The 61428-nt window shown below is 36.4% G+C and overlaps 1 protein-coding gene across 3 annotated transcripts; it reads right to left on the reverse strand.

Moving 5' to 3' along the window:
* Positions 1 to 7314: 7314 nt before the first annotated feature.
* On the reverse strand, positions 7315 to 56689 carry GABRG1 (gamma-aminobutyric acid type A receptor subunit gamma1). Of its 3 annotated transcripts, XM_052681937.1 has the most exons (9): positions 56264 to 56448; positions 40813 to 40961; positions 31894 to 31961; positions 18717 to 18937; positions 16622 to 16704; positions 15277 to 15414; positions 15028 to 15180; positions 12706 to 12917; positions 7315 to 10263 (listed from the first exon to the last, which is right to left on the reverse strand). In XM_052681937.1, exons 1-9 carry the CDS (start codon positions 56353 to 56355, stop codon positions 9985 to 9987), a joined length of 1395 nt encoding a protein of 464 aa, XP_052537897.1. In that variant the 5' UTR covers positions 56356 to 56448; the 3' UTR covers positions 7315 to 9984. The 3 variants fall into 3 exon arrangements, with proteins under 3 accessions (XP_052537897.1, XP_052537899.1, XP_052537898.1); XM_052681939.1 differs by lacking the exon at positions 7315 to 10263 and having other exon boundaries at positions 12776 to 12917; positions 15028 to 15140; positions 56264 to 56689; XM_052681938.1 differs by lacking the exon at positions 7315 to 10263 and having other exon boundaries at positions 12776 to 12917; positions 15028 to 15143; positions 56264 to 56689.
* Between the last annotated feature and the right edge of the window lie 4739 nt (positions 56690 to 61428).

A 61428-nucleotide genomic window follows, 5' to 3' on the forward strand; every position in this document is an offset into this window, starting at 1 on the left:
CTGTAGCTTTCAGAGTTCTACATTAAAAAGACTGCAAGCCATGACTCAGAGACACCTGTATGAACCATATGCCAGAGTGCAAGCACATTTCCTTTCAACACACAAGGACAAGTGCAACATTTATATGAAGATTTAGTAGACATTAACAATCACTGTGCAGTCATGAGCTACAAAACCTATTGTTCAAATTAACATTAGTCTTTTCTTGGCAAGAGGCTTCTGAGATTTTTTTTCCTAGAAGTTCTTTTAAACCATTTTTTTCCCCATAACCTTACTACAGAACTTCTGTTTCCAAAGCCTAGAGCATCTGAGAACCTTCTGATAATGAAGACCACAAGTACGTCCTTTCTGAGCTTGTTAGTATTACTCCCGCCATCAGTGTCAAAGGAGTCAAATCAGCTTTTAGCAACAGATGTGTTATTTTGTATGAGGTATACCACTGTCAAAAAACCATGATGAAATGCCTCCATTTGCTTTCATCTCTCCACAGACCTCATAAAATGAAATGAAATGAAATGAAATGAAATGAAATGAAATGAAATAAAATAAAATAAAATAAAATAAAATAAAATAATACAACATTCAAGATAGAACAAAATACAAGAGCTATACTTGAACATTTTGTAACATACTAAGGAAATCTAAATATAGTATTTATTTAAAACACTCGATGATACCTGGTTCATATGAGTCCCTTGCTTTTGGAGTACTTTAAACAAAATAAAATAGAAAGGGATAAATACTCTCCAAAAGTCAGATCTTAAACTGCATATTGGAAAATAAGGCATCCAAAAACAAAGAGCATACTAAAAAGTTAAAAAACTTTATTCAATCTTTTGTTTTGGTAGCAATAGAATTCTGACAGAGAAGAATCCATCTACCCTGTGAATGCAATCACAGCAGCTTCCTCAGTATTGAAGAAATTCTTTCCTCAAATTTACACCACAGAGGGAATTTTCATGTTTACCTTCAGTGATGCTTACCTATAATTATGTTCTCCACTGTTTTTAGTAAAAATGAAACAAATCCACCAAATCTATCAAATAAATCAAATAAAGCCATAATTACTTAAAAAAAGGACTCTTTTTATTGCATGAATAAAAAAACTTCATAAAATTACAGTTGAGGCTTTTTTTTTTTTTTTTTTTTTTTAGATCTTGCTCTTTAGTCTGCATATGGAAATGTCTTTGCCACTGCCAAAATCATTTCTACTATGCTCCCAAAGTCTCTGTCACATGTGATTTATACGAGAGCACCATTAGTTTGTTATCTCTGAAGATTTCTGGTTGACTTATGCTCATTAATAATGCTGTCAAATATTAAAATGATGACACCAGTGTTTTGTACTAACCTGGCAGACAGACTTTGTCAAAGTGGAGAAACAAATAACGTACCATTTAATACCTGGAATTACTTTAGTTTTGGCATTGCACACAAAACACGATGGTACTTTAGGAGGGACTGAAGAAGTCGTGGCTTAATCACATTAAAAGCCTGTGAGGATACCTTGATGATTCTGGGTAATTTAATATAATAATGAATGATTGCATACCAAGGTTTTTGGAGAGGTACCAAATAACTGAGTAGAATTGTAAATATCAGCACGCTTAAAATATTAGCCCAACTGAGGAGGCTTCTGAAAGGAAAATTGAGAATAAATCTTAATCAATGCGATGTGTTTCATGTATACTCCACAGAAGAACTACTGAAAGTTACACAATTTATCTCAACATTTATTTTTGTTCAGTAAGATACAAGGGCTTTCCTATGTAATTTTACAAGGAACGTTGATTCACAATATTGCAACATTGTCCACTAGTTCTAAGATGCTGTCAAATCAAACACATGGTTTATATGTTCAATTAAGCTATTAAAAATTCTAGATTTTTTAAAAACAATTTAAGGAAGCATTAGTAAGGGACAAGCAGTGAATTAGAGAAACATAATGTGGACTATAGATGTTGGGATAGGAAACTGCAATAAGAGTGTATGTGCATTTAAGTCAGAAAGAATAAAGAAACTTCAGTATAATAGACTCACAATACAGTAACTTAATGTGCTATTTTGGAATGGTATTTCTGTAAACTTAGTCTTTAGACCAAACACTGTAACATAAACTGTAAAAAAAAAGGAAAATTTATGTTCTATTGTAAATAAATTGTAAATTGTAATAGTAAATAAATTGTAAATAAAGGTATCAGAATGCAACCATTGATGTCCATGAAAGTTCATGGTGAGAAACAGCTGGAAAAACAAAAAATGCTTTCATCAAATCATTAAGATTTCATAGATAATAAAAATATAAATAGCTGTATATTTATGCTGGGTCTATGAATATATAGATGTCCAAATTTACCTGTGTTGGAAAAATGGAGCCATCATACAGGTCCCTTTGTTGTTCTTGTTCACTGCGGAAAGGGAAAAACATGACTGTTTCTATTTAAAATAACTCAGACTTGCTTTCTGCAGACATCACAGGTCCAAAATGTTCCTATTTCCTGTCTTTGTCAGGAGAAAAAACAATTCAAGAGGAAATAGGTTTCTGAAGTGAAATAGACTCACCTTCCACCCATGGTAATTAGTTTGGGTTTTGGCGTCTGAATATTGAGTTGACAAAAGTAATTCTCTGTGGGACAGTATTGGTCATTTCTTCTAGCAGTACTAACATTTTAAAGTGACAAATGACAAATTACTCTTAATGCCACTGTAGAGAGACAGTCTGCATCCTTAGCTTTGTCCATAGAAAACTTTTCCAATATTTGCAGTCTATACCTCTCACAGTTTTAGTTCCTGGCCAGGGAAACTTGAAGAGGAAATCTTTCCTTTGAATTCAGCAAGACTTAAACCAAGATGATAAAGATCATTCTGTGAAACTAGAAATACAAAAGAATTACTTCCAGCCTGGATAATCTTTAAGTTTCAGGTAGGCATACGTAGATGTACAGAAAAGCAGCTACAACAAAGAATTATAAAAGAGAGGCCTTACTACTGTGAGCAGACACCTGTCTCTCTTGATCATATCAGTGAGAGGAACTCAAGCCCTGTTGTCAGTGGCAAACTTGTCCTCATTTACACGTGCTCTATGCTTTCTACTCTTCTGATATTCTCTCCTTGACTAAGAAATGGGATGGAGGGAAAGAACTATGCATAATAGTTTCTTGGTCTTACGCCCCCTTTGTCTTTCTCACACAGACCAAATTACGTTGACCTACCATAAGCAAAATCAGCAGGTAAAGCAAGATTTAGGGAATAATCTATAAACTTGTAGGGAAAAAAAAGAAAAAAAAGAAAAAAAAAAAAAAAAAGTACATTTTCTAGTGGGCAACAACTATACATAGATAAAAGGCATAGATCTTCCAGCCTGTTACAGTTTTAGCTAGCTGCCTAACTCCAATAGCTCTAAATTTTCACTATCATACCAGATCCAAACCAGAATGCACAATACTGTTAGATTTGTGATCAATTATGGACACTTTGCCCAGGAGAGCTAAATTCTCCCATTGTATCATATGGGGAACATCTCAGAGCCTTGTAACATCACATCAGCTCCATGAGAATGTACCCAGGCAGAGATAAAGTCCTGTACTTTTCATGTTTTCCTATCATTTTGGAAGTCACAGCTCAGATTCACCTTCTGTAGAAAAGCATGCAATTTCAAATCATAATCTAGCAGGTAGAAATCTCTCATTGTTTTAACAAGAAACTACTACCAGCATTCTTGGAGAACAGCAGATATCCATGATCCCACCTGATTGTGATCATAATCAACCTTCCCACTCCCTGAAGGAGAAAGGGACTCAGTGATCTAATTCAGGGTCAGGTTTACCTTCCCAAATTTTGTAGCCCTCAAGGGCTACAGCACTTGTAAACACATTGAGTGCTAGCTCTCAGTGCCTTTTAAAATTAGTACTCAAACATTTTTATAACCTTTTTTTCAAATTTAACCTGATTTTTTATTTTCTAATATGCTATTCAACAGTCACTCGAGATAACTGTCTGTTTCTCATTTAGTCAGTAGTGAATGTACAGAAAACACACTTTAATAGTAATTGCACAGAATCACAGAATTGTAGGGGTTGGAATGGACCACCAGAGATCATTGAGTCCACCTCCCCTGCCAAAGCAGGTTCCCTACAGCAGATCATACAAGTAAGCGTCCAGGCAGGTTTTGAATATCTCCAGAGGAGACTTCACAACCTCCCTGGGCAGCCTGTTCCGGTGCTCCATCATCCTCACTGTAAAGAAATTCTTGCGCTCATTTGTGCAGAACTTCCTATACTGCAGTTTCTGGCCGTTTCCTGTCTCCATACACTGCTGAAAACAGTCTGGCCTCGCCACTCTGCCCCCCACTCCTTAGATATTTATAGACCTGGATCAGGTCTACTCTCAGTCTTCTTTTCTCAAGGCTAAACAGACCCAGTTCACTCAGCCTTTCTTCATAGGGGAGATGCTCCAGGCCCTTCACCATCTCTGTAGTCCTCCGCTGGACTCTTTCCAAGAGATCTGTCTTTTTTGTACTGGTGAGCCCAGAACTGGACACAGTACTCCAGATGAGGCCTTACCAGTGCAGAGTAGAGGGGGAAGATCACCTACCTCGACCTGCTGGCCACGCTCTTTTTAATGCATCCCAGGATGCCATTGGCCCTCTTGGCCACAAGGGCACACTGCTGGCTCATGGCCAACCTGTCATCAACCAGGAGACTCAGGTCCCTCTCCACAGAGCTCCTCTCCAGCAGGTCATCCCCCAACCTGTATTGGTGCATGCAATTATTCCTCCCCAGATGCAAGACTCTATACCTGCTTTTGTTAAACCTCATCTGGTTTTTTATAATACAATAATTATGTAGCAGGAAAATCTTGAGCAGTCATAAATACCACTGAGAAATACATTAACTAAATATAAGCCATTCATAGAATCGTAGAATCATAGAATCACTCAGGTTGGAAAAGACCTTAAAGATCATAGAGTCCAACCACAGCCTAACCATAATACTCTAACAACCCTCCTCTAAATCATGTCCCTGAGCACCACATCCAAACGGTTTTTAAACACAGCCAGGGATGGTGACTGAACCACCTCCCTGGGGAGCCTGTTCCAGTGCTTAACAACCCTTTCTGTAAAGAACTGTTTCCTGATAGCCAACCTAAACTTACCTTGGCACAACTTAAGGCCATTTCCTCATGTCCTGTCGCCTGTCACCAGTAAGAAAAGAAACTGATCTTGCTGTAAACACCTTTCAGATATTAGAAGAGAGCAATAAAGTCTCCCCTCAGTCTCCTTTTCTCCAGACTAAACAGCCCCAGTTCCTTTAGTTGCTCCTTGTAGGGCATATTCTCCAAGCCCTTCACAAGCCTTGTTGCCCTTCTTTGGACCTGCTCAGGCACCTCATTGTCCTTTCTGTAGAGGTGCCCAAAACTGAATACAGTACTTGAGGTGAGGCCTCAGCAATGCCAAGTACAAGGGCAGGATAACTTTCCTAGTCAGATCCATAGAACTGGATTCTGGTATTACCTCCCTCCCAATTTTTTTTTCCCCACCATCTCCACAGCAGTTCTCAACTGAATGAAATACATCTATCACAAGAAGTCATCCTTTCTGCCTCCAGCTACAAGCTCCCACTACATGTCTTGGAGGAGAGCAAATGATCAAGTGTATCAGCAGTCAGATGAGCTCATCCATCTGACTGAAATATTAACTTAGGGAAAAGTACAATAAACCATATTTTTTTCAAATTTGGATCATCTAACAGCATGGCTCAACAACTGCTCTTGCTGGCACAAGTGAAACAGAAGAGACCACTGAAGAAGAACAGGTTGATCATTTCTTGATTTAAGCCACTTGGGAAACTAGCCTCTGCTCTGACCAAATGGATAGGTCTTTTCTACAAAGATTTTTCTCCCTAAAATTTTGTCTCTCTCAGTGAGACAGTCTTCCCTGTGGCATGTTCAGAGGGCCACGTGGACTTTCACTGAGTTTCTTCAGAAATAAAAGTACAGTTGTTTTTTCTAATTCCTGGTTCCAGATTCTAATAAGCTGTAGTCTTGCTGAGGAATTCTATTTTGGTTACTATTTTCTCTACTATAGTCACTACAAAATACAATTATACTTAAGAAAAAATGAAATGATGAACACTTTTAATATAACTGAGAAGAAACGCAATAAATTTAAAACAAAATTATAAAAATGATTTTTTTAAATGTAAATTGGATGTATTTGCATTAATCCTCTGTTATGTGGAAACAGTAAACAGAAATGATGACTGATACAATTAAATAAAATGTATCTTACAAGATGCAGATAAATATTGAAATCCAGACTCCTGTTGGGCTTTCAATTGAAAGGCCAAGAGCGCTTTCAGATTGCAGAGTTCAGACACCAATTTTAAACAAATCTTTTAGTAGCATATTAAATAAATCACGAAATTATAAGAACTCTGTTGGAGGCGATTCTCCTTCAAAGTCTTACACAAACCTGTGTATCTGAATGCCAGAAAACTGGATAAGGTTAAAGCCTTTGAAGCACATCAGTGTGTGAATATAAAATATGCTACCCAGGGCTCATGCTTTGGTTGCACAGCCACTGTTAGTACATTAAGCAGATGCACTCAGACACATAAGACATGCACTGAAGATCAGTGAGAACAATCATAGAAAAAAACTTACAAAAAAATAACACACTTAGCTGTACTCACTACTAAAACAGACAAGTGGGGAACATAAACATAGAAATATCTAGGAAGCAACTTTTTTTTTTTTTTTTTTAAGACTACATTTCAGGAGATGCTGGAAGTTTTTGCAGTATGAAATAATTTCTCCAGACTTGTTTCTCCCCTGTATACCTTTCTGGCAATTTCTCCTCTATGTCCTTTTCTTTCGATGAGAAAATATTTTACTGATGAGGCTCTGGTTCCCATCCTTGATACTCAATCATTTGAGCTACTGAACACCCATTACTGAAATTAATGTAAATTAAGCGTGCATTAGTGGCATCAATTCAGGATAACATCAGTCTCTATGACAGTACATAAGCACATGCGTTTCTGAATTCTAGCTGTATTACAATATTGATTAGGAATAGGTTTAAGAAGTCCTTAAAACAGTAGTGGTCAGAATAATATGACCCAAATATTGTAACCCCAGTTATCAGTAAATGAAATTTTATTCAAGTAGGTTTGGAAAATGGTCACAGCATCCAAGCCCAAGTAACCACAGTCTCTGTTTCTTGCTTTTTTTTCTTTTTTTTTTTTTTTTTAATCACTTTGATTTCTTGGAATTGAGTGTTTACATGCAGACTACAAAGAAAACACATAGGACTAAATCAGCACATTTATTACATGCCAAGTTACAGTTCACTGCATTCCCATTTCAATTTGCACTCACAATACTATGGGAAACTGAAATGATATCATCAGAAACAAATGAAATACAAAGAAAAGTTTATCAACAGACAGAAGCAAGTGTATCCCTAAACTAAACAGCCATAACATTCAATAGCTTTAATACTCTATTACATTGTTTCATAGAAATTAGTGATGAAAGACTTCTTATCCATCCCTTGCCAATTAGGGATGTTTTCTGTTTTCCAGTTAAATCATTGGAGGCTGATTGGCAACTGACAACCAGATGAATAGAAAGAACTAACTGGATGTGCTGTGAAATTTGTATTTGCCTTGTAAAGTGCCAAGCTCTTTCAAATTCCCTTTGTTTAAAGGTGAATTAATGAAAGTCAGGAGCTCAAAAAAATTGGATCCTGTATTGTGTAGCAAGTAGATTGCCTTTCAAGTACACATTCAACATACTGCTACTGAAGCCACCTTCATCTTTACTACAGAGGAACGTGTTTAGTGTGCTGACAAAAAGCATCACACTGCACTCTTATATGCACTGGCATATTTCCACTGTACTGAACATTTTCTGCGAATGAGACAATAAAGAAACAACAAGTTATTGCATCAGCATTGTTAGTGTTTCTGCACTTCTACCCTCAGTCTAATAGTCAGAAGTTGCTGCTCAGAAAGGTCATACAACAAATGACATCTGCCAAACTCAACAGCAGACATTCAGACTCTCTCAACCACTTTCATATTTTGTTGGCTAAATAATGAAATAAAGCTTGCATTAAAATGGGATCTTCTCAGTAACACTTGCTTCCAGAATCACTGCAGATAATCTTGCATTCTATATTAAACTTTGGAACTGAACACTGCAGCAACATTTCACATTTGTCATATCTCTTTATGTTTGTGTCAACTAGTATATGATAATACTCTAGTTCTTCTTCAAAAAAAATCAGGAGGGAGCACATTTAACAGAAATAATTTGTGTGTGTGAGTGTACGTGGGGAGGGTGTACTTCTACGTTTCATTTTCTATAATTAACCATTAATCATATATTTATCTCCAGTACCAAACATCTTCATCTACAGCCAAATTTTAATCCCATTAATCCTCTTTAAAGATCTGTAAGGTCTTCTGTGTAATTCTGACTTTTAGTTAATGCATATCTTAATTTTACAGGGGTATTTGCAAGCTCACTTGAGACTGGTTTCTTTCTGAGAAAGGAGGAAAGATCACATTTTTCCACAAAAATAGAAATGAGATACTAAATGCTGCAAGCCAGCAATAGTCAACACAGAGAAGTCAATCCAGAAAGACTACTGCTACCAAAATATTCCTATCGAAGCAAACAGTAACTGTCATCACAGACTGGAGAAACAATTCTATGTTTTTGAGGGGATATATCCCATCATGGAGGAAGATCTGCAATGCGTAAGAATTATTACATTGTCCCTGTAAAAGGGCTTTTCCTTTAGAAATATACTTTTTTTTTTTTTTCCCTGATGGAATTGTATATATCAAGGAGGTAATTATACAGCAATCCAGAACACAGTATCAGTAAATCTGACTTGACTTGGCTCAGTGAGTAACATAAGCAGTAACGAGCAGAACATATAGAACTGTACTGTATGCAAAGCATATCAGGTCACACATTTTACCCTTAGGGATGGAGATTTAGCACACTGATTTTTAACACAAACACTATAGCACTGTCAAAGAATTCTTCCTAATTCTGATGATACAAAGTCTGTTGAGCGTAATTCCTTCTCTGCCCCTGAGTATGAATTAGACAAGGAGAGGGAAATGGAGAGGATGTGAAAAGATTATCAGAATGACCATAATCAATTATCCAACATTTGGCTTCCATGAAATTAGAGCAATGGCAAATAGGTAGGAATTTTTAAAGTTGTAGCCCTCTTGGAAAACTTTGAGGAACACACCACAGTGATATAACAGCATATGGAGCATAGACATAAATGTAATCAAAGACTGAAAATCAAAAGCCTACATCAGTATCAGGATAAGACAAGCTCAGAATTATCTCTGTGGGCATTTTGGTGATAAAACCATTTGTTGCTCTCATCTCTGCACTTTGTGTAAATATGAATGAGATTAACTATGATATCATTATTTTTAACATACTGCAGAGAGTAAATGGCTAGTTGAGAAATAGAAGTGCTTCAACTTTTATCAGCTATTTAAAAATCAAGAATTAATAAAAATTATCACCTTATAGATGAAATGGATGAGAATAACTAATCCCATTTTATTAAGGCTTGCTTTGCTTATCTGTAAGAGAAGCTACAAAATTCATCACTATTGTCATTTAGAATTAAAATTTAAAGATTATGTAGAACCGCCCAGTTCAACGACTTAGTCTCTCATCTGTGTATTTTGTTAGACCCAGACAAAAACAGTTGTGTGTACAGATAAGTTAAATTTTAAGAGTTAATTTTTCAATTTTCTTGTCAAAATACTGATATCATTTCTATTGTTGATCACACGAGGGAGACTATATCAACATCTTGTTTCGAATTTTAAAAATATCTAATTTTAGTAATTTTGGATCAGATCTAAACTTTGACCATTCTCTGAAAAACATTAACGTCTGTTCAGTTTTTTTCTGAGTTTGTCTAGCCAGTAAAATTTATAGATAAAGATACCCAATCCAATAAACGAGATTAAACAGTGCAAAGGCAGTTGGAAAGAAGATTCGAGAATAGGAGTCAATTTTTGCAATACGAATGTGTATTCTTCCTTCTCTCCAAGATCCTGTGCGGCAGTCTTCAAAACAACAAAAGAAGCTAGCACAGTCTTTCCCTTCTAGGCACTCATATCCATAATCATCATCACGTTCAGGGAGATGATTAATGTTATTAATTGAAATTAGTGTTGATCCAGGTCGAACAGCAATTGCAGATGGTTTCTTAAGAAAAAAAAAAAAAAGAAAAACATGTTTTTGTTTTACCCTCAAATTAAATAATTCCATACAATTCCACAGCAAGGACTGATGTAAGCAGATTTTTCAGAACAATACACAGAAATTCAAATGTTAGAGGAAAACATTCAAATGTTAGAGGGGAGTTTTGCAAATTATGAACTAGTCTATGCAATTAGCTCATGAGGGCAATAGATCATGAATGCTTTTCACCTTTCATGGTGAAAACTGGGTTGTGCTGGGCATTGGGAATACTGGATAATTAGTTATACAGACAGGGTTAGATGATCCCATCTACATGACACAAAAGAACATTTTGAAGTAAGTCAAAGCTTGACAACTGGGTCATAAGCAAGCACTTAGGAAGGATATAATCATCACTACCAAGGGAATGATAGCTTTCCCATCATCTGGAATCTTTAGTATCGGACTGGATGTTTTTCTAGAAAATAAAATTTCTCTAAGGCAAACTTGTAGTATTAGAACAAAATCTCTGGTGAAGTTTTAGAGTCTGATCCACAGCCTCTACACAGATCTAACTCTCTGATGGTAAATCCCTAAACAGTATGCCCAGCCCATACATAAATACATAAAAGACCGTAGGAGAATACCATGAAAGTCAGTAAAACTGATTATTTTAGCTCTTAATTCTTGCTTCTACTTTCCACGTGTGTAACTCAACCCTCCTGATATTCAGTTCAAATTGTTTGAAATAGGTGCTAGCATTCATAAATAATTTTCACAGAAATATTTCGGGTGTGTTATTGCCTAGTACTTAACCTACTTCCTTTCACCTTTCTCATGACTTTTTGTCCTCCCTTTTCCCGCACTATCACTGCCCATCTTTCCGCCTTTTATTATTTTTTTCCATGTGGATCTTCATACATCATCCTTGTTTTCTCAAGTATTCAAAAACACATTCTCTGTTTCCTTATTTATCCTTGTTTTAATTTATAAAGCCCACAGCCTTTTTAGACTACTCTATTATCCTCTTGTACTCTCATTCTTTCAGTCCCTTTCTACCTTTGGCATCTTTTTTAAAATTTTCAGACTAAAGTATAGTAGTTACATTAATATTACTCCTACATTTTCTTCTCTCTTTTCTTGAATCTCCATATTTTGCCATATAATGAATAAAAACATTTAGGAATGATGCAGTCAGAGGAAGTAAGGAAGTGAGTTTACAGTGAAACAATTAACAACTCTGGCTACTGAAGTGTAGAAAAGAATTTCTCATATAATTATACATGATAGACAAAGTAAGAAAAATATATAAAAAGCAAGAAGCCACACAATTTCAATCCTTGTGATATTTTAGGGACCAATTGCCTCACTTCCAGGGAATTACTTGGACCAGTACGGAGATCTCTAGTAAAGGAATAATTATATTCCTGTGGGGAAATTTTACCACCAAGTCTTCAGGAGATGGTGTTACAGGTGTGCAGTTTCCACCATACTTTTTAATAGTCCAAATTCCTTTAATAAGTATTTTTACCAGAGGAAAATTCACACACTGCTGTTTCAACACTTTTTAGACATGATGACCTAGGGAGCTAATTATCGTCCTAAAGGGCCTCATTATTCTTTTCAGTCATGATAAAATACTGACAATACTAATAGCCTTTATATTTGAGACATTACAAGCAGGTCTTGTTTTTACAGAACACAAAATTTCAGATGAAATTTGTTTTGAACTTACAAACTCATTGCTTTTAAGTAGATATATAAGGAAAGATGCCTATTTGTTATTTTATTTCATCTTCTGCTTGATTGTATACAGGCAACATTCATCCCTCACCCAGGAAAGTCAACTGGTATGATTTAGCTATACAACATCTTAGTTGATGAAATGATCTGGAAAAAGGGCTTTACAGCATTGGTCCTTCCTCTTATTCTTTCCCGAAGAAGATTACAATCAAGCCTCTAGTTTTCTAATGAAAAACCTATTTAATGCCTTTTCCTAAATGCTTTAATAATGTAAATATGAATTTTAAATATTCATGCTGACAGATTCTTCAGAAATTCCAATATTCTTAATGCATGAAGAGAAAATCTCTTAAATGGAATACTTATTTCTAGGATTTGTGAGGATTCATACCATACAAATTTCAAATTGTAAAAGAAGGAGGATCATTTTACTAGAAAGAAACATTAGAGTAAATGAAAAAAAAGATTTTTCAAAAACATTAAGCCCAAATAGAACGGACTCCACTGGCACATGCTCCACAGACAGCTCAAGAAGCACCAAGGGCTTGGGAACAGCATGAAAAATTATTTTTAAAGACTCTCTAAATTAGGCTCATATATTTTAATTCACTTATGATCCAAAAATTTTGTTAGTTAACAGTCTTACAGAAAGTGAATATAAACTCCCAACCAATAAAGAACAAATTGCATGTTTTTGGTTCTTAATCATTTAACTAAACTTACTGATGGCTTAGATTTTGCCTTCTTATCTTTTCCTTTGTCCACTTTTCTGTTGCTAGTAAAGTAATGCAAGGTGCCGTATTCCATCAAGGCAGCAAACACAAAAATGAAACAAACAGAGACAAAAAGATCCATTGCTGTCACATAGGAGACTTTTGGAAGTGACTTCCTGGCAATTGTGCTCAATGTTGTCATGGTCAGCACTGTTGTAATACCTATTTAATAAAGAAAGTAAGAGAGACAGAAGGGAAAAAGGAGAGTATATTAGTAATTCAAACATATTGTCACACACCCAAAAAAATCCTCAAGTTAGTCAATAACTCATTCATAAGGCATACAAGAACTGAGGCACAACAGAATTCACCTTAGATCACATCCAGACACCTGTGCTATTGCAAGAAGCCATCCCTATGGATCCAGAAGCCACTGTTGGATAATACAGAAGGTGGCTGGTTGTGTAACCCAGCATGGGGTATGTCCCTGGGCTGCTAGCAAGCTTCAGGAAGCTCAAGAAGTGAAGCTCTCCATCATGATATCTTTGTAAACTCCAACTAGGGTTAGGTAGCTACCTACTGTAGGGAGCCTGCTATGCTGTGGGGTTGGACTAGATGGCCTTCAGAGGTTCCTTCCTGCCTTATAATTCTGTGACTGCGACACATTTATTTTAACACTCTAGTTTAAATTCCTTTAATTTTCAGCACACTGAAGAAATCAAGACATTGATAAAGTTTTTGTAATTTTATAAAACTTTTATAATAATAACAATAAAAATTTTTATAAAAATTTTAAAGCAAGCATACATACAACAAATACAGTAGACCAACTGGTACAAATAAACATATACATTTTATAAACAGATAAAAGACCTCTGGCTCTGAAAGTTTAAAATATATGAAAGCACACAAACAGAAAATGGTTTATTATGTATCGATAATTTTAAAAACTAATTTTAAAAGTATTAGAAAATGGAATAAAGTTCTCAACTCCTTGCTTATGACACGTAGCAGGTCAAAGTAGATGAATTTAATGGCCTTTCTTGTATCATTCTCTAAATTACTAAATATATTTTCAATATTGTGCCTTAAGTAATAGAAAATATTTTCCTGAATTCACAGAAGGGAGAAAACTTCCCAATTATCACAGCTTCTAGTTTAACTTAGTGTTGGCTTTCTTCTCTTAACCTCTCAGTCTTTCCCCCAGCCTGTAAAATCACATCTTTTTTGACTGGTAAATTCTTTTTTTCTGCACTAGAAAATCTGTGTGTGAGAATAGTCACCCAATAATCTGCCAAACATCGACTTTTGAGCATTTACACATAAAGAAATCAGAAAACTATTACTACTAATCTGAGAGTTGTTAGTGTGCATCCTATGCCCTTCGCACATCTCTATCTGACACTTCTCCAAGGCAACACATGATTCCCAAGTGGTCAAACATAGGAGAGCAGAGCCACATTAATCAGGTCAGCCAAGTTTGACACTAACACTGAATTATAATCACAGAAGAACTTGCAACATAGGCTTTTACAAGTTACGTGCCTAACTCCTTGAAGTTCAACTTCAGTTGCAAATATTCTTTCCTGTCCCTAAAAGAGCAAATTAATTTACTTCATTATTAAAAAAAAAGGTACAAACAAAAATCACACTTAAATTTTAAAACAATGGGAACAGAACAAAAACAATACACATCTTCACAGTTTTCCCCTGTGTAGTAGTAACATCCTATGTTCCATAACGCTAAGTGAAATTAAGTCATACTTGACAGACTAAAAATTGCCATATTACCATCCCTGGAGATGACAGAAGTATCACACAGAAGAAAAAAATATATATTTATGTAATAGTGAATCCACAAGGTTTGGATCACAGAATCCTTAAAGTTGGAAGGGATCTTTAAAAGTCATCTAGTCCAACATCCCTGCAAGGAACAGGGACATCCACAGCTAGATCCGGTTGCTCAGATCCCTGTCCAGCCTGGCCTTGAAATTCTCCAGGGATGAGGCATCCACCATATCTCTGGGCAACCTATTCCAGTGCCTCACCACTCCCACTGTAAATCTTACCTAAACCCACCCTCTTTAAGCATGAAAATTTTCCCCTTGTCTTATATCACCCCAGAAGCCTAAGATTTCCAGGTTTCTGTTATAAACACTCTCTCCCTTAAATTCTGTTGTGACACTACAGCATGATTCTCCTACTCTTAACCTTGTAACTCAATAGAAAGGACGACCAATGGTCACAATCGTTTAATTCAATTAATCCAGTGCTCACTGCAGATTTGTATTGTTGTTCTGGAACCCTCAAGGGTGACAACAAGCATTCTTACCCAGAGATGTCCTTGCAGGAACTGCATCCTTGTTGATCCAAAATGACACCCATGAAAGAACAACTGTGAGTATACAAGGAATGTACGTCTGGATAGTAAAATATCCCATACGTCTGCTGAGATCAAAGAAGATTGTCATAATAATATAATCACCTATGAATTAAGAAAATAATAATAATCTTGGATTATATCTGTTATTTTTGTTTCACATGGATAACACATGCCAAAAAGCTTAACACTCTTCCTTACCAGACAAGGTATGAGAAATCTCAGTTGTATTTCGCAGCCCTACAAATGCAAATTGGTACAATCTCCAGTATTTCGGATCTGCCACTTCAACAGAGGTTTTCTTCCATTTGTATTCAATTTCATTTCTGGGATATCCATCTAGAATAAAACAACAAATCAAGAGTCCAGCCACAGCAAATTTCAAAGCGTGTATTGTGATCTCTGAAGTTGTTTGGAAATGAAATAAAGGCTGTATATAAAGGGAATTGCAGAGCAAGAAAATCTATAATCCACTGTATCCACCTAAAATTCAATAACAAAATAACTAGCCTCAATTTTAAGCCTAACTGTTAAGATCAGCCTAAAGTTTTGTAAATACAATTGCTTAGGAAATATCTGCACAATATTCTGGAATTAAGAATGAAAAAAATGACTCAGAGTCACCACTATGCATGAATGCATGAATGCAATATACTTTAGCTTTAAAAGAACACAAAGAGCTTAAAAGTACATGTACTTCCAAGTACACAATATGGTGAAATTCCTATTCCTTGGTATGGATTTTTGTGACCTGTTCAGTAATCTCCCTGGAATTACATCCTTCTTGATTTTCGTGTGTCTCATATATTGACCCACATTACCTAGCACGAAAGCAGGAATGAAATCAAGTAAGGTTCACTTGTATTTAATTGAAAGACCTATGAAAGTTCATTTAGCATTGAGGAAGGAAGCACTAAATAAAACATTCATTTAAGAAGATTCACTGAAGTTTGATTTCATTGCCTTTTAGGTTTCACATTTAAGAATAAATTATTTAGCTATGTTCAGATGGTTCGGGATTCTTTTGCTAGCAAAAACATAATACTCTTAGAACAGTATTTTACTTTTAATATATTAAAAAAATAAGCCTGAAAGTTATGTTTCCTGCTTGCAAAAATACATCCCACTGAAAGGAGAAGGCATGTTTATACTGATTAAGCGTTTACAAGAACAAGTTGAAGAAGGCAGATCTTAATTTTCCTCTTAGTATGACACATGGAACCAATTCAAAGTTGGCAAGTCTGACAGGCATAAAAAATAAAGTTCTTCCAAGGCAATAGATTCCTTTTAACTGGAATGAGGGTTGCATCACGCTCCTTAGCAATACGATTGTTTTCAAAGTTGCAACTAAATGAAATGCATGTAATTCAACTCATTCATTATTGCATTTAATTATGCAATAAATAATGCAATAAACCAAAGCAAAAAACAAATAGTTTTTTTCAAGGCTTCAAAAAGTAATTACTTGCTTTCTTGCTGCTGGATTTTAAGGAAATTTAAAGCCTGGTTGTAAAGAGAAAAGAAAACAAAGTGTTGTACCACTTACAGCTTGAAAATTCCAGTGGACAGGAGTGTTCATCCATAGGAAAGTTGTGAAGCTGAAGATAACACTCAGCATTAATTGTCAGTCTAATTAGAAAATAAGAACAAAAGAAAGATTAGATTCATGCAGCTAGACACTTCAGACTAGATAATAAACATATGCATAGAAATCAGTTTTGCCAATTAATGGATGTTAAGCATATCCAATTGTGTATCTGCAAAAGGCATCCACCATCATCTCCAAAGAACAAAATTATCAAATGCAACCCGATGACTTGTGTCATTTCAATTGCCATATCTGGTCATTTAAAAAATGCCAATTGATTTGGTAATCTCTTAATTTTCTACCACAAAGAGTAAAAGGAGGGGAGACGAACACAGCAATAAAATATAGTTTTTTAAAGAATGTTTTGGAAAGTCTTATGGCATTTGACATCTTTATGTCTGATGGTTATATACACACATATAAATATATATATATTTATACATATATACATATATATACAGTCTAGCACTACTCTAGCATTTAAACAACAGAAAAAAATCAGTGGCAGCTTTTGAAAATACTGTCACAGACTTCCAGTTTCTAAACAAGGTGGATTTTAAGGAAAACTGTAGTTCTTGCCATACACTGGGAAAGAAAAAATCCCCATTTCCAAGTAAGACACTTGCATCCCTTTGGGGGTGCCCTTCACATTTTCCAACTGTGATATATACATATATTGTCTTAGTTTTCCATTTTCAATCTTTGGATGGTCAAACCCTTAAAGAAAAAGAAAACAAAGCCTAGCTTTTATTGTAAGCGGTACAACCAGATTTGGAATACCTTCAATGAGTGCAATAGAAAAATCAAGGTCTACCTTCACAATAGATTCAGTAGGCCTACTGAGCTTACTGAACCTACTGAGCCGCTGAACATTAAAGAATCACGATGTCTTCTCCCTCAAGTAACAATGGGGAAAGAATGGTAGTACAGAGGAACCAAAGAACTTGGAGTGCTGTCAAATCCAGTTATTGTTTCTTCCGTCACCAACACACGAACTCAACATTATTCCAATATGAACTCTCAATGTTATTCCACCTTAGGCTGAATTCAGATCATATCTTCATCTATACAGATGTTTGCATGTTGCAGTGTCAGGTGAATATCCAATTTTGCTGTTTCTTTTCCAGCTTACTGCAATTCAAAGCTCAAACTTCAGCACAATAATTCTAAGTTATTCCGTTGAGAAAGCATCACACTGCTCATACAATGCTACTAGTCTGTAGGTAAAAGCAGTGTAAGTAACTAAGTGTAAGTAATTAAAAAGTTGCTACGGTTTGATTTTTGAAAAGGTCAGATATATGTCATCTTTTGCAAATGTTTCTTGTCTATCAGCTTCTAATTTAAGATTTTTTAGATGTGCTTAATGAGAAAAATTGAAAGATTATCCTAAAATGCTTTCTGTAGACCACAGCTATTTAAGAACTGTTTAAGTGACTCAGAGATCAGTGCAGATAGCCTAGATGGTATATTTAAAATTAAGCCAAGCATCCATCATTTGCCAAGCAGAACTGCTACCAACATGTTTGCTCATGCCTAATTTGGAGGAACAGATTTGTAGATTTTAATAATTTGTAAGAGTAAACATGGGAAGTAGTATATGCAGAACTTGGACCTTAGCTTTAATCAAGCTCTTTTAATATTTGTATTGCTTGAAGCATTCATTTTTACTTAAAAAATATAATTTTGTGAAAATTAGATAATTAACTGCTTGAAATAGAAAGTCTGTGAAACAATTTATGACTCTGGTTTATGATATCTTAGTTACAGAATACAACTCTGTTGGTATTTTTTTCCTTAAACCTTGTTTATACCTAAAAAGCAACTAAAATTTGCTACCCTTTTCAACTGTGTTTAACCAGTATTCTGGGCAATATATTTCAATAATATTTATTTAATATTTTTGGTTATCATATCATTTTTTTCCATCTTAGCAAACTCTCTGCAAACTCCTGTGGTCAACAACAAAGGAAATTTCAGGTACTTGATTCATATTTATTTTTATGTTCTTATACATATTAGTTCTATCTTTTCTACTTAGTTAATAAGGACTCACCTTAGAGTGTATAATACTCTTCCATCACTCCAGATTCTAAGTAAGCGATTTGGAGTTGTAATCCAGTGGGCATCAGATTTCCTTGAGTTCCGGAAGAAAGTGTCTGGAATCCAAATTTTTCCAACCATATTGCTATTAAGCATAAGGACTTTCATTGAGCTGTTAAATTTCAGACGACTGTCATACCAAGTCTGGGCAAATATGATATCTATGGTGTATTCCTAAAAACAGAGAAACGATATCTATGTATATTTATCAAAGCCTGCAAAGCCAAGAATTTTCAACTGAGGTATAAATCAAAGACTATCTCTTCTATTCTCTTTATTATTATTTATATTGCATTCAGCAGCCTGTAGCAGACTAAGGAAAGGCACATATAGCTTTCTGCCTCTATCTCCACTCTCCTGAGACACTCCGTTTAGTCACAGAAGAGGAGACCTGATAGGATCTTGTAACTTGGCAGCCCTCACACAATACAATCAGACTGAGGGAAATAGACACAGATTTAAGGACAACCTTTCTTCTTCTGAGCTAGGCCAAGTTTCTAGAGACATAGATTTACATCTCTTCAAAAGCAAATAAAATTCATTTCTTATATTTTCCCCCTGGAATTTCACAACATGCATCTGTAGATCCTTCAAGAAAGATTTAATCATTTTCAACATTTCCCATCTGTATTTTGACAAAAATGAAACACACCCACTGACTAAATTTCAGACTTTGAAAAATTCATGCATATGCATGAAGTAAATATCACTGCTTGCAGAAATAACTTGACCATCAACCTCATATATTCACCTGCATGCACACAAAAGTATACACAGTCAGAAAGAAAGTCTCCCTAATTCAATTTCACTTCACTTATTAGAGGCTGAAGAAAATTATTTTCTGATACAAAGTCAAATTTCTCAGTATATTTTATGGTCAAAATAGTGGCAAATCAAAGATTTTAATGAGACAGTTAAAGACAAGGGAGTTAAACACTGAAAAACAATATTTCATTGCATCTGCAAAGAATCTAACATTGTTGCTCAGTATAGGAGCAAAATAAAGGAGCAAAGCAGCAGACTAAACTCTGTAGCATTTGTCTCAGCTCCAGATCATGACTGATGTTAAGAGCAACAGCTGCTCTGCATGGTGACAGATCTCTCCTACTTGGCTGTTGCATGAAACCTCCTATGAGCAACTCAGTATCTCCTCTGAGAGCTCAATCCACAGGGAAAAAAAAATCACTGAAGGCCAGACTTACACACCTCCCTGTGACGGGAGAAGAGAGGAGGAGGAAGTGCTGGTGTGATCCAAAGGATGCATTACTAGTTGATGTGGACAATAAAAATGCACACTGCAGATAGCCAATTCTGACTTTTAGTGCAATTAATGTAGATGCAATGAAATTAGAATGCAATGAAAGTAAAACGGTTTGCTGATTGTATTAGTGTTTATTGCTCATTTTATTTTTAAATAGACATAGTATCCTGCCATATGAGTTATAGATTCCTTTCTCATTTCTGCAAATATTAGCAGCTGTCTCCCAGTTGAAATTTGTGAAATTTCCATCCTTCAGAAGTGCAAAGGCAGATAGACCAGGACTGCTTAAATCTCTCTCCATTTTCTCACTTATCTGGATGTGGAAAGAAAAGATATGGAATATAATAGATAAGCAAGGGTAAGGCTTGCCTCTGCTCTCTCTTCCACACAAACTATCGTAACTCAGTGACTTGCAAAGAAAAAATAATGGGTGTATAAGGCAAACAGCAATAGGACAAGGGAACAAAAGGACTAATCAAAAATGCATCCTGGAGATGACTTCACTCTAAAACTTTGCTTATTCCTTGACAGACTTTGTCATCAAGAGAAGTTTCTGCAGGTCAAAACAAGTCCTTGATTATTTTATTTGTATAAAAATATCTTCAAGACACCTGTGAAAATCCACAGCCTGTTCATCCTCAACATCCTGCTTTCTGTGTTCATCTGCAGGTTACAACTGTCTTAGTCTTTTGTAAATGAATACATAATACAGTGTGCTAAAGAAGTGCTTTCATAGACTTAAATGAAGCAACATGAACAAAGATTTACTTGTTGCCTTAACAATAAAAAACAGGAAAAAAAAGTCAGTGAGTGAAATCAACAGAAATAACCAAATGTATGATAACAGCAGGCTGTCTGAAGGTACCACGCTAAGCAGCCAATCCACAGTGGCACCACATTGTCTGAGAAAAAGAAATATATCAAAGTGTCATTACAGTCAAATACACCCAGGGCAAGAAAACTCAGGCTGCCACAGAATACCAACAACCCTATTAAATTAAGATAAAAATGGAAGAAGAGCTTGATAATTTTGAATGAGCAAAGCAAAGGAACAGCCCCAGGTGCTAGGATTCTCTTTCAGTATTAAATGTGCAAGTTTTTATCAGAACCATGTATTAAAAGAGTTGTTTAAACAACATTTTATAGGAAAAAAAAAAAAAGCACAAAGAAAGCAGGAAATGTTAAAATCCTTCATGAACCATTTTTCTATGCTCAAAAAAAAAAAAAATCTGATACATAATAATTCAATATCATAATATTAATAACTAGTCATTTTCAATGCTGAATGCATAAGAATAGGTCTAATTTCTAGCCCCTGATCAGCAGAGTGGTCTTCCATTTCTAAGTTGAAAAAGCACATAGACCCTCTTCCCTCATAGTTCACCCACTCAAAGGCATAAACCTACTCATTCATCTCACCTGGAAGACTCACAACTTGTGGCTCTCTACTCAAGAGCAATTATTCTACTTATAATATCTACATTGCTGGACATAACTACTTTTTCAGCATACCTGCTTGTCCCATGCTTTGCTGAGACCTTGCTGTCTTTGAGGATCCCTAGTACATCCTTTAGGCAGTATATGTCCTTTGCCTAACTATCTCACACTCTTAGCTCATTTTACCTATACTATCATTCACTCAAGTGAAATTGAGCATAAACATCAAGCATATGCATGTTGTTATCCCATGTAGACATTCAAGACATGATGTGACTCATACTCTTTTCTCAACAAAAGCTCCTTCACAAAGAGGACAGGTGTTATGGGTCCAAACAGACCTTGTACAGCCTTCAAGCACAAGTACACATTACAGGATGATTCGGAAAATGAGGCTTAAGTAAGTCTGTCAGCATGCAGCCGTGGCAGTGTAGATACCTGAGAGCAAAAATCTGAAAAGGGAATAAAGCTGTATACTTTCTGAAGATCAAATTTTGAAATGGACCCAAAGCTTCAAGGTTTCATGGATTTATACAATAAATTTCCTTAAATCTGCAGCTCCTAAAACACAATTCATATTTTCTAATGAAAAGGGAATATGGGCCCTGAAAATTTGTTGAAAATGTGGTAGGAAAATGACTACACTAAGGAAGTATTTTATCTCCAAAACTAGATGAACAAAAGCATTATCTTTGTTTATATGCCATATTAACAACAGCACATCAGAAAATACAATTTTCTTCTTTCTTTCTGAGCAACTGTTTTGCTTCTCTCATTTTCTTAGAAAAATTAAAATTTAACACTTACCACTGCTTTTATTAGTCTTATAAAGCTCACCATTCAATGACATTCTGTAACCATAAAAATTGGTTTACTAATCTCTCTTTTAAATGAAACTAATGATAAAACATCCAAGCAGAATAAAATGAAATCAATCTATGGGCGCATTAGTCACAGCCAGAGCAAAATGTATGCTTATTCATATTCAGCCTCACGAGGTTCAATAAACATTGCACATGTTAGCTCATATTTGGCATCTGATTTGATCACTGAAGTCTTTTGCACAGCTGGCATAAAGAGCCCACCTGCCTAATTATTTCCAGATAACTGCAATCCTCCTTCATCTCTGTCCTCTCTAAAAGTTAATAACAAACTCCAAGGCTGGGAATACAGTGACTAATCAGAGAATGCCATTAAGGGAACAGGCAGTGAACAGTCAGTGAATATTGACAAGCAGGTGTATAGTCTGAGAGAAAGAGTTAGAAAGGAAAAGCAATCATATCAAATAGAGCAGGAACAGTTACTGTATGGAATACACCAAATTTCAACTTAATTTCTTGAAAGGATGAGAACAGTAACAGTCAAATATTAGATAGGCCACTAGATTTTTGTTTTATTGGAAAGCTGTGAAAGAAAGGGAGGCAGCCATCATTCTATAAGGTTACATCTCAGTGCACCTACAACACTCCAGCTCCAACATAAAATCAAAAGGAAGGAAAAATTGCACAAAATAGAAAACCATTTATCTTGGATATTTTGTCTAGCATTCCCACAGCTGATTTGATATTTCACAGCAAAACCGTGAAGTGAGTAGGCTAGTTGTTGCCTGGTTCTTGTTAACTGCGATACATTTGTACAACAGGAAAAAGTGGCCCAGTTTTCTCAGGCTAAACACAAATGCAATGAGTTTCTCCAACACCAAAATCAGAGTTGAAATACTACCCCCCAGCTACAGTTCTATGATATAGATCATTACCAATGAATTGAAGAGGTAAAAAAACAAACAAACAAACAAAAAAAAAAAAAAAAAAAAAAAAAAAAAAAAAAAAACATCCTTTTCTTCCTCCTCCTTTGGCCAGAAACCTACAGTTGCTTCTCCATAAGAGCCAATCCACACCTTAAGTTTCCTGGAATGCAACAAACTAATTCAGAAATTTGTTTCACAGAGAGGCCCTGAATTCATTTCAATTACAAATGCCTTAAGTGCAGTGATTTCATCTTGTTCAGTTACACAAGATCTATAATATTTTCCACATCCTTCCTCATTCTATTCAGTCTTCTAATTTCTAAAAGAGAAATTTAATGAGAGTGAAACAGGGAATTCTGCAGGGGAAAAGACAAAAAAAAAAAAGGAACCTAGAGAAAATATTTTACAAACCATGTTTTTATATTAAGATATGCAATTTAATATCAAAGACTCAGATAACTGTGATTGTTAAAAGGTTTAGACAGCAAAGACATTCATAAACAATCACTGGTATCCATATGCCCACCCAAAAGAACAGATTCAAGTAAACTACCAAGCCAATTTATCTTCATCTTGCCAGAAAGCTGCCAACAGGCTCTCATAACCTTTACCTTCTCCCATATCTGACTATCTCTGGACACCAATGTAGTGTCTTTAAGTACTTTACTAAAATACTTAGCTAAACTAAAATATTTAGCTATCTTTGATATGTGGCTTCTTTTAACAAAAATTCAAAAATGTTTGTTCTACTTGATGGGTTACTTTAAAAGTTCTTAAATTATTATTATTATTATTATTATTTTAGCTTCATTAGACTCAGCCAGGATTTCAGAACTTGATCCCCATGGTTGAGACCAAAGTAAAAATAAAATTTCTTGGTTTAGTAAACAATTTTAGTTTGCTCACTCATGGACCTTACAGTGAGATCGAAAATATCTGACAAATCTCAATTCTGATAAGAACATCTGTATTAAATTAATAATCCTACAGTAGCGAAAGAAGTGGGGGTTGCCAGAAATATGGTGAATATGGCATTTGCTCCCGGAATCTTTTAAGCAGTCAGATTGTTATTGTTGAGCACAAAATCACACTGAAATATGCCATAAAAGCATATGCATAGGATAAGTAGAAATACAACAAATCATATCCACAGAAGGTGAGGGAGTACAGAGACCTACATAATCATAACACAGAAAAAATCCATTGTTCTTCACACCATAATTTAGCATCTGTGCTTATCTGGTCCTTATTCTGAATGTGAAGTGACAGATGCAAACCACAATATGAATAAAAGGCAAGATTTATTTAAATGCTTTTTAGATTTGAAACAATGATAAAAATCTTGCTAACTAGTAAAAAGATTAGCTAGATAAGTAACTAAAGCACTTCAGCAAAATCTCTGCTGATAAGCTATGATTATGGCTATTTAAAGAGAGCATTAAAAGAGGAAGCAAACATTATACACTCATTTGCACATTGAAAACGATACAAGTAGGAGTGCTTTTTTGTTTTTGTTTTTTGCTTTTTCAATTGAAATTTGAATATTTCTGTCACTGCCATTCATAAACAAATATTTAAGTACAGAGAGAATTAAAACTCAGAAACGAAAAATGAGAAAAAAATTCTACTTATATGTTAAAAACACAGGAGTGAATACTGATACGGAGTAGGGTTTTGGCTTTGAGGCTGTCAAGAGTGATTTATCAACTCAATTAACTGTACTTTCTAAATTCTGGGCTTACATCTACCTTCTTGTAACAAGAGAAACTCAAGCAGTCAAAATTAATCCCACACAAAATTTCTGCAACAAAGCTGAGCAGCACTCAAACATACATGGTTTTCTACAGTTTCATCTTACAAACAAGCTGCAAAGTCTCAAAAACAAGGTTTCACCATTCAGTATTGTAGAACTGCTTTAAAGCCAGATCAATTGCAGTTACTCAGTTAAAGTTTTTTGGTCTTTTGCTTCCCTGGTTTTCCTGCCATATCACAAAATCCCAATATCCCCAAATCGGTGATAAAACCAGGAGAGACAATTACCTGGGTTTGGTTCCCACCTTGCATCTCCTGCAGTGAGTTCCTATGTGAAATAGCACTTCTAAACAGCTTTCTGGCCGCTGAAGCAGTCAGGAATGTTCAAATACCTATGTGCTACAATGAAGATAGAAGAATATGGCAACTACTAAGAACTTCCTCAAAGTGCCTCTTGAACTATTGGCCCCAGGGAAAAGCGCATAACACTTCATGGGAATAAATCACTGCAAGAGACAATACTCTTGTTCAAGAAAACAAAATCTCACACAGCACTTACTGTATGCCACGGAATAACACATTCTAAAATAGTCCAACAGGAAGTGTTTTAAATGCAGATTTTCCAGCAATAACCTGACCAAATTTATAATTACAATAGAATAAAAAAAATATATAATTAAAACCAAGATCAGCAGGCAACAAAGTTACACCCGCTTAGCAGCAAAGGAGCATTGCATTTCCTAGCTGCTATTTTATCTACTCACTCACACATATATCAGCAAAGGAGCAGGACAATAACTTCTTCCAAAAATGGGTTTACTTCTTTGGTAAAAATCCTAGGAGTCCTGCTGTAGGAAAGGGCATCCAAACATTTCCACCACTTGAGAAAGTGGTCTTCCCAGAACACATATTATGAACAGAAAAATCCTGCTCATGAGATTGCTCAGCTTTTTACAGAGGGCTAGTTTGCATAGAGTCAGCACAGATCCTGGCACCGGCCAGGGCAGTAGCTTTCCTCTAGAGTGCAGTACAGAAAGAAACAATAATATTCTATGTTGTAGGAGCCATTGCCAAGGACTGTTTCTAGATTATATCAATCAGTTCTAACAGTCAAAGCACAACCTTTACCTTTCTTTCCAAAACTGCAAATCTAGGCCAACAGAATCACTCAAAAAATTTGAATACAGCCTCCCACATTTCCATTTGGACAGAAGAATTAGGCATTAATAACAAAGAACAATCAAGCAATGCTCTCCTAAGAGGTACAAGACAAATAACTAAATATACCTTCTCTCAGCTACAGACACAAGAGATAACCACAACAGAAGCTGACAGGAAGGGTATGGAGCAGATATTAAGATATCAGAAATAACAATAAACTGTACAGTAGAGTAGCCAGACAGTCTGTGCAGTTGAGAGGGAAAAGCAGGAGAAAAGTACTGACTGGTTTAGCTTTAGTGACAGTTGATGCCTTCCATCTTCTTAGTGAAGATCTGGAAAGACAATGACAGTAAAAACAGCAGGAAATAGAGAACCTAATACCAAAGAGCTGTTAGTAGCACAACAAAAGTTTAAATGTTCACATTTTGTAGCCTCCATAGAGAGAGAGAAAAGAAAGTTTAAGCAGAAACATGATGAGAAACAGTAAAAAAGCTTTACAGACATTTATAGAAAATGTATTTGAAGTATAAGGGGCAGACTGGGAGAAAGCATATGGTATACCAAATTGAAAAGTTGAAAGGATGTGAACAGAAACTGTTGAGATCTCAGGTAGGAATTGGCCTCTTAGGGGAGGGGAAAAAAAAAAAATAAGGCTGCAAATAGACTTTCAAGTGTCTTGAAGGAAACAGTCTGTGTGTGAGATCCAGTGTAAGAGAAGCCTGAGGAGGAACATGAGCAAGAGATGATTCAGCAGAAATAAAGGAATATTTTCTCAGTAGGACATCTATAAGTAGTATAACTGGAGCAAGATGGCAATTGCAATCCAAAAATTTATCATCAGAATAATGCAAATGTGGACAAGAGATTCACTATGATAAATGGATTAAGAACAAATAAAAATAAAACCCCTGAAAACTGCATTACAGTCAGAATTTGCAAGACTATCTGAGAGCTTGCTCCAGGCTCTAGGATCCATCACAACATAGAAAAATAATAGATTTCAATGCCACACAGAATATCCACAGCAATGGAGAGTGAGGAAGGGTAGAAAAAATGAGAAGATTTTAAGTCGTGATTTAGCCACATTGAGGTATCTAAAGATCTGTTAACAGATGTGAGGTACACAAGGCAGTATTTCATATGGCACAGAATGAGGCATGCAGAGTTACAGACAACAGAAAGGCAGCTACATTTGTATATGTAGGTATCAAGTAGCTGACAGCAGAAAACTAGCATGGAAGATACTCTGCTCAGAAATATTGAAGAAAGAGTTTTAAAAATTACATTCACATCTACTTTAGATATATTTTATTTATTTATATTTATATTTAGATATATTTTAGATATGAAAGTACTGGAAACATAAGAAATCAAAGTGCTTGCTCCCAACACTCTGATCACAGAGAGAAAGGAAAATACTTCAGGCAACGTTTTCTAGCCCCAGCCATACACAGCCATCTTAGCACTTCTGCTATTTCCTTTAACAAATTAGCCTTATGCAAATACAGAACACTGGCATCTGAAATCTCAAATACTTCACAGAGTTATTGCTCTGGCTGTTTATCTGTGAGATCTGGGATTATATAAAATGGATTTCAACCAGTGTATGCTGGTATACTCTAATGAAGTCAAGGGAGTTAATGTAGCTTTTCTCATAGTTTATATTTAAACCATGTCAGCTGTGGCTTAAGTGATACAGTGGATCTACGCAAAAAGGTATCTCCTGAAAAACACAACATTTGAGAATGAGCAACAGAACAAGTCTGCAGCTCAGATTGAATTGCTCCTGAACAGCACACACAAATTAAGGCATATTTTACAGAAATGAGTGCAGATTTTCTGATGCTTTGAGTGGGATCTTAACTACCTATTCTGACTTTGTATCTATGGAGAGTCAACAGGTAAACTGCAGTTGAAATACCTACAAGTACTGAATGCTGTCTAAAGCAACGTTTGAAAAGATTGCTCTGCTTTGGTTTGCTTTCAGAAAAGATACTGCAATATTTCTCTGTCATACAAAGGCTGGCTTTTCTCTCATCCCTTGTCATTCCTTTCAAATGATCAGAGAAATTGCAAGTGACATCGGAACTGCTGTGTTGAGCCAGTATGAGCAGGATATTTCTTGTACTTGGCTGATTCTCCTGAAACCAGATGGGATAAGCTTAGAGCTACCTTGCAACAGCACTAGGCAAGCTCACTGCCAGCAGCAGCCAGACTAATCAACCTAAGCTCTTTCCTTTTTTACCATGAAAAGCAGAGAGCACTTATAAAATTTATGAATTATTACTCAAGTTCCTATAGCTGGCAAAATAAATCATACTAATAGACGTTTTTTAATACTTAAGTATATTTCATAACGAAGAAAAAGCAATATTCAGAATTACTGAAGGAATATTTACTCAGCTGCTATAAAAAAACCAGTCTCCAAACACTCATATAGTTAATGGCTAATTAAATCTGGCTACTTTTAGTATTGACAGGCACCAGAATTATTAAAATCTATCTTTCCTAATTAAAAAAAAAAAAAAAAAAAAAAAAGGAGTGCGTTGGGGAAAAAAAAAAGTCAGTTAGTGTTCACTCCAAAGAAGATGCCATACAATAAGTTACAGGTGATAATCAAAGGCTTGCTGATACTTCTGATCTAGTTTCCAAAGCACTGTTCCTACCACATGAAAGAAAATGGAACCCATTTTCATAAAATGCACATTCTGGACTCTCCAAAAATCTGCAGGGCTTGCATGCTGGGCCCACACAAAGTTATGCAATTTCATAAATTCTCAAAAGTGGGAAAAAGCAGTCATGTTATTCCTCTGACCCATTAATCACAAAGATTACATACAAAGATATAGATATAATCACAAAGAAATATTTCTCTTCAAACATGAAAGGAATTCCAACCAGAACTGCCAGATCATGAAAGCTGAGGTGCTCATATGGTTCTGCCACAGACAGCAGCAGAAGACATCTGTAAATAAAGTGGTGTATCAAAGCACAAAACACCGATGAACACAGAAAGACTGGGTGATGAACACAGGGCAGAGAAAGATCATGAGGTTCATAGGCAACATGGGTGGACATTATTTACAGACAAGGGCCATATATCAGGCTGTACTACCTGCACCTTGAGAGTGGTTTTTTGTTAGTTTTTGTTGTTGTTGTTTGTTTCTTTTGTTGTTTGTTGGTGATTTTTTTTTTTTTAATGTTAGTCCTAGCATGAAAGAGAAAAGTACTAAGAGTACATTTTCATTAAGTGCTCAACAGAATGAGCTTCCACATAGAGAAAGACAGGCTCAAAATATTTATCATATGTCTAAATTCCATTAAGAAAATCCCGGACTACTGCAAAGCTTTTGGGCATCAAGACTTTGGCCATAAAAATGCACTTAAATGGTAGTTTATATGACTGCTGCAGGATGCATGGTGCAGGATAGCTTTAAAAAATAAATTCAAAAATCTTTAGGCTTAATGAGTATTAGAAGCCTAAATACTTCACTGATCTTAAACACTTGTTAAGAATATTTACTCAGGCTGTAGATGCCTAGAGAGACCACATGCTGCAGGAAGACATCTTTTATGTATGGGGTGCCTATAGCATCTAGAATTTTATGTAGATCTTTGTTAAATTAAATAATGAAAGTCAGACTCCAAGAGTCTTTAAAAATAAATTCTAATGAATGTCATACATATACTTAAAATCTCTGTTTTATGAAAGTGAAAGAGTCTATTACATAGCAAGAGGAAAATAAAACATATTAGAAAAAATAAGTCAGTTTCTTCTCATAATGAGTACCTTTTAAAGCTTTCATAGGAACATATTCCCCTGATATCATGCTACAAACTTATTGTTCCAAAGAAAAAAAAAAAAGAAAAAAAAAACACCCTCTCTACATCGTGCCATTTTGTTTCTAAACTAAAAAGTTAAAGGTTATCATTTGACAGAGTGAATTAACATATCTGGGACATAATTAATCCAAAGGGGAATCACAGAAATGTGTTCTCACATAAAGTAATAAAATGAGGGCTAAGGACAGCAATGGAAACTGAAGCAAATGTTGGAATATTGGGTAACAATCACAAACAATATTAACGCCAGGGAAAGCGCCTTCTTAATGAAACATCTCACATAAAGAGAGCTTACAAGGTCGCATCTGCAATTATTTTTTGCTGAGAATGTTTTTCCTAGATTAAAGATATTTTTGTGGGAAGCTTTAATAAATTCACATTTATTTATTTATTTATTTATTTTTAATGTTTGATTTTTTAGTGATATTAGACGGTTCTACAATCCAGGTTCTTAGATTCCAAGCTCAGAGAAAGCAATTGCTAGTTCATAAAGGAAACTTTTACTGTTTGCTATGTCTCTATTAGAAGTAGAAACCTGTCCACACATCTTGCTCCTACTCTAAGTTCCATCAGAGGGGATACAATGGGGAGAAGTAGAGAAGAAAAGATGGAGTAGGAAAACAGATGAAGCCAGAGGAAACATTTACACTGAACATCAATAGATCTCCCCACCCCTTCTCCCTCCTGCTTTTTCATGCAGTGCTCTACACACAACCCCTGCTTGAGACACAGACTCAGCTGATGATAATCCTAAACTTGGTAAATTGTTATGCTGGAATGAATGCCCGTATCAGCATCTTGCATTTTTAACACCTTCATCTCTACTAAGTACCATCAGTCTTTCTTGTCCGATATCTCATCTCTGAAAGATTATATTCCCCACCTGAGCATGATGACACATGTGCAACTCACACATTTTCAATATACTTCTGGAAATAGCATCATTTTACCAAATGCTCAGAAGTTCCCTCTACTGGCATAGTTTAACATACCTGGAAGAAAAGGCCCTTCTGCACACAAATGCAAAACTGAGCAATTCTGTAGGGAGGTGAAAATGAAAAAGACAGGAGGGGGCTGAGCACAAACTCATCCACGTGCCAGTCCCAGCCTCATTCCTTCTGCTTCTGAGCTACTTAGAGGAGACACTGCCCTCTGCACTGTCCAAGAGAAGTCATGCAGCCAGGCCTCTAACACATCAAACTCAGACAGAAATGAAAAAAATTCTAGGCGATTTCGGAAAGGCCACAAGCTCAACTTCCTCACAAGTGATGTTTGTGTCACAAGGTCACAGTTTGTATCAAACAATGAGAGCAGATCCCCCCTGGAAATTAGATGAATTGCACTGTTTAACTTTTGAAGGAATCAGTTACGCATACACACTGAGGATGACCCATGATACCAAATAAGTCATGAAAGAAGGAATACAACTGAGTTTATTTCAATTGCTTTTTTTTTCCCAGTGAACTGAATAAATAAATAAATACAGTGCAAATAGTTTCATTCATAAACGTTGGGTCAAACATTATTTTTCCAAATCCCTAAGGAGCAGCTCTGGGAAATATTGCATGCTGAACCAGAGGTAAACCAAGTATAGATAAATACAGTCAAAATGTTTAACATGTGCCAAAATAAGCTCCCAAAGCAATGCCTTCTGTATGGTATCATTTTTAAAAACAAGTTTATTGAAATAAGTGGACTGGACTGGATGATCTTTTAGATCTTTTCCAACCTTGGTGATTCTATTCTAATTTCAAATGGCTAGTCTAAATTTGATTTTGCAATAATCATAATTATATCAATTATATCCAACATCATAAGAATACGTATTAAGAAATAAAAAAAGCTTATCTGAATACGATTAGAATTACTTCATAATACTAGCCCGCAGCATCTCTCTGATAATGTTTTCTGTCAATAATCTGAACTTACCATATTGATTGGGTCAACTGGGCCAATGCTGTTAACATAGACATCTGTTTCAATTACAGTTGTTCTCACTAAAAGAAAAAAAAATCAGCAACTTTAATAATTACATATTCAATTCATTTTCCACATTGATAGCGTATTTTATTAAAGTAATAATAAATCTGATATTCTTTTATTAGATTCAGAAAGATTACATCTCTAGTTTGTGCATTCTGTGAAGAATCATATATGACATGGCTTCTTTATTCCATATGAATTAGCTAAATTGTCAAGATGAATTTTTCGTATCTTAAGGCACATTCCATCTAAACTTTGTGAATTAGGCAGAAGATAGATACAAAAAGTATCAAAAGCAAAGGTAGTGGGGAGAAAAACAGATTATTCCAGCATAAAAAAAGAACTAACACAAACAGAAAAAATGTTCAGAAAATGAACATTTGTACAGTAAAACCAGACGGTCTGGGAGCAGACGTTTACCAGCTGCAAAAAATCAATATGCAGCATTTCCTACTGAAGATATCTAACAAAAATAAAATAACTTTTAATCACATATTTCTTCACACAATTACATTACAACTATGGATTGCCAATATACTTTCATCAGCTTCATCAATATATTGCTCCACACAACTAACTGAAAGATCCGGTTTAGGCAACCTGCTTTGGCAGGGGAGTTGGTCTCGATGATCTTTAGAGCTCCCTTCCAACCCCTACAATTCTGTGATTATGTGATCTTCAAGAAATTCCAGTAAAATTATTGTTTCTGAGCTGACAAAGTTAATTGTTTTAGAAATACATTTTTTTTAATGCATTTACAGAAAGACACAAAGTCTAAGCAAATTTCTGAGCAAACGAAAGTCACATCTGATGCATGAGTCACTGATAATTTTGTTGTTATATCCGAGCTGTTTATAGAGGAAAAAAGACACAAATGGAAGAGGTCAGGATGTAGTATTGGAGAGGTCTGCATTTAAACAACACCAATTTACTAAGCACTTTTTTTCCAGATTGTATGATAGACAGAATGGCAGTGAATGAATACAAGAGGGTTAATTCTGAAGCTCTGCTGGTCTTTCTCCCATGATCTAGCACATTAAAATGAAGTCCCTCTGTTCATTTGTAGACAGAAAGGGGGAAGGTACAAGAAAAATATACTTTGATTTTATAGAAGAGGGATTCTCCATCACCAGATTTGATTTCTTCACTGGCATGCCATATCAAGCCTTTTATAAGAGATGTAAAATCTTAAGTAACACAGGATTTTTCAAACCTCAAAGACCTAGAACTCAAAAACACAGAAAGAAATAGGGTATCATTAACAACTCTGCCAGCTATGATAGCAGGCAAGATACATTTCCTAATTATCCACAGATACCTTTTCCCTGCCAATCTCACTTGACAGGAAATTATCCCTGATCCCAAATCTGATTACTGATTCCTTGAGCTTGTGACTAAGACACACCAGTCAGGCTGCACAAAGGGTTTTCTGTACAACCACAGAATGCAGAGTCACTTGATCACTCTCCTGTCTCCAGTGTTCTCCACAGAAAGTTTAAATGGACTCTGGAAATCAATTTGTTTCCGGAGGAAAAAAAAATAAACACTCCCTGTGCTGCAAATGGCTTCAATATGCAGGTCTCAGAAAGGAAATGGGAGAGCACAATAATTCAAATGCTCAGAATGAAATATTAAAAATAAAAGTATGTGTATGTATTTGTGTGCATATGTAAAATGTAACATACTTTACACATGCCACATCTCACAAGTACATATCCACAGCTTTTGATTTTGAGAGTTTATTTATCTACATAACAGAAAAACTCTCCAATTTAATCACTGCCAGACTAGAACACAAGGGGCTGGATCAAAACATATCTTTCCTCATTGCTCAAGCAATGCAGAATCCAGTACTTCTCCCCTGCATTTGTAGGGAATATCTAGTTCTCCTTAATGCTAGGAAACTGTGTTTTGTTTAGAGGTTCAGTTCTTTGACTAACTTTCAGCATTACCTAGCCACTATACTAAACCTGTTCCTCAGACACAAGTATCTGTACCGAATGATTGAGGTCACCTCTCAAACTTGGATATGATAAGCAGCTCATATCACACATTGAAAATGCAACTTGTGGTTTATCTGTTCAGCTTTAACATCTAAACTTTCACTATTTTTCCACACTCATCTTGAAATTTGGACACCAGAACCAGCATTCTTTCTAAACAGTACTATCCGCGCCTTGTGAACACTTCTAGTTTTCTATTAAAATGTCTCTTTTCAGAAGGGATTTACCTCAGAACAGTCCTCTGAGAGATATCTACCTAAGACCTCACTGCACAAAATGATTAAATTTTCTCCTGAATTACCACTTTTCTGTGAAGAACCTCTCACATTGAAATATAAGCCATGGGCTTTCTTTCCACATTTAGTCCTACTTTTTTTTCCCCTACAATCAGCCTTTATCTGTATCTCTAATTTTACTGAAGGAGGGGATTACTCTGCAGATGCAATTTCTCTCTTGCCAACAGTCTTTGTGCTGGCTGCCAAATTTACTACAAAAATTCATTGGTGAAATCAGGCAAGATATCATTATTCTTGATCGAGTCATGCTTGTGAGATCCAACAATAGACAACCCTACCATTGATATTTCCTTATTAACAATTAAATTTTGAGATCTGTCAGTGGGCCAGTTTTTAATATGGACTGTGTCAATTTCATGAAATTCCAGCGTGCAGGAAGAAGTACTTGATCTGCCCCAAAGGCTCTCCTGTAACGTGCCACCGAGTTCAATTTGCCTTTTCTATACTGCTCTGAGTAAGATTATTAGAGCTATCAGGAGCCAGAGAAGGGTCAGAAAATCCACCTCTGTGGAGATTATTACAATTGACCCAAATAATAGAGTGGCAGATTCAGTGCAGTAAGATTGGAAGGGGCTGTTTTGTTTCCTCAGTTCTGTGCAGAACCGATCCCAGTGCTTCTGTGAATTAGAAGAATTCATTCTACATGTGTTTGTGAACTAGAAGTAATATGAGCCTGTGAAAATGATAAAAGCTGGAAGAAAATACAATCTTGATACTAATTTGACCACCAAATAATTACTATGGCTCTTTAGCTTTCCACAAAGAGAAACAGCGATAGATGGTTTGGAAAGATATTTCCCCTTATTTTATTTAGGAAATGTAGTAACAATCTTGGAAAAAAAAAAAACTACGAGTAGGAAGAAGGCTATTTTACAAACCCTGAGTGCAAAGTGGTACAGTAGACCTTATAAATTTCTAAAGAAGAGAGGAAAATGATAGCCCACTTTAAATATTTGCACAGAAAGAGGCAAGAGTAAAGCAAGGTGAGAGAACAGTAGTACTCCCTGCACATTAAATAGGTTGAGTGAAGAGCACCGCTCAGCTGCCCCCAAGAGTTCATCAACTCCCAAAGTAACTGACACGTGCAAGGAACTCCTACACTATGCCTGCTATGAAGAAATACACTCATACTTCTGATTTTCCACTTTGTCACATTTTCTTCACTAGAATCATAGAATCATTTCAGTTGGAAGGGACCTTTAAAAGTCATCTAGTCCAATTCCCCTGAAAGGAACATGGACACCTACAGCTAGGTCAGATTGCTAATAGCTCAGTCCAGGCTGACAAACATAGAAAGTCTCCAGGAACAGAGCATCCACCACCTCTCTGGACAACGTGTTCCAGTGCTTCATTAGCTTTACTGTAAAAAGCTTCTTACTTATATCCAACCTGAATCTTCTCTTTTTTAGTTTGAAATCATATCCCCTTGTCCTATCACTGCAAATTCTGCTTAAGAGTCTATCCCTTTCTTATAGTCTCCTTCTAGATACTAAAGGTAACTGCTACAGGTCTCCCTGAAACCTTCTCTTTCCAGGCTGAACAGTTCTCTGAGTCTGTCCACACAGGGGAGACATTCCATCTCTTGGATCATTTCTGTGGCCCTCCTTTCGACATACTCCAATAGGTCCATGTCTCTCCTGTACTGAGGACTCTATATCTGGACACGGATATGACTCCAGCTGAAGTCTTGTTGGTGCAGAGCAGAGGGGCAGAATTAGCTCCCTAACCTGCTGATGTATTTTTTGCTGACAATTTTTGATTTTTTTTTGATGCAGCCCAGGATACTGTTGGCTTTCTGGGCTGAGAGGACAAATTACTGGCTCACGTCTAGCCTGCCATCCACTCCAGGTCCTTTTTTGTAGGGCTGTGCTCAATCCTTTTGTGCTTCAGCTTGTACTGATAAAGAAAAGGTCTCTTCTTTAGGAAATTTAACTGGTATTTGACATCATTTAACACAAGCACGTAGCTAAGGACAGGCTTGATCTCTGGAAAGAAGTGACTCTTATGCCTGAAGTTTAAGAGTGAGAATGAATGTCCCCATAAGAAGCAAGATATGGAAAGAAGTGTTTCTTGCAAGATATGACCACTGCTTCCCTAGCAAAGAATGACACTGAAATCCTTAGGCATATTCTGAACACCAATTTGGGTTCAAAATCTGTATTTTGGAAAATGTTAACTATGGATTAGAAAAATCACACTGGTACATATCACTCAATCACTGACAAATAATTTTAGTAATTTAGCTCTTACTAAAAAAGAAGTATTTTCAATAGCCTGTATTTAACCAGGTCCAATTTTCAGTCACTGATATTTGAAATCTCTCTGCTTGCTATGTGGAAGACCTCTCTTTATCCTGACAAAAAATATAGTCTTGAATTTAAAAGAACAGAATATTGCCCTTTTTACGGCTGAATATTTCTCCATTTTCATTATTCTAGTTCTTAACATTACCTGATTGCAAATTAGTGCATCTAAATTCACTAATTTGCTCATTTAACTTATCAAAAACGTGCATTTTAGAATGAAAGTCTAACACCTATCTTTATTTATCACAATTTTTTAATTTAAACAAATTTAGTTAATTTCACCTGAGTTTTGTTTTTTTTTTTTTTTTTAAGCAAGATTTCTGTAACTCCTCAATAATTGCCTAAAGTAATCAATGATAAAGCAGCTATTCAGCAAAGAAATTAGGTGATGACCACATTCAAGAATAGCAGGGTCTTCAATGCTTCAATTCTACTTCAATAGTATTTAATATAACAATACAATTCTGGCAATAATTTAAGAGTATTATTTATACAACTATCTGCATTAAAATTCAGCTTCAGATGACTACAGCAGGCTTCCAGCTCTATCTCTAAAGAATTTTTTCAAAGTGATTTCAATGAAAGTAGAACACTGCTCTTCACTCTTATATCTTTTTTGATTTAAAAAGAAACCCATCTCCAGCCCACCATTTTTTTTCCATCATTTTCTATGCAGGGCACACATCAAGTACTTTTAAAATTCACTGCAGATGTTCTTCTATATGTTGCTTTTTTATTTCAATTTTCTTCAATTCATGTAAAAAATTCTTTACAAGAGTAAATCCCTAGTTTTACCTGCTATTTTTGTGCTTAAATGAGTTTACTATTTTTCTACCTACATCATTATTTTGTTTATGCTATACTAAAAGCACCAGTTCAAGACAATATCCCCTAATATCTTTATCTTTTCAGAGTTAGCACTTCTATCAGTCTCTTGAAAGTTCACTTTTCGTTCTTGCAGTTTTTAATACCTCTGAGTACATAACTTCACATTAGTGCACTGAGATGCACTAACATGCCTTGTTAACAGGATAATTACAACTATTCAAATTTCTCCAGGTAAAATTTTCTCTTAGGTTTATGAGCCATCATCTTCATCATTCTTAAAAATTATATCAATAATGTCTTTCCTCAAGTTAATGATTGAAAATGCTACATTAGAGAACTAATGTGATTACTCCTATTTCTAACTGAACTTTCAGACGACCAGTTGTGTTTCATTCATGTAATACATGACATTGGACATGAGACATAGCTGGAAAAAAATATAGATTGATAGATTAACAGTAACATGCTAGTATCCCTAAGTTGTGAGGGATGGAATAGTGAGCAGAGAGAGTTCTTTCTCTTAAAAAGAGAGTTTAAAGCTGCTGACTTGATCAAGGACTGAAGCTAAAACAGTGTGGCTATAAGTTATATACATATGTATATATATTCTTACCTTATAGTAAGTATAATATTGTTTTGTTAATATATCAACACACCAAGGTTGTATCAGTAATTAAAAGGATTTATATTACAGATCAGAAACTCCAGGTGGTAACTGCTACTATTTCATACTGAGCAGAATGTACTTTAATAATAGTATATTTGTGCTCCATACATATAAAATATGTTGCATATAATGAGTTAAAATCTAATAAGTGTAATAAACATAGGAAAGAGTAGCAATTAACAAATCAATACAACTCATGGATATTAGTATGAGACACACAAAATGACACAGTGTGGTTTTCTGAAATTTCAGTATTGCAAAGGATTTTTTAATTTTCATTTGGCTCTCCTTTATCACGTCACTCTGCTATTCAACAATGAAGCCCCTTTTCCTACTCTGACATGCTGTGTCAACATGAAGAGGAAAATTAAATTTGATGCTGTTATTCAAACCCCAAAAGCCCAGGCTCAAAAATATACAAAAGTCTTGCTATTTTAACTGAGCTTTGTAATTCAGTAATAACATTGCATGGAAAATTATTACCTTGAAAGATAATTATAATTTCAGTCAATAACCTCATTGTAGAAGTACTGGCATACTCTGAAGATGTGTAATCTGACACTAGATTTTATCCACATAATTGACTCAGAATAAGATGAATGTGCCACAGCCTGATTTTATTTTTCTGTGTTAAATATCTGCTGTTAGATATCTCAAACAGCTGGACAGAATGTGATACCTGTATTTAAAGCTGTCATTTTGTCTTACTTTTGCCAAAACTCTGCAACTTTCTCTCTATAGAAAAAGAGAGCCAGACTTCACATTTGCTCTCCTGGCAATAAAGTGCCTCCTGTTCTCATTACTCTAGCCTTTCAGTATTTGGGCAGATGCAGGTTCCGAATAGAAAAGGTCAAAAACTGAGCGTCAGAAAAGTGAAGAAGAAAAAGTAAGGGAGCATTTATGTGAGAGCAGCTAGAAGCCAGAAAGTACTTTCTTTCAGAAATAATAACTCTATCAATAATTGAAATCCAGAAAGCTGTACATTCAACTATGCAAAAAAAAAAGACTCAAAGTTTTTGTTCAACCAAGACTCAGTGCATAATCAACAAAGCAAAGGTAAGGATAACATCAAAAATTTTTGGTGTCCCTCTAAGTCCATTGGACATCTAAGAATGAACTCCTCTTCCTTTATTGTCCCTTTTTGCATTTCAGAGTTTTAAGGGGAGAGAAAAGTATTCACATTACTTTCATCCCTGCATACCAGCTAATTATTAGAAGGAATCCTAGTGGAGAATATTTATTCCCTCATTATTCTTTTGTTGTCCACTGCATCAAACAATCTGAAAAAAAAAAAAAAAAAAAAAAAAGAAATACTATACATCTTTCATAAGTTGAGAAATTAAGAAAAAATATGCTGGAAGATGTTTTTTTGTTGTCTGTTCACAGTAATTCATTAAGTGGAGATGAAGGAAAAGACAAGGGAGGGCCTTTTTGTAAAGGGCTGGTAGCAACAGGGCAAGGGGAAATGGCTTTAAGCTGGAAGAGGGTAGAATTAGCCTAGATATTAGGAAGTAGTTATGTACTGTGAGGATAATGAGACACTATAAAATGTTGCCCCAAGAGACTGTGGATGCCCCTTTCCTGTAGGCATTTATGGCCAGGCTGAATGGAACTGAGCAACCTGGTCTGAGGGAAGTGTCTCTGTCTATAGTAGGGGGTTTGGAACTAGGGGAACTTAAATGTCCCCTGCATTCTATGATTCTATGATAAACTTCATGAGATTCCATATTGTGACAGGAAAAGAAAAAATTTCCATTCAATATCTTCAGGATAACAGTCAACAATAAAATAGAACTAAGAAACTTAGGGAGGGAAAGAATTTTTCAGAAGCTTTAAAAAGAAAATACTTAATCTGAGATTGCATCTCTTTGTTCTCCTATCTAAATAAAAATGGCTAGATTGCACTACTGTTTATTGTATAAGTAGCTTATAGACTTACACTGCATTCCTTTCATAGGGAACGCCAGGCATTAAGCAAATAATTTTGTCTTCCACCTCTCTTTGTGGTTCAGAAAATAAACTTAAGGAAAACATTTTTCTTAGTTTGATCCAGCAAGCACATGGTAGATGACAGCTGGTAACTTTTTCATGTATTCCAGGACTTCAACATTAATATTTGAAAGTATTAATACTTAACAGTTGCATTTAAATTGACATTTTGATTTGTGAAAGACAAAATTGACTTACTACTAGCTGCAAAGTTTAAATTACAGTAATGCAGTCTTCCATCCTATCATTCTCCAGAAAAGCTACTGCTCTAAACTGACTTCGTAAATTCTTGCAAAGTTTTTCAAAATTTGAACTAAAGAAAAATGAGTGCTAAATTAAGTTATATCTCTATAAAATACACACATAGTGCATTTTCTAACAAGAGAGAAAAAATGTCTAGGAATAATACTTTAAACTCCTGCAGACTCAATTTTTTTTTTTCCAAAATTGAGATAATTAATATATACATTAATATTTGTCAGAAAGTCTTAGAGTAAAAAGACAATATATATTTATCTTTTAATGATGTATTATATACATTGCTCATTTTCCCCTCAAAATAATCCATAAGGAAATGATTATAAATATAGCATAAAAATTCTGCTTATGGACAGATCATAATTTTTACAAGTTTTAGAACAACACTGTATTTTATTGATGTTATACTTAGATTACTATTTTAATTAAAAAAAAAAAAAATCATTTGTCATCACTGGCAAAACATAAGTGAACTTTGCTTCACATCTTCTATTTAGTGAATTATTTCAAGTGCTTACCCCCAATATCTGGCCGAAGCTTATTGTCATATCCTTGAAGTAATGAGTCCAGTATATGAGTCACATCCCCGCCATGAATCTTTGGTGCTAGGACCCATGTTTTATTCACAGTTAAGTCTTCGTCATCTTCATCATCTGCTTTATCAGCTCTAATAGTGATTGAATTAAAGAAAAAAAAAACAAGCTTAGAAAAAAACAGTGAATCAAAATAATGAAGAGATGAAGAAGAAACTGGAGAATACCAAGCACTTATAATGTATCCTGGTGCCAACAGAAAGAGGCAAGCCCTTATTTAAAACATCAACATTTAGTTATATGACTGCAGAAAGTATTAGCTAATAAACTCATCTAGACAAGGGCTGACATATCATGCATACAGAGAAACTCAAACCATAAGTCAAACACATAAAATTGTACCCTTACTCTCAGCACTTTCCTGCCTTAAAATGCAAAAAGGAATTTCCAAGCTTTCCCCAATACATGCCCCATTTTCAAGTCATGGCACTAATATTTCTAAGAGATGCTTATTCATCATAATAGATGCACCTTGGTGTTAATAACATTAATAGCATTTCCTTCTTCACAGCCTCTTGCTCTAGCTATTATATAAAGAATTAAACCTCACATAACCTCACTCAACTCCTTCCGAACATTAAGAAAGCAAACAAACACTGCATCCATGTGCTATGAATTAAACAGCTGAAGTCATGTGTCAAAGTAAAGTACACACATGTAGATGTAGTATAGTTAAAATCTTGTATCACTCCTTTAACTTAGTCTTATTTGTTAGCTATCTCTTTTATCATGATAGCACAATTGCACAAGAAAAACACTCATGTTCATTTATTGCCTATCTTTTAATTAGATAAGCAGCAATATATATTTTATCACTAAGTCGTTAGAAAAATGGCAATGCCTTAATTATGTCTGCAGATATCACCAAAAGGTCAAAGAATGCCTGGAAGTAGTTTTCTTTCCATTTGAATCAAATGAGTGTGAACTTAAATATTCCTCCAGTGCTAAAGTTTGCAATCTACATTACTCATCCAGCATATTTCAGGGAACTGCTATGGGCTTCAAGTCAAACAAAGTGCATCAGACTGATAGCAGTAACTCTGACAGTCACACAACGTATCTTCACAAATGGACACTAGCAATTATTACTGAGAGTATGTAATTCATATAAATCAGTTCCAATGTTAGCATAAGCTTAGCTATTCCAGTAAAGAAAAGAAATTAAAGTACTGTTCTTGTACCAATTTGTATTGTACACTGAATCTAAAAATATTACCAATAAATTATTAGAGAGGGATTTTCAAGAGTTTTTAAATTACAGTCATACGCTGCCTTCAAGACTAAGGGTAACTTTCCAGTGAATCTTCTACAGAAGCGAAAACCACAAGGTGTTCCATGGGGATACAACACTAAATTTACAAGAGTAAAGGACAGAAAAAGTCAGGAAAGTCATGCCTGGAACAGTCATGCCTGATTGTTACTGTAGCCTTTAGTGGGAATGCACCAAAACAGTCTGTGTTTATAATTCTTTGCACCACCTCTCAGATAACACTATTGAGTTTCACTGAAACTCAAGATTATCACCAGTGTGAAAACTGCTCTGTGTTTTCCACATGCCTGGATGATTTGGGAAGTGCAGTTGGGAACTTGCCACAACTCATTGAGTTTCCAGAGGGTGAATGAAAGGCATTGCTTATATATCAGGGCTTTTATACCTAGCTTGCTGCAAACAAGTCACAAGAGTCTACTATATCTAAAAGTGATGTGCAGTCTAAATACGAGGTTCACTGTCAGTTTCCCCAGTAAAGGTCTAAAAAGGGTTTTTATTCTTTGAAATTGAAATGTGTTGTGTAATACTGAATTGTTTGCTGTACAACATACACATTATAGAAATGTCAGATATTAAATATTTAACATCTCCTATTAGCAGGATTCTGCAAATGTGAGCACTAAAGAAGTAGAAAGCAATGTTTTTTAAGTATGTACTCCGTATCAAGCAAAGCTACCTATTGCCATCTCTTTCATGTTTCATTGACACACTGCTTTTTTTTTTCTTTTTATTTTTGGCCCCGTTGTATCGTATGCCATCTCTAATTGCTATGTAAATTTGCTTAAGGTTGCTAAGAGTGCAGAGGCAATCCCTGCTCCCCTGTGGCATTAAAATGATGAGGAATAAAACTTAACTTATTAGCAGCTCTCTAAGAAAGGAAACATTCACTACAAAACTGATCTTTTCCCCCTCACTCTTTTTGTTCCCCTGCCTTTAAACAGCAGAAAGTACAGAGAAACAACCTAAGATCTGAGAGATCTGTACAAAGTGACTCAGAATGACAAGCACACATTTGTCCCTCTTTTGTCTTCCTTTTGCATCATTATTGATAACAGCCTAGACTCAGTCCAAATGAAATATACAAGACTTCCAAAGGCCCATGCTCACCATTGGAGAGTGGCCTCGCATAATAGAATCTGGGTGTTCTGGCTGATGGAAAGTTGTGTCTGATCAGCAGTGTTCTCTGGCAGCCGGAGGGGCTAACTGTACCCTAAGGTGCCTCAGACCCAGCACTGCCAGCCAGGTGAGGGATCAGATTGTCCTGCTCTGCTCTGCGTGACCTCATTTGGAGAACTGTGTGCAGTTTTGCATAAGCAGGACATTAAGCTATTAGAGAACATCCAATGGAAGGCAATAAAAACTACCAGTCTAGAGGGCAAGATGCATGAGGAGTGGCTGAGGTCCTTGGGTTTGCTCAGCCCAGAGCAGAGGAGCTGAGGGGAGGCCCCATGGCAGTCTACAGCTCCTCACGGAAAGTGGAAGGGCAGCACTGAGCTCTGCTCCCTGTATCAGCAACAGGGTCCAAGGGAACAGCACAGGGCTGTGTCATGGGAGAATCAAGCTGGGTGTTAAGGAAGGGCTCTTCATTAGAGGGTGATGGGGATGGAACAGGCTCCCCAGGGCAGTGACCAAAGCACTGAGGTGCTGGAGTTCAAGGGGTGTTTGGACACTGGTCTCAGACATAAGGCTTGACTTTTGGGTGGTCAGGAGATGGACTTTATGATTCTTATATGTCCCTTCCAATTCAGGATGTTCCATGATTCTAATTAAGAAAAAATAAAAGAAAAATATAAGTACATTTCAAGTTTTCACTTTCTATTTTATCTAATGAGAAACCTCTGATCCTCCAATTTTAAAACTCTGAACTAAAAATAGGTACATAGATGAGAACACTAATAGCTTACTAAAAACTATTAATAATGCAACATCAGGGGTGGAGGGAAGAATTCCATCCCAATTCCATACCAGTACGCTACCTTGCAAAGCACTAATCCATTAGCTAAACCAGTAAAGAAAATATTGTAAATCTGAAACATATATATAATATATATAAATATATAAATATTAAATATATATATATATATATAGAATATAATCAAATATAGGGGAAATAGGCTCACACAATAAATAAGCTAGTCTCACTTGCTCGACTCCTATCGTACTGGCGTTTTCAGAGATGACACTGATACCTTGCTACCAGAATACCATCTTTTTTTCTTGAACTCTACTTTAAAATGTGACCAAAATCAACCAAGTAATAAAGGCATTTGTAATGCTGCTGGCGGCCAGCTCTGCACTTCTGATTCAAAAGCTATAGCCACTGATGTGCAGTCACATAACAGAGATAAGACAGAAATGAGTCTGGCTGAAAAAAGGAAGTGACCAGAATATATAGGATGTCTTCTGTATACACCAGAGCATACACCACCTGTCAACCTGAGTTCTCCATTCAGAGTTTTTTGGAGAAGTTGTATAAAGCAGCTAGCTCCCAAACAAAGCACACAGAAACATGAATGCAATATGCCAGACAGTGGGTACACATTCATTTCTTGGAATCAAAATTACTTTTGTCATGTTACATTCACTGACCAATGCATTTCAAAAGTAGAAAATCCTTCAGAATAAGAAGCCATCAGGATTTGTGAGATGCTGTTACCAGAATCAAACTGAGGTTGCTAGACCATATTCTTTAAATAAGTATTCACTTTAGAGAGCAAGTTGGTCCAAAAGTTTTTACCTTTCAACTAATTCTCTGTACTTCTCAATCCACTTTTCAAAGTCCAGCTTTTTTCCCCAGAGTTTGGAATGGGATAAAAGATAGAAAATAAAAAAAAGAATAATTCAGTCTGAACTGGAAAATAAAATGTTACATTTAGCAGCAACAGTTAACTCTGGCATCTTTTTATTCCTTTGTAGTTGAAATAAGTTGAAATAAGTTGAAATAAGATTAATGCTAATCAACTCCATCCTAAACTTAAGAGTAACACCTTCCACTCTCTCAGAACTCTGATAGGAAATACAAACTTAATTAAAGAGGAATTCTTTTCCTTTCCAACCTCTTTAAAGTTTATTTCACTATACACAGACTTTCACATTTGATTCTCTCCCTATTCACTGTAAACTGTAATTTTTTCAACAGAGCTCACTCAGTAGGTCTTTTGCAAGAAGGAAAAGTCAGGGCAAAAATATGACATCGGTACAATGAAACACTTCTTTTTCATGGCAGAGTGATATTTTACAGCTGTTACTAACCATGTTAATCCTAATTTTAATAATTCTATAAGTATGAAAGACTTCGTTTCTAACATGCTTGTTGTTAACACTTCAGCTAGCCTCACAAACTCAGGAGTAACTAAACTACAAGTATACAGTGAACAGTAATTAGGCACAAAGTGCCCTAATTATGGTCTCTGTCCTTCAACTAATTGGAGAATTACCATGACTAATAAATCCCTCTGTACAAGCAACTAATGACTGAATAAGCCTTTTCAACATCAGCAGCATGATCTTCAGACATTAATATCATAGGTCTTTGTTCTACTTTAAATATGAGAAAAACCAATCACATGAGCTTTAAGTTGAGATTAATATCTGTCAGGTTATGTAATGAACTGACCCCAGTGTTATGGGTTAGAGTTAACATATTGCTTCTTTATTCTTCCTAAACTGGTTTGACACTGATGAAAATCTCTCTTTTCTCCCCATTCATTTCATCTCAGGTGCCTTTGTTAATTTATTGTTTCCTCTCACCCTTTTTGCTTTGCTTTGCCAGAGTCTGGTGTCTTTTTTTTGTATATAAAAATAACATTCTTTATCCCCCTGAAGTAACCGTAGTATTTATTCCCTACATATAGATATATTTTTTTTCCAGAGTATCTACCACATACTACTGGGTTGATTCCTCTTCTATATATACCAACTCTCTTATGCTCTTTTCCTTCCCTAATCTCATACTTCTCAAACTACTCACCATTTTCTGTCCTGTTTCCTGTCCTGAATCTGGACCTTATGACAACAAAATAAAATAAAATAAAATAAAATAATAATAATAAAAAAATCTTAAAAAAAAATTATAAGGTTCCCAGCATAGAGAAAGAAACAAACCATTTTTAGGATAAATAATATCAAATAGGTAAAGTGTTGTTAAAAAAAAAATTTAAATCACAGTCCTAACATAATAAAAGATGGTATCTCATCCATTCATCCCCTGTAAGGAGAAATGTGACTCCCCAAATCTGAATGTGAATACTATCAGACTTGTGCATCTTAATGAATATCATACGTATCGGGTGATCAAGCTCTTCCAAGTCATTACAGCTTTGAATTACATCTCTGAAAGGCATGAAACTTTTCTCCCACACTGAGTAAGTTTAGTGCAATTAATTTTAGTCGCAGCAAGATCATAGTTTAAAAGCATTATCAGATTTCTTATAAAATGAACTTCAGGTTATATGATCTTCTGTGATATTAATGCAAAAAAAACTAAGAACAATTCAACCAGACATAATTATGATCACTTAATAAAGGCACAATCTGACCACAAATAATGTTTACAGAAATGTGAATTTTTGACATTCATAACAACAAGTATTATGAAAGATGCTTTACAGAAAAACTTTTTTCAAGACCAACACAAATTTCTGTCCTCCTTCCATTAAATGTCAACTTCCATTAAATGCTCTGTAATACTTGAAATGACACTTGTCAAATTTGTTCTTATTAGTTCAAATAGCCTCAAAAATCTCCCAGAAATTATCATCTGGAATCAAAGCATCACAGTGATTCTTTATCCACCAGTCCTCTCATACAATACTGAGTTAATTTTCACTTGAAAATTCATGCAAATATTGATGTGCTCAACCTGGTATAACTGGCACAACTATTCCTATCAGGTCACAGTCCAAGAATCAACTAAAAATTTTCTTTACATCTGCCTATCTGCAGAGCATAGTCCAGTTGGGTCTTTGAAAATTAGAGCAACAGAGATCCCACAGCCTCACTGGACAACTTGAACCACTGCTTAGCTATCCTCACAGTGCTTATTTTTTCCTTTATACCTTACTGGGACTTCCCCTATTGTAATTCATCATCACTGCTCGTCATTCTCTTACCACGCAGCACTGTGAAAAGATTATGTTTTCTCAGTCCCCTCTCAGTAAGTACTGGGGCTGCAGTTGGGTCCCCTCAAGGCTATCTCCAGACTGAACAAGGTCCAGTCTCATAGCTCCTCCTCACAAGTCAAGGGCCTGATCTCGGTGGCCTACTGCTAAATCCTCCAATTAAGACTCAAAACTGAGTGCAGTATCTACACATGGTTTAACAGGAGCTGAGCAGAGGGGACCAATCACTATCCTCAGCCTCCTGAGTGTGTACTTGTTCACAAAGCCCTGACCTGGTGGCAAAGCACCATGCTGTCCAACACAGCCTCTATCGGACAGGGCATCTCCCCAGCCCATCCAGCTGCGAGGAGTCTTCCTGCACAACTTTATATTCAGATTTTATAAAATTCATAACGTTCCTCACAGCCTCTCCAGGTCTTTCTGAATGGCAGCCCCAGCATCAGATATATGAACTAGGTATACGCATTCTCTCAATAGGTTAAACATTATAAATTATCTTCAGTAAAAACAATGCTAACAGTATTACTCCAGAGCAGTCCTTTTTCTGCCCTAGCTAAGTGAGGAAAAAAGAACACGCTTCTCACTTGTCCTTTTTCTTCACACCAATTACTCATTGCTCTGATTACAAACTTGCAGAATGTGTTTTGTTTTGGCTAACAAAGCTTGGTAACTTATTGATTGTAACACCCACAATCACAGTGAAAGTACTCCTTCTATTCTCAGAAAATCATTACTACAATATCTTAAGGCTGTTCTGTGTCTAAAGAAGTACTTGAAAGTGGCCATTATCTTCTGTAAGTTGGTACTTTTTTAGTACATATATTTCTAATTCTAGCTGAAAAGTTAGCAGAACCTTTATGCTATCTCTACTTAAATCTTAGTGATCAAGATATTTTAAAATTTTTAAAATTTTTATACAATAAATATAGATTGATCTTCCTCTACAAGATGTTCTTCTAAAGAGAGCTTTCCCACCACTGTACATAGCAGAAAATAAAATATATCAGGAAGATAAAGTAGGTCTTAAGAAAATCTGTATATTCTTGGCTGAAACTGAAGAGTAAATGAACTGAAAGTCTTTGGGAGATTCTTTTCAGATGGATTTCAATGAAACCTCACAATGTACCTCACAATTCAGCCTGGAGAAGAGAAGGCTGCGGGGTGACCTCATTGCAGCCTATCAATACCTGAAGGGAACCTACACCCAGGAGGGGAGTAAACTCTTCAGAAGGGCTGACAACAGCAGGACTAGGGGAAATGGATCCAAGTTGAAGGAGGAAAGATTTAGGTTGGATGTTAGGGGGAAGTTCTTCACAAGGAGAGTAGTTAGGCCCTGGAACGGGCTGCCCAGGGAGGTTGTGGATGCCCCGTCCTTGGACGTGTTCAAGGCCAGGTTGGACGGGGTCCTGGGCAACCTGATCTGAATGTGTATGTTTGGTGGCCCTGCTAGGCAGGGGGGTTGGAACTACATGATCCTTGAGGTCCCTTCCAACCCGGGTGATTCTGTGATTCTGTGATTCTGTGTAATGTAGACTTGTAAGTCATACCTTCTCAATTGGTCTTATCTTCTTTGTGAGTTTTAGCCAGACCATACAAGCAAGTACTTAAAATGTAAACAGTGTAAGCAGCCATATTCCACTGCTCAGTCAGATCAAATATTGGGGAAGAAGTTTAGATTCAGAGAACAAAAGAAAAAAGGACAGCCATAGCAAATTATAAAGCTTAAGTACATATAAATGAATAGAGACAAGTGGTATTCAATACTAAATAAAGTACAAAACATGCCCAAACTACTAAGGAAGGACATGATGTTGAATTGGCATGCCTCTGAATAAATGAAAAAATTACTAAGCACAGCAATAACAGATCTCCTAGGAGTGCCAGACTAGGATAATCACATAAACACGTGTAAATCCATGTGCTGCATATCACAACTCAGTTCAAGAGATGGCAGATTTTTATCTGCAGCTGACTGACAAAAGTTTAATCATCATCAAGCTCAAAATGAACTGATGTATTGTTGGCAGGTTAAGTGTTTTGATTCAAGAAACATTTTCAGGAATAGACCTAGGCCTAAACCAAAACTAATATAAATGAACACTGAGAAATAGAACCTCAAAAAAAAAAAAAAAAATCCTATGTCTGTACAGAATTCTTCAAATCTCAGATTCTACTTTGTTAGATTTTTAACTTTAAAATTTCACCTATTTCACATGAAATGGATAAAATAAGCTCTTTTGGGTATTTTCAATTATTTCAACTGCTGGTATTTCTACATACTCATGTGAACATTTTTTATAACAGAATTCACTGCACTGCATATTTCCTGAAAAATCTTCAGGTAACTGGGAATCTACTACAGAAATATCAAAACACAAATGAAACAAGCTTATTCAGAATGCTTCCAAGTTCTGGCACACACCTGAGCAGATACCAGACTAAGAAATATATATAGACTGAAGTAGTAATAGAGTCTTGAATTGAACAGCATACCATAATTGCAATATATAGATGAAACTGACTTAATATAGAAAAACCAGACAACTATAATAACCAGACAATTACAACATATCTCTAAGAGAAATACAGTTAATAGGATCTACTAACATTTTAGTGTAATTGTTGTTAGGCAATTGTGGACCACTGTGAACATCAGTGGAATTAATGAATAATAACACAAACATGTAAATATACTCAGTAAGGGCTAATGCAAGTTCCCAAACTATGCAGTAAAAAGCTTGCTGCCACTCTGCAAGCAAAATTTTCTCCATTGTACTATAACGTGTATATATTTTACAAGAACAGAGTCCCACTTCTTGTCAGATGGTAAATGAAATGTATGGTTGTTGGAGTAGTTCTCCAGGATTGGAGATTGGATTTATGGTCTTCACTGAAAAAGCAAAATGCTAGGATCTACCTCCACTGCTCACCTGTAGCAGACATGACAAAATCTGTACATATCAAAAGGCTGTGAGCTAGTGAGGTCAAATACCTTTCTCCCTCAAGGAAAACTTTGAGGCTAGTTTATTTTTAAAAACATCTACATAATTTATTCTGGCATGTAAATGTGACATTGCACAATGATGATAAAAAATTATTAGTGACAGAGTTAGCAACGTAAATTAATACTTAATATACAACTTTTCGTAATATAAATTTCATCCAACTGAACTTTGTTCTGAAAGACAAATTAGACTATAATATTAAATTATTAATAATAAGACTTAATGCCTCGTGGTACACTGCCTTAAATAGGAAGAAAACCATATTAAATGGATTAACCATCAGCAACTCTATAAAACCTTGAATAATTTAATCCAGAGGGAATGTATCTCATGTTACCTCAGATCCTTTCTATCTGCAATTTCTGTCTATCTTCTTGAAAACAAGAAAAATGAGTACATGTAATTTAGGAACTCAGAAAGACATTCACACCCTACCATGAATGAGGAAAAGGATTTGAGGATCAAGGCAGAAAGTAAAAGGAACACAAGGTACACCAGGGCAGTACTGGAGCTAATCCCATATATTATCCCAGGAATATTAAGGAGTAGGGAAGTAATATTCTGCATGTGTATACCATCAGTGAGGCTAATATTTGTATAATCTGCCCATTTTTGAGGTCTGCTCTTCAAAGAAAAATTGCAAAGGGTTTATAAAATCGCTAAACTAATAATTCAATATTTGCTGAAGAATTTTAAGTAGCTCAGTTTACTTATCTGAGAGAAAAATGCAAGCTGCTGTCAAGTTGCCTCTTAAACTATATATGCCAAGGAAATACTTCCAACAGGAGACTGTAGCTTGGGTAAATCCAATTCAATGGAAAATTTTACTCTGCTCTGAATATCCCTGACTGCAACATATTTATATAGAACTTTTGTTTTGGACTAGATCATTCATTCCACAAGAACTGCAAGGCATGTAACTACACAGAAGTTTCTCACCTGGGAGGTGAGAAAGTTTCTCCAAATAGGGAAGTAACCTGCAAGATGCCATGAAAAACCATGCTGAAAACAGAACATGGAATATTTTCTAACCCAAAAAGAGATACCTTTAGAATTTTCAGGATGAATTAGAGGTTCTCTGATGGATCCCTTCAAGGCAAAATTTGACCAAGGCACATTGGTCAAGAATGAGGTTTTATAACTGCTTTTTTCTAGTGAAAAGCAGCTTGTGCAGACCACTCCCCCATTGTTAAATAGCAACTGCAGCCATAGGTCTGCACTAATATTTTGCCATACAGAACCAGAGGTATGAACATGGTCATAGAATTCATTAGAAATGGACCAAAACACATGGCATCCAGTGGTTGGGCCAATTGTAGCACATGGCACAGGGTAAAAAAAACTAGTAAAATATCAGATTAGAAATGCTGTAAAATATTTTAGGCTTCTCATCAGATCTATATGCAGGGACATAGAACAATTATACTGATGCAACAAAGTTGATGCAGAAGTCAGATGAAGATTTGCAGCTTAGTTTATTCTGGTGTTGGACCAGATTATCACAGCAGATCCTGCAGGTATAAACATCCATTAGTGAAAGCGTATTATTTCAAGAAAGTATATCTTTTCATCTTTGCCATATCACTGAGATTCCCTCTTCTTCAAAGTAAATTCCTTTCTGACCAATTCTTGATGACTGTTCTAGTCTACCGTCAGCTCTATTACATCTCCAGTGTCACTGCATGATTTAACATTTTAAGTTTAAATATGCAGAACTGGGCTTTTACATAGGCCAGTAGGCCACTGAACACATCACATTATTTCCAGCCTTCTTAAAAAAAACTTTCACACAAGTAAAAATTGAAAAAATCAGGACTTCCATGTCACCTTCAGCTTAATTCAATTGCATCCAAATTACTCCTCCTTACAAATTATTACTGTTAAGTTGTTATGAAATAAAACAGTGTCACTGTCATCCACCACCGTTTGAAATGTTCTTGTCAGTGTGTTGCCATGTATAACTATAATTTATCTCCATCATTTTTTACCAAATGTGTTATGATATTATTATTTTATCCAAGTGCTTGCTCAATTTAGTATGCTGTGCAAGACAGGACTATACAGGTAATTAAAAAAAAAAAAAAAAACGAGGCAAAATTCTCTCATAAATATTACTATTAAAAATGGTTCTTATCTTGGGGGATGTTCACCTTTTTTTCCCCATTTGTTCAAAATACACAACCTCTTCAGTATATATGACAGCACATACCAGAGCAATTCCTTTCATAACAGGGTATATGCAAAGAAACTCAGTTATCTCCATTTAAGTAGTCCTGCATACTGGCCATACAATCTAGATGCTGCATTTCAACCCAGATTGTTACAGTTCCTCTACTACTTCAAAGAAAAAACACAGGTCCTTCTACCTCTTGCGATCAGACTCGTGTATTTGTGAAAAAGTTGACCAAAGTCAATGAATGCCCACCTATAATATTTTCCACCCAACTTAGTAAGGCTTACCTTAGAAGCAAGGATGTTCTTATTTAAAAACATAATGTTTAACAAACAGGACAATAAAACCAATTCAAAATATTTTTTAATTTGAGAACTTTTTTCTAATTGCCATGGTTCAAAGATTTTATTTAAATCCATTACAAGAAAAGAAAACTACGCACAAAATTAGTAATTCTTGATATTTAACTATTTCTACTTTGGAAATGAATAAACTGTTAATAAATTGTATTTTAAACAACTGACTGTTCTAAGTAACAATTTCTTCATGAATGAAAAGTAATAAATAAATATCACGTGTTCAAATGAAATACTACATTGCTATTATCAAGCATTAAGAAACCAATGTTGTTATGGTACGTTTTACTTTGATCCAGAAATTTATCCAAGAAGAAAACATAAGCTGTATTATGCATAAGTCACTCTGAAAGTAATGACTCCTATTTATTTCCATTGAAACTAGCAGATTCAAAGAGTAAAATAACACTGTTATAGCAAACTTTTTAACAGTCACCACCATTACCTATACATTTTCACCAGCAAGGAACAAGAGCCTATATGCCACACTTGTAAATATCTGCATAGACATCCAGAACGTGGCTTGTCTTCCACATCACTGTTACCACTGCTGAAATGCAACCACTCACCACCTTGCTGTGCTCACCGTTTGGTTTCCATATGTGTTCAGCAAGTGTTGTTGAATGTCAGTGTGTTGCATTTTCTCTGCATGGAAGAATTCAGTGACACACTTTTGCTTCATATGCTTTTCCAAGTGAGATGCCATTTTGTCATACTGCCCCTCTGCTGTCATTGTTGCACAATAACAAAATGTAATGGAAATCGGCAGGAAGGTTCAACCTCTAACTACTGTAACACCAACATTTGCCTCTGGCATCTTGGGCCAGCATAATAAAATAAGAGTCATTAGTTTCAGAGCAACTCTCACATAAGTATTTTCCTAACAGATACCAAGAAGTAGAAAAGAAAATGTTAGTTGGCATTTGCTCCTACTGCCAGTCAGATAGCGATGGAGTGTTTATAACTGTTTTTTAGAACATCCAGGTAAAAAATCTAAAGAGAAGATGTGGGACAATTTAGTAAATCTGAAAATACACTCTTACAAAAGCTGACCAACACCTATCATTTGAACGGTAAAGGCATTTGTAGGATCCCCTCACTAATATGCTCTAACTTTCAGGTAGCCCTGAAGTGGCCAGGTAGCTGGATTTGATATTTAAAAGTCCCTTCCAAATGAGCTATTCCATTCCATTCTGTAAAAATTAAAAGAAATATTGCAGTGTATCTGTACCTGTATACTAAAACCTAAGCAATATTAATTATATTGTCAGCTCTCATGGTCTCCCTATGAATTATCCATTTATTTGAGTTCAGTAAGAATAATGGGTGTGCTGAATGTGTAAGACTGCAGTGGAAGGGGAAATACTCATTTCTAAAGTGTATCCACTGGAAAGGCTCACAGCCCTAATTATCCTACAAACGAGGTGTAGCTATTGAAAACATCCCTCTGCAACGCACTGGCTCTTAAGTCCTGATCTGTTTGTACCATGTGTACAGAACCATGGGAAAACAACTGCTTTATGGAACAGAGTTCAACTGCTGCAAATTCCTTCAGCGAAGGAAATTTGATCTAATGATACACTATGTTTTTGGGAGCAATACACTAAAAGGGATAAACTCGTGGTTGATGTCAACTTCTGATTTCTTCACTTAGGCTTTAGCTTCACACATTATAACTAATTTCTGCCCAGCCTCAATATTTTGGTGTATCAGTGGAGTTTTGGAATTAGTTGGTCTTTAAGATCCCTTCCAACCCAAACCATTCTATGATTCTGTGAAATGCATAGGAAAACTTCCACAATTTGCAACTTTTTAAAAGTATACCTTGAAAGATGAGCTAGCTCCCTCAGGATGGTTTTTGGAAAACCAACTAGAATTGGCACAGCCCAGCCTATTCTTGAGAGAGTTGCTTCTATATGTGTTTGCTTGAACTTCAAGGAAAAGCTCTAGCTGAAACTACAGAAAGGAATCCAAAGCAGAATGGTGTTTCCATCCTACTTTGTGCAGGCTGCTAAAGGGCATAGAAGCACCTGAGCTCTCTGCAAATGCCCAGAGTTGTAATGCAGCACACATCAGAGAACCAGATCTGAAAAACATGTCCATTTGCAGCCACTTAAAATAATAACAACAGAAACCTCTCAGTAGTCACCATTTTCCTATGTAGCCTCTGAAAGAAAGGCAAGGCTGAAAAGCGTTCATTCAGATACATGCATATTTATACTAAAGGTTACATTTTATTTGAGATGTTTGAAGCACAGAATAAAAGAATGTGTACAAGTCACCTCTATTTCTCACTACTTCTCATCAATTTCTTCATAACTGCTACTATTAATGAGACACATTCATAACAATCTACACTTAGTCCTGTAATCACAACTACTTTGACAAAAGAACAAGTAACTTTTTTTTCAGCTAGCCCTCCTCCCTGTAGCCAAGACTTTGAACTGATCAATTAGCATGCAGATTCTTTTCTCTCAAACCGCTTGGTAATTATTTCATACCTGAGGTACAATACGTTCATTAAGAAGCATTCTGAAATGCACAGCTGCACTGGTATAATTTCCATCAATGCTTTTGAAAAATATTTCCATAATATGACAAGGTTTTAAAAGACAGAATAAGAAAAGTATAATAACTGAGATAACACAGCAGCCTTCTAGAGATGCTCTGAGATCAACATACTTCACAGATATTGATACAAGATCAGTCAGTTTGAGAAAGGGATCTACATTCTAATAGGTTTGTAGGGAAAAAATAAAATAAAACTGTTTATAGATTTATTTTTTGCCACATCTGCTTTAGCCTCCTGGAATGATAATTTGATCTTCCTTCAAAAAGACTGAGCGACAGCCGTGGCAACACTGCCGCGTGATTGTTATAACCTGTGGAATGATGCACATTATCACTGAATTATTACTGAAGTTGAAAAATCAGATATCTCTCGTGGATACTAATAACACATTTACACAACAGCACCCAACTGTTGTGCCTTCAGCACTTCAATCTAGCAACTTCCCCCCCCCCCCCCCCCCCCCCCCCCCCCCCCCGCCCCAAGAGATCGACGCCAACTCCACGGAGCCAGGCACGAATGGGCCCGATCCCTCTGCTGGGGCCGTGCATGACCGGGGCTGGCAGCCCCCGACCACGCGTTGCCCACTCTCTCGCCCGCAGCTGCCTCTCGCAGCCCCGCAGCGCCGAGCCAGAACCTCCGGGGAAACGCGGGGGCACGGCGGCAGGGGCAGCTTGTTGCACGGGGAGAACGGTGCGAAACTCTCCCCGCGAACAAGTGGGATGCGGCAGAAGTTTTACTTCGGCGGCTCCCTCATCTCCCGCAGCCTATCGGAGGACCTTTTTAATTATTATTCTTTCCATTATTTGGCTTCATTTTTCACTTTCGCAGCACACCCTCTCCTCCTCCCTCAAGCATCCCACACCCGGCACCCCTCACTCACCCGCTCCCCAGGCGCACGGTGAGCAGCAACAGCAGTAGCCGAGCCCCGCGGCAGCGACTCCAACGGGATGCGGGCACCCCCCAAGCGTCCATTGGCGTACGGGCGCTCTCCCGTCCCCGACTTTGTTCCGGAGAGGCTGGGGAACAGCGACCCTGCCGATCCCAACCCCCCCCCCCTCCCCTCCCCGAGCGGCACACAGTGGGGAAAGGGAGGAGGGGGAGGGGAATAAATAAATAAATAAAACACCCAAACAGGTAGGAACCCACTCTACAAGGACCGACCAACTCGCCCAATAGGCTCATCAGGTTGCTCCATAAATTATCCTAAAAACTGCCGGGCGAATCAATCCCTAGTAGAGGTGGAGCCTGCTTTACTAGAAGGGAAACACGCTTGGGGGGAAAGGGTGGCATTGATTTGCTATTTTCTCCAAAGAGGGAAATAAAACAGATCTTTAGTATATATAAATGCGGAATATATAAAATATTAAATGTGCATTTAAAGCTATGTGCATATATTTAGCCTTTTTCTTCCGTATTCAGAGGACGGGAGCATTGCGAGAGGCACTCTCGGCCTCGCCGCAGGGAAGAGAACCCCGGGGGGGCGACGTGCTCAGAGCCCAGCGGGAACTGCGCGGCGCAGCAGATCTGGGGGCAGGGTGGCAGCAATTTCGGGGATGGAGGAGTCCCTACTCCCAGCTCGTCCCCAGGGGCCTTCCCCTCCGCTTCCCCTGCCGCCCCGCTGGATGCTGGCCACTCGCTCGGCGCGTAAGGGTGAGTGCGGAATCTGCGCGCAGCCGGGGAAGAAGAGCTGCGCAAGCTCGGAGGCTGCTGGTAGCTCTGCGCGGCCGCGGAGTGCCCCCGGGGGGGAAGCGGAGGATGCGCGGAAAACACAAAACGCCCCCTTTTTTCCCTCCTCTTTTTTTTTTTTTTTCTTTTTTTTTTTTTCTTTTTTTTTTTTTCCCCTATTTTCCCCCTCTTTTATTTCTCTTTTCTTGTTTTTCTCTCTCTCCTTATGTCTTCCTTCTCCTCCCTCTTTTGGGAGACCTGAGGGGAAAAGTAGTAGAATAATAATTCTGAACCTTGCAAATCCGCACGATGGTGCAGTAGCAGAAACTCTGCGGCTGTTCCTCACCCGCAGAAGCCTCCAGCGGTGAAGAACGGGTGGTTACATCTCGGCGGGACCAGGGCATAGATAACGCGTATTTCTTTGCATGGCTTTTTTTTTTTTTGGGGGGGGGGGGGGGGAGCGGCCCCTGCGACTCCTCCCCAAACTTCCCTGTACCCAGAGGAGTCCCAGCATTCAGCTCTCAATGGGGCACTCCGGGAGCAATCAGCTCTGTGGGCAGAACACCTGTTTTATTGTCATAGTCATCTTTCAAGTCAAAAACGTAGCTGTATCACATCCTAAATAGTCCCCCATTCGGTGATTATTCTGATGGAGGGTAGTGTTTTGAGTTGGATTCTTCTCCTCGATGCACCATCATCCCTTTACTGTTTTAGGCATACAGTTTACAGCTGCTCTAATGGTTAATGAAATTAACCACACTTCAGAGAGCTGCAGTACATTAAGTGAAAATTCAACGACTTGAAAATTAGTAGTCAGTCCTGGGGGTGCTGGTAGAAGGTAAAAGCACACATTTCTGCATGACCCGAGGTCTCCTTATTGGTGAATTAACACAGCATCCTGGCATGATAGCAGAGGCATGAGCTCAGAGGAGCATTTGTTGCAGCGAGCACAGAAGCAGCCCTGCTACAGCTGGTGGTAGCGGCTCTCCTTTGTACTCATTGCTGGGGGAATCTCAGCCCCACTCCTGGTCTTCTTCTTCCTGTGAAGTCCTTCCACCCTATAAAAAGCTATGGTCTTTAGGTTTGTTGTGGATTGATCCTTCAAATCAGCTATGCTTCGCAAAACAACCACTGAACTAACACCTCTGCTTTCAATTCCAAAGTTTATGGAGCCATTTCAACTCTTACCACTCTCTAAAATTTAATCTCATCATTAAAATGTTGTATAATTAATGTGACTACTTGGAAAGTTAGACATAAAAGTTACTACTTAGTAGTCTGGAAGAAAACAAACAAACAAACAAACAACTTCTTTCTACATGAGTGGTTTGGAACAAAGATTTAAAGATATTCAATTTCCCTCCTGCACAGGTCCTCCTTGCACCAAAGGAATAGATAGGAGGATTAGAACTAAAATGGCATGTAGCTTGATAGTGCAAAAGAAGAAGAAAAAAAAATCATTAGATCTCTAGGATTAGAATGCTAACGAGAATAGAAAATAGTTTGAAATAAAATCAGCACCAATGAGGTTTCTTAAATGATGGAAAAACAAAGATATAGATGTGACATAGAACATGCTGGTTTTGGATAGTCCCAAATCTGAATTTTCATGTTACTTTAGTATAAACAATAGAAGCCTATCTGAAATTAAAAGAAAATTTTCCATCAATAAAATACTGGCTGAAAAAATGGATTCAAGCACTTGGAAGGTTAAGAACTAAATAATGCTAATAATAAAATTAATCTTAAACTTTGAGCAGAAAACATGAGGATGAAAAAAATCTTAGATATTCTCCATTTTCTGTAGAACAACAAAACAAACGTCACACCAATGAATGTCAGAAGGAGACACTGATACAGGATAATAAACTAAAGGACAATTAATTATCCACACCTGCTGATACTCATCACCCACTTGATTCTGGAGCAGCTACCTAGCTATGGTGTATAAATTCTTATTTGCAATCATATTCTCCAGTTGAGAATGGTAGGGCAGTATTCAAGCCACCCAATAAAAGAATTAAAAAACAACCTACACACCAACAGAGAAGTCACCAATGCATTTTCAGATCTATTAGGCAGCACTTCAGAAAATGAACAATGCTAACATTCAAGCAAAAATGTAGGATTCAGATCACTGTTGTTATTAAAGAGGAACAAACCAGAATGGCTTCTGCAAGGGAAAAATAGTGTCTCCCTAATTTCTCCAGTCATATTTGATGAGCCCTGAAAAGGAGAACAGGAGCTTTCAAAACCTTTGTAAGTCTACTGAAGCATTTCGAGTCCTCAAAGTTTCAAAAACACTGAGGAAACTGAAAGCTCTCATATGTAATAGTTCAGAGCTATATTACACTTTTACTGTATTTCTCTGGGACATAACCACTTTCCTGACAGAATACATAAAACTTGGCAAGTCTAGGAGCTTGCATACCACTTTGAGTGAATAGAGAGCTTTGAAAATCTGGCACTAATGGGTGGCCCATCCACATTCACTGTGCTTAAGGAAAGTTGGTGGCCTTGTCCATAAGGACTCTTGTCCTTATGTAAGAAACACCCTGCTGAAAACAAAGACATCCCATGCATTAAGAGGAAAGAGAAAATGATTACATCATTCTGTCCTCCATAGAAATAAAAGTTCATACAATAGCAAGAGCTGAAGAACCATTGCAGCCATTCGTCAAGAGAGCAGATTTATTTGGTACATTTTTGGTGAAGTTACAAATGCAGACACTAACTGTGGATGCTACCTTGCCCCTGTAATTTATGTGCATGTAGATGAGCATTCACAAATGCAAGTGCAACCAGATGCACTGTATTTTGAAACAACAGCACAAGTGAAAAGAGTTATATGTTTTCATAGGACAAATCAGAAAAAGTGGCTTTAAATATGCAATAAACTTTCACATTTAATCCTACCTGAATGTTTACTTTGTAATAAAACTCAAGAATGGTATGACAAATAGCACAGTAGCCTGCTGTTGCATCTGCTATAAAAAGCATCTCAAGAACAAAGAAAATGAATACAAACATTTTAGCATTGACCTTTTAAAATGTACCTTTAAAGATAAATGTAGTAAATTTCCAAGCAAGAAGAACAGAAAGACGTAGAAACATCACTTCAGTGTAGCTTTCATGTCATGATTAAAAACACACAATAATTGCATTCAGTGAAATGGTCAACATCTTAATAGAAAATAAATTATAAAACTCTCACTTCTCATAGCTAAATACCATTTTAATTAAAATTTCATCTTTGATACATTGATTTAACTGCTCACTCACTAATGTTATTCATTAAGATGATTGCTAACAGTATGACTTTAGCAGCACTTAAAAATCAAATGGGAGAAATAATCTCAAGTAGAAAACTACAAATGTGGGGAGAAAACTGAGGAAAAAGTGGGAGAGCAGGAGGGTTGGATTATATAAAACTACATCATTTACAATCAGCATTTGTTTCCCTTCTGCTTTTATGCCACCATGAAATGAAACATGTTGAAGTGTGGGCAGATACAGAGTAGCAAGGCTGAAGTGCTTAGATGCAGAAAGATCACTTCAAATTTCATAAATTTCCTTGGCCTTCCTAGTACATTTCAAGAGACCTTGAAGCTTTTCAATGAGAGTCAGAAAACAGAAGGTAAATACTTCCTTGCCCCATTCTCTTTCTCAAGTTATAAATCAACCTCTCTACCTCTTCTGCTGTTTGAAAATACAATTTTTTTTCTCATCTTCCCCTCCATCTTTCAGGAAATATCACAGAAAATGAAGGCCACAGCATGCATTTCTCAGGACCGTGGATTTCCCATCTTTCAGGACAGTGGGCTTTGTTATGGAATATGGTGACCAACAGGAAGAGGACTGCATAGTTGTGAGTGTGTGAGACAGAGAGGCCTCGGAACATAGGAGATATTTACAGCATCTTTAAGGGGGAGCTAAAAGAAAGTGAATTGCAGGAGTGCTAGAACCTCCTCTGCTCTGATGCTAATGGGTCTTCAGCCTGGGGGACAGGATTAGCGTTACTCTAAAATAAAAACATTCAAAATTGGTGTTTGATCCTCAGCACTCACATATTATCTCAGAAGACTTTCTTCTGTAACACCATTGTATTTGCCAATGTAGCCAAAGTCATATTTCACGATTAGAAAACAAGAACCCTGGCATAAATCATGGCAAATCAGCCTGCTAGTGTAGGTGCTCCCATATTTTCAAATCATATAGCAAAGAGCACTTTTTGCCATTTCCCTTTTTCTCCAGGCAGGATGGAAATTCTTTGAGAATGATAAGAACAAGATTTTTTTTCATGGCTTACAGGATGCTCTCAGGAGACTAACATTTGATTATCTGTCTGGTTTTATTTTGTTAAAGGCTGACAGGGCAGCT

The sequence above is a fragment of the Tympanuchus pallidicinctus genome, unplaced genomic scaffold (assembly GCF_026119805.1).
Source record: "Tympanuchus pallidicinctus isolate F22 unplaced genomic scaffold, pur_lepc_1.0 scaffold2, whole genome shotgun sequence".
Taxonomy (NCBI): Eukaryota; Metazoa; Chordata; class Aves; order Galliformes; family Phasianidae; genus Tympanuchus; species Tympanuchus pallidicinctus.

Bases quoted from the DNA above. Each gene is read 5' to 3' on its own strand.
- GABRG1 (XM_052681937.1), bottom strand. From the start codon at position 56,355: ATGGACGCTTGGGGGGTGCCCGCATCCCGTTGGAGTCGCTGCCGCGGG. The intron at 31,962-40,812 runs GTAAGCACTTGA...TTTTTCTTTTAG, and splicing joins GCTTCGGCCAGATATTGGGG to TGAGAACAACTGTAATTGAA. The intron at 12,918-15,027 runs GTAAGAATGCTT...TTTATTAAATAG, and splicing joins TCCTGCAAGGACATCTCTGG to GTATTACAACAGTGCTGACC.